The sequence below is a fragment of the Carassius carassius genome, chromosome 36, assembly GCF_963082965.1.
Source record: "Carassius carassius chromosome 36, fCarCar2.1, whole genome shotgun sequence".
Taxonomy (NCBI): Eukaryota; Metazoa; Chordata; class Actinopteri; order Cypriniformes; family Cyprinidae; genus Carassius; species Carassius carassius.
In genome coordinates, this window is record NC_081790.1 from 16,739,287 (window position 1) to 16,790,668 (window position 51,382).

A 51,382-nucleotide genomic window follows, 5' to 3' on the forward strand; every position below is an offset into this window, starting at 1 on the left:
ATTCGGCATTATGATTTGTCAGATCACCTGTCAATCAAACTCCCAGCGAAGGGTCAATTAAATTCAAATACACGCTACGCTCATCATCTTTTAAGCTAGTTGTTGCACTAACTAATTCTACCATAATTAACGTATTCAGTTTAATCTATTAATTGCACACAGCTACAGATTTAGAGTCAGTTTTTTTTCCTTCTCACTAGTTGTTAAAAGTAGATTTAAGGTGAGGAAAATGATCATAGACCATCACTTACAGCAGCATTATCTAAAGGCAGCAATCATTATTACCAATCAATACAATATGTATATTTATATATCCACACATCATACCCAAGCATTCATCTGTCCTGCACTCACGTAACCTGTGAAGATGACCAGCAAAAACTACAAAGAAATCCCAAAACATGACTTGTACTGGTAACTAGCAACAAGATGGTAATTTAAGGTCACCAGTTGAACCAGCTTAGCTTGTTTATCCAGCAGCGATGATCTAATTGATGCATTTTTGTATTGGAATCTTATTATTAATGATTTTGTGAGATGTACAAGTAGAAATGTATGATTAATTCGTTTTTCTGTGAATATCTTCAGCATTTTAAAGGCAATCAAAGTAAGCTAGTCTTGATAATCTTGGCTTTCTCTCTCTCTCATCACACAGCCCATCATATTACCAGCCGGCTGGCGCTTCAGGGTGCTGGACTATGCAGACAGCAGGTGACATGGATTTCAATAAAAGGGATTATGGATGTGATGACTGCAGAGACGGAGAACACACACATCTAACATATATGTGTACACATCTTTTCCACATATGCACAGTGCTATTTAACAACACCATGAACCCTTATCCCAGTGAACTATACATAGAATTGTGCTAGGAGAAAAAAAAAGTAAGCTACTTAATAATAGTAGTTTACATTAGGTATATGTGCTTTTTGCAAATCTGACCACTTTTGGAAGTTCAGTACTGGCCCAATTATTGGTGCTGCCCCAACTGTCCTGACAGGTAATGTTGAGCGTATCTCCCTATAATTGGAAAGAAGGGGTAAATAGCATTTGGCGAACCATGCAAATGTACAAAGAGCATTCTCAACTACTTATATCATGGACGTAGATGAAGATGTAAAGTTTATCAGTTCGCAGTTTCGCAAAAACTTCTAACAAGATGGTGTGGTACTAGTGTTTTCGAGACGAAGATTATGAACATGTTTTAATGAAGGCTCAATGGTACTGGCCACTTCAGAGGTCTGTCTGAGATGTCCAATCCCAAATAATTGTTTGCATTGTCCTTCACCCCATTGCTGCAATACTTGATTGTGTTTGTGTGTGTGTGTAGGTGGACAGAAGGCCTTGGCATGACCTGCCACAGCCTCTGAGGAAGCAAGCTGACATAATGAGGCCGGTAAACAAGCGGCCGTCACCCTGGTCCTGTAGCACACGCACACACACACTGACACTGCTCCACTATCTCACCACTCTTATCCATTGGGGTTCAGTTGTGTATCTCAGCAGGCAGAGAAGAAGAGAGAGACGCACACTTGGAAAGCTCTGCAGCCGTGAAATGTATGCCTCCGTGCTAGGAGAGCAATATAGAATATTATCGCTTGCATTCGTTTCCAAGATCACCTGCGGTTGCTGTGAAAACGTTCCTTTTTAACCTGGTTTTCATCTGCTGCTTTTGGAAGTGGTCTCGGTGCGAGATTTACGGGAATGCAGAGCCAGTGTGGGGAGATTGTGTCTGGGTGTTTGCCTGGTATCTGGGTCTCCTAGGGACTCATGTTTTCCACAGGGAGAAGTGTTGAAGAACAACAACAGCTTTGCCTGGGGTCACTTTCATAAGGCAACTCTGTTACAAAGCCACTACAGCCCCCCCCCCAAAAAACACATGCCTATGCATGCATAGACATGCATAGTTGCAGTGAAATCTGAAAATAGCAGTTCTAGGAAGTAACTAGCTAGCTAAAGGTAGTGACGCTGCAAAACTAAATTTTTCGGCAATAATACACTTTGTCATATTAAGCACATATTCTGTTTCGTTGTAGGAAATGATAATGCTGTTCATAGGAATCAGTTCTTTTGAATTTCTGTGCAAAATTTTTATGTCATTTTTTTTTAAATGGAAATATTTGAACTATAACAGATTTTTACATTTACACTGAATACAAACATTGGAAATGTAAAAATCTGTTATAGTTAAAATGTTAGATTCTTATTGTTTTCTGCAAAATTTTTATCTGATTACAAAAATATCTGATATTTCCTTCTTATATAGCTTCAGTGTAGTTAGTTGCTTTTTGTTAGTTTGTTTATTTTACAAAAGAGTAACTTTCTTTGGAAGCTACAGTTTCAAACATTCTTATTCATTCATGGGTCTTCATTTATTGGCAATTAAATGGGCAAAAATTCAAGAGCACGGGAATGTGGTGGACACAGGAAGTATATTGTAATTTAAGCCACAAATATTGTTACAGATACAGCATTGATATAATTGGTCACTTCTGAAACAATTTTGTGTTTGCATAAGAGACAGATATGTTGATTTAAATGTGATACTATTAATCTCTCAAAAGAAAATAAAGTTATTTTTATTTGTTTTGAAGAATAAATCTATCTACATTTTAATTTATGGTTAAATAGTAAGAGAACCGTAAAATTTAAAAAACTTAATTTTAGAGATATTCTCTGAAAACAATTTATGTAATTTTGCTTCCCAAGTAAATGTTTGGTGTCTTATTATTTTGAATTTTTTTTTATTATAATTTAAATTGTTGAGTATTTACACATCATGGTATATTAGAGTTATTCTGATATGTAATGACCATGGAAGAAACAGCAATTAGAATGAGATTATTGCGTCAGGATTAAAATGTACATATGAATTTGAGAGCAATTTGTAGCTTTAAAACATGCAGTAACGTGCTGATATATTGATGAAATCCATCACTGTAGTCACATGACACATAAGATTCATGTTAATGCAGGTGTAAACAGCTATTACTCCCTGCTGACCACTTGTGATCGAATCACCTAAGAATGTTAAGAGCAGGTGTAAATAGCATGAGTTATTGAGATTAAATGGCAATACTAACAATTATCTTTCTCCAGATATATTACCATTTCTTGGATAGACCCTTAAAATTTCCTCACACCTGGACATATAAAGTGTGAGCTGTGGTGGATAAGAAATGCTAGAGGACCTATAAGTTAGGACATAGGGGATTAAATGAATACACCATCCCAAAACTTTTGTTTTAAGCTTTAGGAATCAGTCATGGGAATTGGCTCAGACATCCTTGCAAGTCTTAAAGTCATCTATAATCCAGCTCAGATGAAACTCTTTCCTGATACACCATTCCACATGTTTTCACCTTGACTTCACCAGTAACAGAGTATAATGGTACTAGTGGAGATGGGATCAGGTTTTCCACATTGGGTTTTTACCCAGAAAAGCAACAGCGAAAGGAAAAATAGAGAGATGGTGAGAGAGGCAGGATGGCGGCTCGGCCGGGCATAATTGGCAGTCTTTGTAGAGTGGGGCCCTTGATTTAATAGGCACGGCTGGTGACTGAGGCAGTGGAGTGCGAACAGTGCGGAAATGTGCTGGAGCCTGGAGCCCTCCGGCCCAACAATACCAACCCACCCCCTCTCGTTCCCTGTCTCTAAGGACGACTAACTCAGAGCTTGCCTACCCCGAACACACACACACGCACGTTCACCTCAGAGCATAAGAATCTACAAAAACATGATTATTCAGTTTATTCTACGGCAAACAAATCCATTACTCTGACTCACACACTGCAGTAATTGCATATTACATCAATATGTTGCACACAGGTGACGCTACACATGACGCTAGATATAGAAACCCAGCAAAAACTCTGACATCACACATACCAGACACACGTATCCATGCAGGATAGATAGATAGATAGATAGATAGATAGATAGATAGATAGATAGATAGATAGATAGATATAGATAGATAGATAGTAGAAAGAAGGTAAGAAAGATCACAGGCAGAATGACAGACAGACAAACAGATAGATGGATAGATAGATAACAGACAGACTGATAGACAGATGATGCCATATAGATAGACAGACAGACATATAGATAGATAGATTTATAGACAGATACAGATAGATATCAGGGTTTCCCATACATTCATTAATTTGTGGCTGCCTGCCACAATATCAACGCTGACCGCCACCGATTGATTCAGATTTTTAATCTATTTAATATGGATACAATTGTATTTTATTGTAGAGCTGCGCCTGCTTGCTCCCTCCCTCTCACAATCTGACAACGGAGGCACGCACGACTAGCCCCTCCTCTTCGAACACGATCTGAATCAAAACATGAATCAATCCGGAGTTGAATGGTTAGTAATGAACACTGTTGCTCAACATAACTCTGAGAAGTTAGTCTATGTTAAGCGCTGTCACGTTTCCATTACAGATACGCGCAAAACTTTAGTGTTTTTTTCCTAAATATCGATAAACAACTATTGCGAAATGACGGCGTTTCCATTAACCGATGTTATGCGACTAAAACGTCATTTTTTCCCTCTCATTCCAGTCTCCAGTCATTCCAAAAATCATGGCAACGGACGTTGGTAGGTTTATATATATCACAGCCACCAGACTAGACATTATATCATTATTATCTCCAGGTTCAGGTTGGTTTGTGTTGGTTTTTGTCCACCTCAATCTCCAGGTTTGTGTGTGTGTGTGTGTGTGTGTGTGTGTGTCAGAGTCTGTGTGTGTCCACCTCCAGGTCCAGTTTGGTGTATGTGTGAGCCTGTGTGTGTGTGAGTCTTTTTGAATGTTTGAGTGTGTGAGCCTGTGTTTGAGTGTGTCAATAAGTTTGTGAGTTTGAGTGTGTGTGTGTGTGTCCATCTCCAGGTCCAGGTTTGTGTGTGTGTGTGTGAGCAAAATTTGCAACAAGAAGTCTGTGGAGCAGTCATAGCATAGAAAGTGTAGCAATGGCATAGCAATGTAGCAATAGCAATGTCTATAGTTCACCCAAAAATGAAAATTTAGTTCACCCAAAAATGAAAATTCTATCATCGTTTACTCACCCTCAAGTTGTTCCAAACCTGTATGAGTTTCTTTGTTCTGCTGAACACAAAGGAAGATATTTGGAAGAATGTTTGTAACCAAACAGATCTGATAGAATTTTCATTTTTGGGTGAACTATCCCTTTAAGGTATCTGACACTAAGTGTTGGCAATGGAAATGTGTACATACACTAAAAATATATGATATATTTATGATATATATATATATATATATATATATATATTTAACTTAATCCCCCCCCGGTGCCCAAACACCACACCACCGCAAATAGAATCTAATTCTGTGGGAAACACTGGATAGATGAAAGAAGGTAAGAAAGATGACAGACAGATATATAAATAGATAGATAGATAGATAGATGGTTAGAAAGATGACAGACAGACAGACAGACCGACCGATAGATAGCAGACAGACAGAGATAGATAGACAGACAGACAGACAGATAGATAGATAGATGATAGACAGATAGATAGATGATAGACAGATAGATAAACAGATCTTAGCACTATTCACAATTTAGCTCCAGTGCATTGCAGACATGTTGTGTGACAAATCTTAGCTAACGCGCTCCAGTTTCAGGGACGGATCACAGTGTCAAATTTCAAGCGACGCCCAGCCTTGAAAATCAGAACCGACGCTCAGATTCTTTGACCAGATCTATACACGCAGGTTTAGCTGTGAACATCAATACGTGTATATGTGTGTCTGTGTGTGTGTGTGTGTGTGTATCACATCATCAACGTTCCTCGTCCTGGGCTCTCTTTGAGAGGGTGGGTCTGGGCGGCAGGTCTGTGATTAGTTCAGGCCAGGGGAGCGCTGGTATTGATTGGCAGGCTGGAGACACTGGGCTGCCTTCCACGCTGCTCTAATGAGAAGCCCTGACCTCCTCCAGTCAGCAAGGTCGCCAAACCCTACTGTAATTGCGCTCTCTCTAATGGCGTCAGTCACGCATCCGCTCCAGCCTTGGTAATGACAATTACCATAATGCTGCTCCGCTCGCTAGGAGCCTCTCCATCACGGTGCTAGCTTCGGAGGGGAAGCGAGATCTGGAACACTGACGCACAGGATGAGGACACTTAGGTCTCTTTATGTGTTTCAAATAGCCTTTGCATGTGCGTATTTGTGTGTCAGACAGATAAAGAATAGGGTGTTGTAACCTCAGACATAAAATGGCTGTAGACCAATAAGTGTGATATTTACAGGTCAATCAGCATTTGGATCAGTTGCTAGCATGCTAATGCAAACACCCTCCGTCACCTCAAAGTGACTCATCGCAACTTAAGTATAAATGCAAAATGTCCCTTTTTGCAAAGATTCATGGGATTATTTTGTCTCCGCTAGGCTACTTACTGTAACTAGCTCTATTAACAAGGTATACCAGCTTTACCAACCAGGTAAAAGCCAACCAGACCAGAGCCAATCACCCTAAAAACCTGGTGTTTTCAGTGGTCAGTTGAAAAACTTGCAAAACTATCTTACATATATTTATAGGTTCTCCATGCATGCATTTTATTTACCTTCATTGCAATCAATGATTCACTGTCTGACTCCCGTGTAACATAAATACAGGCCCTTACCATTGATCCATGCAGCCCACAACAACATAGCTATGAAATAGAAGCCAATGGTGAAAGCAAACTCTCAGGTCTGTGGTGGAGCAGAACTTTGGCCTGGACACAGATGTGTGGAAAGGTGAGAAAAGGAGAGTAGAAAGCTCTTGCGAATATATAAGTTCAACTTACCCTTAACTCCAAACAGTCCTTACACAATCCCTACCTCTTTATTACACACACACACACAATCACAAGGGAGGTAAGTTAGAGTTTGTGTTGTGATGCAAGGAGATTCAGGCAGCACTCAGTGCTTTCAGAGCTTTTGGCAAGAGAGAGAGAGACAGGGAGAGAGATGACAGAAAGGAGCAAACGGTGCTCCGTACATCACAGATTTACTGCTGCGTCTCTAATCTATGGTTGGCGATGTATTTAAGTGAGACGCTCATAAAAGGAAAAACTAGTTTGTAAGAAAGAGGCCTGGACGATAGCTAAATCAGCACAGGCACAAAGAGGCAGGCGTCTGAGAGCTATTGACCCTACATCGATCCGCAGCCTGTGCGCTGCTATTGACCAAACAGGGGAGAGACCAGGGGAGCCAGAACATACCGCACCCAACCAGAATGAAATAGAAAACAACCTCGTTCACACATACACTGGAGCACAGAGTCATGCTAACCTTGTATATGTGTGCTGTTGAGGCTTTGCCTTTGTATGTGACGGCTTGCGTCCTTAGTCTTATTTGTTGGCGCTCGGTACCCGCTTTCTCTTTTGGCTGAATGAGAGCACTTCCTTCCTGCTATCCTCCACTGATGCAGGTGACAGGAGCCCAGAGACCTGGCAGGACATGTACATACACACACGCTTGCACACACGCAGTCCAGATGGTCCCAGACCCCAGTGACTGTCAAGGTGGGCCACGACCCAAAGCGTACAACCTCCCCATTCCCATCTCCCCCTGCTTCTAGGTCTCTTTCTCTTCTATTTTCCTCTCGTCTTCCACACTATACCTTCTAGTCAAAGGTGAGTCACGCAGCTGCCAAACTCTGTTTAAATGTCAATGGGTGTTCACGGGAGCATTCTGATATAGAAACCCCTCAATGCCCTCTCTGTCCTCGACACTGCTTGATTCAAATCGTTCTGGAAAGAAATCAAGTTGATTTTGTGCTTACACTTTGCTTGAACACGTTGGTGCGCTGGTCACGTGGCTCTTGGAAATCAGCGAAAGGGTTCGTTTGTCGCCTGTGACAACAGGTGTAGAGCTGCAATCCCTGGGGCATCAGAAAGGATGTCGGATTGGTAATTGGTGAACGGGGCGTTACGTGGAACTGCGGCAGCCATCGGCATTGGTGGGGAGAGTCCTCTGTAGACGCCTGAGAGTGAGAGATGAGAGACAAAACGGATGGGGGAACGAGGCAACTAGGGAGGTGAAGGCTGTGAGCGGAAAGATGGAAAGAAACGTGTGGGGGGGGGGGGGGTGTAGATAGTAAGAGCAAGAGGGGTGGGGGTCATTAAACTGGAAACCAGGAACCACACGGGAAGTAGAATTTCAAATGATTCCCCAACAGCAATACCAGCCTAGCGGTAGGGCCATCTTGCTTGCCCTCTCTCTCTCTCTCGTTCTCTCGGAGATGCAATTAATTTGGATGGAGGCTGCCAAGAGCGGAGAGATAGAGCGATGAGGGGTGCGCCCTCTCGCACTCTGTCTGCCTGCGGTCTCACTCTTGCAGAAGAGCACTTTTTTCCCTTCCATTACGGCTATCCACCGCCCGTCTGCTTTCCAAATGGCCTCCAATCCGACAACACCAGCCCAGCATCCAAACAGCTGCTGAGCTGCACCCAACAACCTAGCACTTATTTTGGAAAACAGGAAAAGCCTTGTTCGAGACAGGCTGCTGTTGTTTGTTTGTTTGTTTTTAATTGCACTGCTCACACTTTGCCGTCCTAAGAGACCTCCTAGCCTCACATTCGGTATGACTCATAGATGCGTCTCGCTCCAAAGGCCGTAATGGAAAGAACTGAAGGCAAGGAAGAGTGAGAGAGAAAGAAAGAAAGAAAGAAAGAAAGAAAGAGCAAGTGAGGAGGAAGAGAGAGAAGTGTCATGGTACACAAAGCACGTAGCATGTAAAAAGCAGGAGGGACTAGTGCTCAAGGCCAGAGCGTGCGTCGATACGAGGGAAATTGATCGTAATCAACAGCGCCTGCAGAGCGAGCGGCTGCCCGTCGAAACTCTTCCCCCTCTCCTCTCTTCTGCTCTCCTCTATTTCTGCACCCTGCACCTTTTTCTCTGCTCATCTTCTGTAAGTCCCTCCTGGAGCTTTCAAAGTCCATGTAAACAACACACAGAATGCAGGAGATGGTGTGTGTGTGTGTGTGTGTGTTCAATGTATGTTTTGTTGTTAGTTGGTTAACCTGCATAGGTACAGGTGTCTACATTAAAAGGCAACATTATCTTCACAAAAAAATAACATATTATTGCTCTATTATTAGAATACATTTATTTAATTTAAAGTTTAATGAAAAGCATTAATTATGCAATAGCACATATTTCTGAAAATAAATATTGTTATTTGTTAATGACAATGCAAATAACTACATTTTTGCAAAGTTCTCATTTAATTATTGCTAATGTAATTAAGGATTACCAAATTACCTTAATTAATATTTGTGTATGCATGTATGCTTATATACTTTTTAGAACGAAAAAACAATATAGTCCTTTTAAGCCAATGAGTGTTAAATCTGTGACATCATTTCCTGTTATGCCATTAGTTTGCACAGTTGGTGGAGAGCAGCTGAGGCATCTGGCTCAAACTGTGGCTGTGAATTCTGAAACTGTTTTGTCCTTTAAAAACATATGTTGCTAACAAATTCCAACATACTGACTACAACAGTTGCCAGCTTAATTACACTTAAATTGTTAAGTTTTTGGCCTCCTTCGGAGACCAATGGCTATGTCTAAAAGCTAAAAAATGCTGCCTCCACAGGTAACATATAAAGGTAGCAAGGCAACAAAGCATGTCATACCGTCTACTGAGATCTGATCACAACATGCATCCTTCCCTGCCTGTGATATCCCACAATGCTGTGCATTTAATTCCAGTGGTTCCAACCTTGCGTACTTATGCATTATTCTATGTCCGTTTTTAGTATAGTGTGATTAGTGTGTTCAAACTCAAGATTCCAAAAGAGTGGAATTTGGGATATTTTCATGCACTGTCACAGCTTTAATCATGTGCTAGAGGGGAGGGCAGGGGCTCCATTGCAAAAAAAATTCTAGATAATTTCTACACGGTTGAGTACATAGTGAATAGAATAAGTGTATAGTGTATAGTGCGTGATTTGGTACACAACTCATGACAGTTGAGCTAAAAAAAAGTCTAAAAGTTGATGGTCAGTTTGTGTGTAAATGTATGTTTTTTAACAATTTTCAACTTTTACTTTCATCTGTAACAAGAAATTAGTATATTAGCCTATTAATTAAATAGTGGCTTAGTTATCAACAAAGCGCTCCGTTTTTATTTTATTTTATTTATTTAGATCATAAGACCAGTATACTGCCTTATAAGTCTGTCGAAATCAGTGTCGGGAAGTAGCCTACCTGCAAAGTCATTGTTGGCCTTCAAATTGTTCAAATTGACAGATGTTCAAATGTTCAAAATTACAGATTTGTAAAAACGCATTTAGAAATATTTTTCAGTCCTAATCACACTGACTGAAGCGTAAAACATTCCACTTCCTTCCTATAAAAGTAAAAAAAAAATATATATATATATATATATATATATATATATATGGAGAGGCACAGACGCGGGGAGAGAGAGAGAGAGAGAGAGAGAGAGAGAGAGAGCGAAATAAAGAAAGAAGCTGTGTATTAGAAAAGGTGAAGGTCCAAGGCTTTTACGTTTCCGCTCGCTCACTCACTCTCTCGCTCTCTCTTCCTCTTCCTCCACACACCATGGTATAATTTCTCATTTGAAGACGCTGGCATACCTGGCTGTGTGGCTGTGCTGTTAAAAGCACCGGCCCAATTATAGCATAACACCTAGCCTTACGGTTTCCATGGTTGCGCGATGTATCTGTCCCACGGGACGCGGCGTGGAGGAACGAGCGTCTTATCAACCATCACCCTGGTAATAACACTCCCCCGAGCCTCCGCGCCTCAGCCAGGCCTTAACGAGAAGCCCGGGTGAAATCTCTCCTCCGCTTCAGCGCCAGCCATTGATTTGAGCTTAATCTGTTTCTGCGGGTGTGCTTGCGTGCGCGTGTGTGTTTGTGTGTGCGTGATTGTGTGAATGTGTTTAGGGGGGTGAGAGGTACCATTTATTTAACTGAGATTCTCAAGTTGCACTTATTCGAGTTTCTGTTAATGCAAGCTCTAGCTTGAGAAAAAAAATAAGAGTTGGAAAGTGACAGGGAAAAAATCTGAGTTATCTGATTTTGCTGTTATATTGCTAGTGGTTTTACCAATTTAATTAGTGTGTAATCTAGATTGATATTTGTATATTTTATATATAAAAAAATTGTCTGCTTAAGTCAACAATATGCAAAAAAAATGCAATAGAAATATATTAACAACAATAAAAAAAATTGCATTCACAAAAATTTTACATTTAGTCATAAACTATTCCTAAATGATTTATCATTAATGGCTATCATGTTAAAATAGTTATACACAAACACACAATTATAATTATTTTAATGATGTTTATTTTATTTTTATTTAGCTTGACAGCTTCTGATCGCTGTATGCTTTCTTTGTATGGCCAAGAGCAGTGTTTACTTTTCATTCAGCTAATGGAAATGATGTAGAAGAAAAAAAGGGATTTGCCTTGCATTGCACTTCCCTGCAATGGCTTTATATTCCTGGTATATCATAGTATTCCCTACAGAGCAGTAGGTGGGTAGAAATATGTCAATCTTATTTTATTGGAAGTTCATACACTACTGTCATGTGCTCTTATAGGATGTACGTATATACTGTATATCTACCATATGCACCCTAGGCAATACATGCTTCATGCATGTACTGTAATAAAACAATGCCCACCTGTCATTGTTTACGAGACGAGTAACTGTCTGAGGGGACATCTGTCAGCTCACCAGATGTGAACATATTCTGGTGCAGAAGAAACTCGCCAATTTATAAAACAGCTTGCAGATACTGTGTTATGGTTTTGAGGTGTATTGTTACGTACAGTTGTGGGGTCTGTTAATGTGGAGAACTCCACAGCGATGGTGACGTGTCTTCCTCCACTACAGCAGCTCATTGGGTTTGCTCATTCACTCCTCACCCTCAGCCACAGGCCCAGGCCCTCAGGCACTCTGCCTCCCACAGCGCTGGAGCCTCTCCTCTTCTCCCTCTTCCTCTCGCTCTTCCACACCCTGAGGAGAATAGTCAGGCAAGGTTGCTGCTGAGATCCACACCCTAATTCAGTTATAAAGTAATCAGTGTCCCAGTTCCTGGTCAGAGTGGTCAGATTCACTTTTTTTGTTGGGTTCAACTTTTTGGATAATGTTTGGGTAAATAAGATTTAGCTGCTACATGCAAATTTTTTTTTACATTTATTGGCTGTAGTCTTCAAAAAGGGAGTTTTACTCTATTTTTTTATTTATTTATTTATTTTCAAAATTGGTCCTTATACTAAAGTGTTACCCAAATATTAAAACATTCTTAAATTTAGAAACATTTACTTGAGAAGCAAAATTACATAAGATATTAACAATGGTTTTCTGGGGGGATTATTATTATTTTTTTAAAAAAAATTTTTGAGGAAACAAGAATATATAAGGGAGGGGGGGAGAAAAATAAACATAAAATTAATTAAAAAACAAGTGTTTTTGATGTAATAAGTTTATTTTTCTTATATCAGTGGTAAATGTTAAAATTTTTCTCATTTTAAGTATGAACTCACTTAATTTTTTTTCTTCAGAAAACAAGACATAATCGCTTAATAATAATTTTGCTTTTCAAGTAAATGTGTTTTGATTTGAATGTTTTAGATATTTGTACACATAAAATCTCTTCTTTCCGTAAATATGTATTATATAAATAATAATATAAATTATGTATTCATAATATCATGAAGTTGTAGGAACTGGGAATTTCCTATGAAATATAAATGAAATACTTATTTGTCATATAAAAATTCATAAAATGAGAGCCATTTTCCATTTATAATATGAGGACAGTTTAATCACCCTAAAAAATAATAATAATAAAACTAATAATAATTTTACTAATAATATATTTTTTATATATTGTTAAAGAAAATAATAGTAATTTTAGGTTTAGTTAATATTCTTTTTTTTATCCCAAATTAAATGCAGAGATAACTAAAAGCAAGCAATTTATAGGCTGATTTCCTCCTTTGGTGCCACTAGTGTTGCAGCAACTTTCATATTTGAGATAAAATCTTAGACATAGCACCTTCTGAGGTGTTAGAAAATGTTATAGACATGAGTACATCAGTGATCTTGGAATCAATTGCCGCTTATGCGTTAGGCGTTGATATTCTGCCCGTTCTTGTTTGCTTGTATGTTGCTCTGAACGTCTCCAGCAAAGCGGTCCAGCAGGGTTATTGGGCTCTGCTGGCTGTCACTGTTGTCTTGGCTCAGGCCATCATGGGGAAGCGAGCGTGGGGCTGGGGGAAGGGCATGCGCGTGTTGGCCGTGAGGGTGAGCAGATCAGCGCGGTTGCATGTCTGTGTGGCTGTGATAAGATTCTAGGATTCTCCCACTGTGACAGGTCTGCTCGGTAGCCTGACCCGCCACACCACAGCAGCCTGATTAACTCTACCTCACCATTTACTAAAGAGTCCAGTAACACGTTTACCCACCACAACCTCACTGACACATTATGAACGCCCACAACGTGCCTGAAGAACCTTCCTGGAAGCCTCCAACCCTGATCGAAGCATCTACAGCTTCATGTGCAACCTGAGATTCACCTTTAGCTTCACACTCCTACAGGAACACAACTGCATCATCTAACGCTAATCTATCTATCTATCTATCTATCTATCTATCTATCTATCTATCTATCTATCTATCTGTCTATCTATCTATCTATCTATCTATCTATCTATCTATCTATCTGATTTAAGCAAAAGAGGCTAGATTTATGACATAGCATATAATAGTGTTTTACCATTTTATGATGGCCACCAACTTACTTGGGTTAAAGTTGGCCTATTAGGGTGCCATAACTATATCCTGCTGAAAAAAACATATTAAACTTGCTAAAGCTGGTTTAACCTGTTCAGATTGACCTGTTGGCTGGATTTAGAGAGGTTTTGTGCACTATTCAGGTGGTTTGGTCTGGGAGACCAAGTTGACAACCAACTAAACCAGCTTAACCTGTTAAAGGGTTTGTTCACCCCCCAAAAAAATTATGTCATAAATTACTCACTCTCATGTCACTCCAAACCCGTAAGACCTTCGCTCATCGTTGGAACACAAATTAAAATACTTTTGATCAAATCTGAGAGCTCTCTGATTATCCCATAGACAGCATGTATACTATCACGATCGATGCACATAAGCGTAGCAAGGACATTGGTAAAATACTCCATGTGAAATCAGGGTGGATGGGCATAATATTCATTATATATTAAATATTTTACTAGTGACCATTTTTTGGATGGGTCTTAAAATTGCAACTTGAGCTGTGGTTAAATGAGTTGTAGTAAAGATGGATCATTCAACATGGCTCAGTCTCAATAAATAGATTTGTGTAGCTGAATACCCATGAAACATGGGACTAGAAACGCCAAGGTCCTGAATGCATGTATACCTTGAATAAGTTGAGTAAGTCACTTCCAAAGCATCGGCCAAATGCATAAATGTCAACAGACATTGAGATGGATGGGAATGCTAACAGATAGCTTTCCCTAGATATATTAGGGCTTAAACTTGGGCCTAAATAAGAACAATCTTGCGGGTTCAAGATTTTTCTATTTTTAATTTGATCATGTAATTTGCAATGCTTCATTGGATTTAGAGAGGTTTTGTGCACTATTCAGGTGGTTTGGTCTGGGAGACCAAGTTGACAACCAACTAAACCAGCTTAACCTGTTAAAGGGTTTGTTCACCCCCCAAAAAAATTATGTCATAAATTACTCACTCTCATGTCACTCCAAACCCGTAAGACCTTCGCTCATCGTTGGAACACAAATTAAAATACTTTTGATCAAATCTGAGAGCTCTCTGATTATCCCATAGACAGCATGTATACTATCACGATCGATGCACATAAGCGTAGCAAGGACATTGGTAAAATACTCCATGTGAAATCAGGGGTTCAACCTTAATTGTATGAAGCTATGAGAAAACTTTTTTTGTGCACCAAGAAATGAATAACATAATTTATTCAGCAGTTCTTCTCCCTGAGTTACCTTCTTCCACCATTTTGGAGAGTACCCCAGAACGTAATCAACGTAATCAGTTTTGTTTACGTTCAGTAGACAGTGAAAACACGACAAGGATGTAGCCAAAAACAACATTTTTTAAAGTTTCACTTATACACGACAACATTTTCAAAACGATTCTCTTTTACACATATCTGCGAAAATGACCAAAAACGCTGTATTACTTATGCCAGGCTAGAAGTTGGTGCTGTCATCTTGTTAATAAAAAGTACCTGTAGGGAAGTAACGATTATATGTTTTATATTATGTGTCTCCGCTGTTGGTTGTAATATTGGTAGAGTAAATGCGCACTTTGCTGAAGAAGCTTTAGCAAACTCTTGAGCAGCAACAATAGTACCATGTACTCCGCCATTGTTGTGTATGTTTGTTTGCACTTGCTTTTAAAATCAACATGTACTGAGCATGTCACACCTAACACATACTACGCACGCACATGACTTCACCATTTTCAAATATTCCCATAATGGATGTTTACACGGAAATGGTAATGGTGGCGTTTTCAAAACGTTTTTTTTTTTGCCATTTTTAGTCCCAAAAAGTTGTTGTCGTGTAAACGAACCGCCAAAATGCATAAAATAGTTTCCTGTTTTTTTGAAAACTTTGCTGTGTAAATGTCCCCCAAGTCAGATTGTAAAACTGAAGTAAAAAGAAGTAAAACTGGCTTTCTCACCTCAATTATACGAGCAAAAACATGTTAGCTCATTGACAATGTCTTCTGACTTTTTTTATTAGCAGCATAATATTCATTATATATTAAATATTTTACTAGTGACCATTTTTTGGATGGGTCTTAAAATTGCAACTTGAGCTGTGGTTAAATGAGTTGTAGTAAAGATGGATCATTCAACATGGCTCAGTCTCAATAAATAGATTTGTGTAGCTGAATACCCATGAAACATGGCACTAGAAACGCCAAGGTCCTGAATGCATGTATACCTTGAATAAGTTGAGTAAGTCACTTCCAAAGCATCGGCCAAATGCATAAATGTCAACAGACATTGAGATGGATGGGAATGCTAACAGATAGCTTTCCCTAGATATATTAGGGCTTAAACTTGGGCCTAAATAAGAACAATCTTGCGGGTTCAAGATTTTTCTATTTTTAATTTGATCATGTAATTTGCAATGCTTCATTGGATTGTAGTTCTTTCCTTCACTAAAGCCGTTGTATCTTTGTCTTTTTGTTATATTTTCATATAGTTCTTTGCTTCAAGTAAAGATTTGTAACACTTGTGATTCACCTCATTGTTGACAGTAGACTTGGTTATTTGTTTATAGCACTTTAACACAGACTTTTTAGAAATGAAAAAATAAATGGAAAGAATACTTTTCAGAACCAATGCTGCTGGTAAATAAAATAAATACAAAATGTAACATAGGCATGGATGGATCATTTACAATAAGATAACCATAATGCATTTAGAAAATATAACTTTAACCAAAATTTGTACAAAAAAAAAACTAAGAAAAAAAAATTACTCAATACTCATACAAATCATGTTGTCACTTTTCTGCCATATTTCGTATATCTTTCTCTTCTATAAGAAAATTCAAGTGAACATAAATTACTTATTTTCAATGTGTCAGTATTTTTTGGATACAGTGCGAATAACCGTATAACACTTTATTCCCTAAAGTCAGATATTTTAGACGGAAAAATATGTCTATTCAGCACACGTAGGCTATGCATGCCTTTTTTGTATCTGTAGATACATTGGCTGAAAACTATGTCCTCTCTCAGGTATATAGTTTCACACTGACCAAAATAAAAAAAAACATTGTTTCTTCAGCCCAACACACACACAAACACATTGCATTCACTAACAAGCTCAGCCATACTACCATCCCTTTCTTGCTCTCTTTATCCACCCCCCCACCCCCCAATACATACCTCTCTCTCTCTCTCTCTCTCTCTCTCTCTTTTTCTCTCTCCCTCTGTGATGGCAGGACGGGCAGTGAGCTGTGTGGCTGGGAAGAAGCGAGGACGCCGCGGCGCACATTAATAATGCAGAGCCTCAGCTTCCTTCCAGCGCCGTGGCCATGGCACTGGCCCATCGCTGTCACCAGGGGGGAGCTGGGAACATTCTCTCTCTCTCTTTCGAGCTCTACTTCTTTCAGTCTCTCTCACATAAACACACACAGACATACACACTTTTACACAAACCCAACCAAACTGGGCCTCCACCTGAGACTGTGGCTCATTACAGATCCTGCTCTGATGACTGCACCACAGACCTGGGCTCATTACGGCACTGAGGACTCTATCCAGCACTCCAGGCCTGCAGCTGGTACCTCCACCTCTCTCTTGCAGCATGACGCTTTGCTCTTCTGTTCGCATAATCCGCATACTTTTACTTCCACCTGTCTAACTTGGTCGTAAAAATGTAGTTTTATTAGTTCACATTTGCGGTAGGCCAACCTTGTTTCTTGGATGCAGGGGTGTTACGACGACTGCGATTTCTGCATTTATTCCAATTTAATCATTACTTTTCAAAGTCTCATTACTCAGTGTGTCCCATAGGTATCGCTTGACCCTATTTAGGGGGGCTTTCGTCCGCCGTCTTTCATCTCAGACCCTCTAAAAAGCTGCAATTAACTCGGCTGCTGCAGAAGCTGTCGGAGGCTAGTTCACTCCCCTTACCAGTCGTTAAAAAGTTTGCTACATTAAGTATTATTCTTCCCGCTAGTCAGTGGTGGTCCTGGTCATAGACGATATAGGGCACCAGTGAGATCTCTCATCCGCCTGCATAAAACTATGTTAAAAATGCAGGTAATTTGAACATATTTTTATTTTATTGTTAATTTTAATTAAAAACATACTCCACCCAAATGAAATTTCTATCATTATTTCAATGTACATGTTTTTCCTTTTTTTCTGTGGAAGTCAAAGGAACATATTTGAAGAATGTTGGTAACTAAACAATTTCGTTTCCCATTGACTTCCATTATATTCTTGTACATACAATGGAAGTCAATGGGCACCAAAATGGTTTTGTAAGCAACATTCTTCAAAAGTATCTAAAAGAAAGAAATGAGTACATATTTGGAATGACATGAGGGTAAGCAAATAATGACAAAATTGTTGGGTGGAATATCCCTTCAAGCAAGATTTAATCGTGCAACTTGTACTTCAGGAAAGAAATATCCCTCTTATAATGCTTTTTAAAATAGTTCCTACACCCCTGATTGTATGTCTTACTTATTAGACAATGAGTTTTAAATTTGACCATGTCCATAAGGCTTATGGGGTAGCGTAATATTTCATTTTTGACAGGTATAAAAACAAGGCTGTGAGGGATTGCAGCACAGTGCGTTCATACCAATTGTTTGGAATGGAAACGTCTTCCTAAAAAAAAAGAAAAAACATGTAGTTGACAAAACAGTTTTGACTGTTTGACAATTTGTTGATAATTGATAGTTGATGATTGACACAATCTTTATACAGGACCTTAATACAGTGCAACTGCACGTCTGTCCCTCACAGACACGTTAAATTCAACATGGTGTCTTACCTGATTAAGGTCTATGAACATAGATAATAATTCTGTAGTCAATTCTCAAGTCCATCCTTGAAAGTTTATACACACAAAAATCCAAACACACAATCCATGTGAATGATGCAGCCACCCCCTATTCTCTTTTGCATGGTGATCTTCAGAGCAAAAAGCTCAAAAGGTGTTTGAGCTGCCAAAAGAGCCTTACCTTCCCATTTACCTTACCACTGATTAGCTTTCAAAGACTGCTGGTCAGAGACGTTGGCTGAGTATCAATAATTCATTGTCTTTTAATTGTGTTTTTTTACCTTTAAATGTCAGACCGTACTGTACAAAGGAATGCAAAGATATTAAGATCAGTGGGCCACAGACCAGAAGCCAGAAGCACACTCTTCTTCATTGTCATTGCTATAAATGTGTCAGATATTAAGTAGAAGAAGATGAAGAAATCAAAGACTCTTGATAAAACATCTTTATCGCATCTCAAAATGACATATTTTGTCCCATTGCTTTTTATTTTACTGCTTGAATGGAAAAGGGAACGACCTAGAGGATTCTGCGAACATTTCCATATTGTTATAATTTGTTTTTGTACGTTTGTTGCTGTTTCTTAAAAAAACATGCAAATAGACAGACGTCAGAGCTGTAAATTTTCGACACAAATACATGCATTTGTTTTTATTCACAAAACCAGCCCATGGTTCTAATCCAATACAAACATTGCTGCTTTTTTTAAAAGATGTAGCTACCGGCAATGTCATGAAAACAAAACAAAAAAAGTTCAATCTTTTTCAGTGCGTTCGATAGAGCCGACCAAGCGCTGTGGAGGGCTCCGTAAAGATTCAGACCTGTACACTGAGAACAATAATGTGACGAGCCGTAATAAAATGTAACATCACGTGGAACGTGATTCGACGTGATACTACGCGACATGATATGATGTAATCTGACATGATATAACAAAAGGCTGTCAGTACAGTAAAACAAACTGAAATATTTAAAGTTTGGAGCTTCCAGTAGTAACAACCCTACAGAAACAATGACAATTTTATCGTCCAAGTCGTCGTCAGAGTAGGGTTTTTTATGATGCATATTTGTTCATTCAGAAAACTGGATTTGTAGTTTTTGGAATATTTACTCTCCATTGAAAGACAAACATTGATCAGTTTTTAAAACTCTAAATTTAAATCAAACTAAAAAAAAAAAAAAGAACAAAAACAGAAACAATCATAAAATACAGTTTATAAGTAAGAACAATGGTCCTAAATTACAATAGTGCTTGCCATTAGCCACTAATTTTAAAATATAGGCGTAAAATTTACATTCTCTACACAAGTACTGTATCTTTCCACACGTGAACAACATTAACACCAAACACAGAAATTTTGTTGATTGTCCACACTGAGTCCGCCATTTCTGTTTGTCAATGAACAGTTCCATGTCTAAGCCACAGAAAAAATCTGCTGGAAAAGGAACAAAAAGGTACCAAAATGGAAACATATAAAAGGGAATGAAAGTTGCCATAGATATTTTTATTTATGTTTAAATTTTTGGTTCAAGGAATAAGTAGGTGCATCCATTACTCATTTGATTCTTTTTGTATTGTTGTTTCATTGTTCTGTATCTTGTGATGAAGTTTTTTTTTTCATAGTTGTCTTGTGTTTCTTTCTTTTTTTTTATGTAGTTTGTGTATGTCAGCCAGTGTTGGTGCCCGAGATGATCCAAGCGAGAGTTGGCATTGCACTTGATGGCAGAGTTTTGGGTGGAGGTCAGAGGTCACAGTCCTACTGGAACCACCGGAACGCTGCACCTGTCGGCAGCATCACCTTCTTAGAGAAAGAAAAAGAGAAATGGGGGGAGGGGACAGAAATGGGGTGCATTTAGTAGAGTGTGAGTTGGATAAAAAAAAAAAACCATATAGACCTAAATTTGTTAGATCCAAATTAGCATTTTGTGGCTTTTAGTTATGTCTGTTAGCTTTGAAGTCTTCCTCTTTCACAGCAAAAATACTAATGACTCATCCTGTACTACACAGATTTTTGTCCAATCACATACTCTCTAGAACGTGAATTCCCCGCCTCCGAATACCACCTGCAACCGACTAGTATTTAGCTAATTAGGTCTCACAAGGTGTGTCCGAAAGTGCTCACTACCTAAACAGGTACTTCATTTGATGAGGAACAAACTTTGCTCCCATTAAAAAAAACATTGTCTGTACTGTTGGACTACAAAAGTCTGTATTATGATTGAAATCGAAACGTACTCTATCCGCCATTTTGGCTCTTATATCGTCACTTCACTGCCAATCATGAATCTTCTCCTGGGGCCTCATGAGATAGAACAGTGTCCATTGGATGCCCATTCCAGAATTTCATCAGAAGTAGTAGGTCATTGAGTAGTCTCACATAGATACTACGATCCAGCTTTCATTGGCTAAGGCCCACCCATGAGGCCGTTTGACCGACATGTCAAACAACCAATCACAGTTCATTTCATTCAGCTGGACGTTTTGGGGTGTGGGAATGTCGCCACAATAATAGACTGGTGTGTAAAACTCTTGAACATTATTAGATTATATGTCACGAACTTTAAATATTTAACATACTTTTGAAACTCCATTGTTTAGTTGATCCTGATAAGTGCTCATCTTCACAGTTGACGGCTTTCTTCTTTTGTGAGGGGGTTTGGTGCCACAGTATCTTTGTTTTCAGGTGGAACGTTAAAGAACGCAACACACACATCTCCCAGAAATCCTGGATAATTCAACCAATCTGATGATGACTTCGACACTACTGAAGTGTTTCCATTTTTGTGTCCCATATGCATCAGAAGTTTAGCCAACGGTCCATGGGTGTGACATCTGAGGCTGAGACTAGTCATTGAGTACTTTTCGTCTACTTTTTTATAATACTACAAAGTCAAGCACATTAGTAATTTTGCACAGTGTTTTTCATCTACTATATTATATAAAAGTATGTATATTAAAATTCAAGTTGTAGGCAATAAGTACTTTTTTGCTTACTGTTTTATGAATACTAAGTTTCACATACCCTTTTTTGCTTACTATACAATATTAAAGTATGCATATTCAAATGTAAGTTGTAGGTCACTGAGAACTCTTAGCTTACTGTTTTACAAATGCTACGAAATGACATACTGCAAATTTGACTGTTTTCCGCTTAATAGTATTAAAATATGCATATTTGGATGAAAGTTGAAAGTCATTGAGAACTTTTTACTTCCCGTTTTATAAATGCTATGAAATCCAGAATGCTACTTTTTTAACATATTATTTTTCATCTACTATAAAGGATGGAAATATGCTTATTCGGACACAAGTTGTAGGTCATGGAGTACTTTTTTGCTTAAGTTTAATAAAAACTCCAAAGTTTGCATACTACTAATTTCACATATTTTTTTTTTCCCGCCAGCTATATGTTTCACTTACTATTTTATGAATACTGCAAAGTTTGACATACTACAAATTTCACATACTCTTTTCCCTTACAATATAGTATTAAAGTATGCATATTCAGATGTAAGTTGTAGGTCACTGAGTACTTTTCGCATACTGTTTTATGAGTACTATAAAACCAACATCCTGAAAATTTCACACAGTGCTTTTCACCTACTATATGGTATGATAGTATGCATATATTTGGATGCAGGGACAGATGTGACGTAGCTAAAGCTTATTGGTTAATTCTTAAAAAGGGGATAAGGTCTTAGATATCTCCTGCTTAAACTTCCTGTTTCAATAGAAAATATGTCAGAGGACAAACATTTGACAAGCAAAGCACCTTCAAATGAAGACAATTATGTGATTCAATTCTAAATTTCATTCTACTATAAGCAGACACCATTTAGAAACTGTTTCCAGGCTAAAATACAGACTTTGGTTGTTTTGCATCCTTTCGCTCTTCTCTGCGGCCGTGTGATTCATCTAATTCCTCCTTCTCCCTCTTTCCTTCCCTGTTCTGTCTTTCCTGCCCCCCTCCTCCTCTCCAGCCATGGGCCATGGCCCTGGCTCCACGTGAAACCCAATACGCCACATTCATTATTTAGTCACCACGCAGTCACATCGAAAACCCACCACACTGCTCTCGCCACGGCCTCTTTATCTCTCCCTCTCTGTATTCTTTCAGTGCTGCACGTCTTGTCGGTTTGGCATCTGCGGCGGGACTCAGGTGGGCGCTGAGTCCGGGCCAGCTGAGGAAAAGCAAGAAGCCTTGTGAGGCAAGGTTGAGGTTGAAGGGGGCTAAAGCTCAGTCATTGCTGAGAAGATAAAGTGCCTTTCCCCCAACAGTGCAACACTACTGCGGCAGAGAATCTTAAATGTTCTCCAACACTGGCCCAAGCAATGAGCAGAAAAAACACAACCCAGCTCACATGATCACACGTGCAACAGCCCACACACTCACTATCATTCAAGCGTTCCTGAACAAGACAAACTAAGACAGACATATTTTAAACAAACAGAGAAATATATGGGCCAGACTTAACGGACTAAACTAGAGTGCTCCCATGACAACAGCTGGGCATGCGTTAATTCTGAACACTTTAATGGTTTATCACTTCCTAATATCATGTTGTAAATCGAGGTTGCAGGTGTATTTTAAGTATTTATTGGATGAAACATATTTTCATTGTCAGCCAATTTTCTTTTTTTTACTTTGGAGAGTATATGAATCTTATTTTCTCTCAGACTCTCGTGGCTGATACAGAAGATACAGTTTCAGACATCAAAACTGAATGCAACATTGCAATTTTCCTTTATGGAGAAGATAATCACAGAATGCATTGAGATTCAATACCCAAATATATTGGTAAAAATAATTTAAAAAGTACTATTTTGCTTAGTATTTATGTGTGAAATATATTTATGGTTATTAAAGCATCATATTGTTTGCTTAGTAATATGCTAACATCAGACAGCTTTAGAACATTTTTTTTTACTTTTAAATTTTTTTTTCATTTTCATACATTTTCCAGCAATATGTTTTTTTCTGACATGAATATTTTGCTAAATATATGTTGCTATTAAAATATTGGCAGAGCAATTAAAAGTCTGATAATTGCTCAAAAATCCTTACTGTTAAGACCATCTCAATATTCTGTTTTGTGCTGCATTTCATGCATATACCTAATATAGAGACTTAAATGAAATTTTAAGTAAATACTCATCTGAAAACAATGCAACATGCATACAGCTGACTGCATGTAAAGATAAAATGCAACACTATGGGTGTGTCTTGAACACAAACGCCTGAAAATTCACTGGTGGTGACCTTTGGCTTGTCACAACCCACTGGAAGTGACCCTAACGCCCAAGCCTCTTTCAGAAGCCTTGCCCACAGGCAACCACTATAACGCCTGACCCACGACCTTTAACCCTAAATCTATACAAACACTGGATCCTGACAAGGGGGTGACTGCTCAGTAGCATGCGTTTCCAAGGTCATCATTCCTGCAAGGTGTCAACCAAAAGATCCACCATCTTAATCTGTGTTTATTGATTTTCCTATGAATAAGTTACCGCTCCAATCTGCTGAGGGTTCAGTTTCCACAGGTCAGTGATACACTGGAGCTGTATTACTGACCTGAAGGGACAAGAGCACAGTTTCACTGTTTCCGTTCAATAAGCCTGAGCTAAAAATTGTGGATTGAAGGTTAAATTAAGTTATTGTGATTTATTGGGCCATTGTGATCTCTTGTGCTCAACAAGACTGCATTTGTTTGATCAAAAATACAGTAAAACAGTAATATTGTGAAATATTATTAAAATTTTCTAGTTTAATATATATATATATATATATATATATATATATATATTTATTTAATTTATTTCTGTTTGCAAAGCTGAATTTTCAGCAACCATTACTCTAGTCTTCATTGTCAAACAATTCTTATTATGAGTTTAAAGCAGTTTTTTCTTCTTAATATTTTGAGAAAACCATGATACATTGTCATTCAGTTTTGGGTAAGTACTTTTATTCAGTAAGGACACATTAAATCGATCAGCAGCAACAGTTAAGACAATAATAATTGAGCCTTTTAGAATTATTTCTGAAAGATCAGCTGGAGTAATTCATGCTATTTATTGCTATCACAAAAAATTATTCTAATATATTAAAATAGAAAACAGTTGTTTAAATCATAATATTATTTCACAGTATTAGTTTTTACTGTATTTTTGATCAAATAAATGCAGCCAGTGTGAGCATGAGACTTTTCAAAATCATGAAAAAGTATATATATATATATATATATATATATATATATATATATATATATATATATATATATATATATATATATATATACATATATACATATATATATATACACACACTGTACATTTTTGACCCTTTTGAACCCTGTTTCAGAAAGTGTCTATGCTGATCTGTTTATTGCTTTCCATGAGTAAAGGTGTGTGCTGTATGCAGCCCTGCGGTCATGTGTGCCTTCGCTTTGTGATTGAGTGAGAGTGTGAATGTGTGTGTGTGTGTGTGTGTGTCAGGGTGACAGATAGAGGTGCAGGGTGACAGCTTTTCTCTGTGTGCACATGCCAAGAAGAGACCGTCTCCCCCTTTCAGAGCACTGATACCACCATCATCTCAAATCAACCCTTCACCCTCTAATGCGACTGTCATGAGACACACACACATACACACATTTACTTACTTATCTAAATGGGGACATTGCATAAACTTCTATTGGTTTTATATACAGCTATAGTAATAAATACCACATCCTAACCCTAACAGAAAATATTTAGCATTTTTACAATTAAAAACTGTACAATTTATAGTGTATTTTTTTCCCACAGAACATGGTATAGATATACCATGATATATACAAGATATATTTATATATTTACACTGTCAAAAACTGTGCTGAATTCAATTAAGTTGATTTATTCAAGTCATCAATATTAGACTTTTATATGAATCATCATGAATCAATCTATTTTATATTGAATCACCTTGACTACATTAGGTTACACTTCTAAACATTTTAACACTTGTATGCTACATACTAGATTAAATTACACCAGAAAACCTTTTGTAACTTTAGAATCAATCAATTAATATTAATAATAAAAATAAAAAATTACAAAATAAAGTAGTCGTTGGTGGTTTAAGCTGGTCTAGCTAGAGGCTTAGCTGATTTAGCTGGCTGGTCAGCTGTTCTTCCAGTCTAAACAGCTGACGAGCAAAACTCTCTTGAAATGTGCAAAACAAACCAGCTTGACCAGACAAGACCAGTAAACCAGCTTAGTGTGGCTTAAGCTATTTTAATTTTATTTAAATATGACAAACACACACTCATTTAGTGCTAGAAGCTGACATTGATATGCGGAAAAAAAGTTTACATATAAATTGATATATAAACACTCTGACACTCTCACTCAGAATATATATATATAATAGAGCTGAAACAACGAATCGATTTAATCGATTAAAATCGATTATTAAAATAGTTGTCAACTAATTTAGTCATCGATTCGTTGCTAAATAATTTATTTGCCGTAAGCGGCTTATTTCGTGCATATTTCAAATCTGCGGTGACCAAAGTGTGGCAGTAATGAGCCACCGGAGGATTTACTCAGCCAGTACAACAGGAGAAGTAGCGAATAGCCAATAGCTGGCCTCGTTTTATGTCACGTGCTTCCCGAACTGCGTCTGCAGCATTCAGCAGGATGTGGGAGTACTTTATTTTGAGCCTTCAAAAAAGAAGATTAACCTGTAAACTCTGCACTACTGAACTGTTTAAGGGACCGTTCACATATCGCGTCTTTTGCGCGCTCATGTTCGTTATTTCCAATGTAGGCGCGCAGTATGCGCGCTCATAATGGAAGCGACGCGGTCGCGACGCACCCGTTTGTGACAAGAACTAACCAATCAGCTTCATCCTTTCCCGTAACAACGTTAAAAGCTCAGTCAAGATGAAAGGAACAGCTGATCATAGCTGTATATGGATTCCCATTTTGAAATAAATTTAGTAGCAGAGCTACTGCAATCGATTTTTTGAGCTGCAAATCCATTTATCCTTTGCTGAAATTTCCGCGTCTTCTAGGAGAGAGCGCGTCATGGTTGCTTAGCAAAGGCAGACGCCTCAGGGGCGCTTCTGCCCGAGCGTTTTGGAAAGAAGGAGAAAGCGGTGCGCCTAGCGTTTTCCACGCGTTTTTAGGCGCGATATGTGAACGGCCCCTAAGCCTTTTATTTGTGCAGATTCTCCAGTACAATGTTGTTTGCAAATGTTTAGTCGTAAAAGCTGATAACATTGCTTTTTAACAGTTAACATTTAAAGCTTTACAAACATGTTCTGTGATCAGTTTGTCGTTTACCAGTTCATAATTCAGTCTTGCAGCCTAATTATGACTGAATGAGAGAGGTAAATGTTTAAAGATATTTGAAATGCACTTTTTTTTCTAAGTATTCACTGCTCTTTTTCACACAGCAGGTTTTTTGTGTGTCCGTTTTTTCTGGACAACCTTCTGATGGATTTTACTTTAAATTGTGAGTTCCATTCAGGTTTCATGCCATTGGCACTTTATTCGAAGGATTGTTTACAATTTCACAGCATAAGCTATAAAGCTGTTTCCCAGTAAATAATAAAATACAACGCACTGCAATCTTATTCTGTTTTATCCTTATTCTTCGTGAAAATATGTTCTGAAAGATTCCTTAATAAGCTTTGTTCGGGATGTTAAACTACTTTAGGAGCTCTAAGGACTGCCATGGTGAAAACATTATTTGAAATCTCCTTGTGAAATTTGCTAGAGTATGGGTCAGTGTTCTGATTGCAGAAGAGTTCGACAAAGGATTACTAACACATAATAAAACAACTCCAGGTATATTTGTGATGAGGATATGACAATGCAAAATTATTAAAATCTCTTAAAAATCTATGCTGAATTATAAAGACCCTTTATTAATAATTTACTTTGGGGGAAAAATGGGAAAAACTAAAATATAAGTACATAAACCGATTAATCGATTAATTGTAAAAATAATCGACAGATTAATCGATTATCAAAATAATCGTTAGTTGCAGCCCTATAATAAATATTTAAAGTGATAGTTCACTCAAAAATGAAACTTCTCTCATTAATTACTCACTCTCATATTGTTCCAAACCCGTGAGACCCCCATTCATCTTCGGAACACAAATTAATATTAGACATGGACTGCAAGTGTCCTTAAACGATCAAGGTCCAGAAACATAGCAAGGACATGGTTCAAATAATCCATGTGACATCAGGGGTTCAACCGTAATTTTAGGAAGCAACAAGAACACACTTTCAAACAAGACTTTATTCAACAATTCATCTCCTCCTTGTCACCCTGGTGCCATCTTGGAGAGTATCCACTAAATGTATATAGTGTATGCTGTTCTGTGTCAGCTGCGCCATGCGGAAAACAGCATACGCTATTTACGTTCAGTGGATTCTGAGATTCCATCAAAAATATTTTAATTTGTGTTCTGAAGATGAACGGAGGTCTTACAGATTTGGACCAACATGAGAGATCCTTTTTGGGTGAACTATCCCTTTAATGTAAGAGTGAAATGTAAACAAACAGTTCCTTGCAATTTCCTCACAGATACATATGCTAACAAATGCTAACATGCAAACTGATTTACGCACATTAACACAACTAAATCAAATGAACAGTCAGTCACGCGGCCACATGCAAGCAAGGTTCTGAGATCTTGGTGTGAATGTGAGCATCGGTCCGGTGAGCCTCACGTTCCTAATTCTACCATGCTTACTTTATTTCCATTCAGACGCAAGCTTCCTAAAATAATTCCCCACATCTCCAGTCAGTGAGGTGTGAGGTGGCAAAGGCCTTGACCGTCTGCACGCTACCTCCCCCCTCACTCTCCCCTCTGTTTTTATGGCTCTCTCTGAGATGCCAGCAATGCACCGTGAAAGCTGCAAAACACCCAGTACTGCAAGATCACTCCCTGCCTGTACCCTCTCTCTTAAACACACGCACACACACCCTGTTGCTTTACCATACACACCAATACAATACACCTGTCAAACACAAACTTGAATATAAGTTCAGTGCATGTTCAGGCTTCAGTTAGCCCTGCAAAATGTGCTAGGATAGGTTAGACTGCAAGAAGCTGGCTGACCATGTTAGTCTTGCTGGGCAAACTAGTCAAAAATCACATGCTTTTAGATAGAACTACATGTTGTAGTTAATGGTGATGAGATACTAAGCAGTCTAAATAAAATAAAAATAAAAAAATTACTGGTGATACTAGTCATCGTTCTACTTAGGAGCTTTATGACTAAGTTTGTCTTGCTAATTTAGCTAGTTAAGACTCCTATGCTGAAAGATAAGATTTTTATTATTGGTGATGAGGTGATAAGCAGCCTCAACAGCAACACTTTAATGGTAAAACAGCTTTCATGAAGCTGGTTGGTCAGGTTAATCTTGCAAGTTAAGTTAAGAATTTCAATCTCATAGATACAATAGTATTCCATTTTTTATTTAACTGGGATGAGATGTTAAGCAGTCAGCATGCATGTGGCTGGTTGACCAGATTAGACATGCTTGTTAATTTAGTTAAGAATCCCATACTGATAGATAGAAATCCATGTTCTAATTAATGGCGATAAGATGTTCAGCAGTGTAAGTATGTTACTGGCAAAACTTGTCAGCCTACATGAAGCAGGTTAGTCATGCTAGTTAAGTTGGTTAAGAATCCCATGCTGACAGATAGGATTCTATGTTGTAATTAAGGGTGATGATGAGATAAGTAGTCTAAACAGCAAAACATTACTGGTCAAACTAATCAGTCTGCATGAAGCTGGTGGACCAAAATAGTCTTGTTGGTTAAGCTAGTTAAGAGTTCAATACTTATAATTAGGATCACAGGCTTTAATTAATAGTGATGAGATGTTATGCGATCTAAATAGCAAAAAATTACTAGTGAAACTGGTAGGCCTGCATGATGCTGGCTGAGCAAGTTAGTCTTGCTGGTTAAGTTGGTTAAAAATTCCATGCTGATGGATATGATTTCATGTTCTCATTATTGGTGATGAGATGTTAAGTGGTCTAAATGACAAAACTTTATTTTCAAAACTGGTTAGTCTGCAAGAAGCTGTTTGGCAAATTTAGCCTTGCTGGTCAAGTTAGTTGACTCCCATGGTAATAGGTTGATTCCATTTTGCAATTAATGTTGATGAGATGAAATCAGGTCTAAACAACAAAAATGTAACCGGTCAAACTAATTAGTCTGCATGAAGCTGGTGGATCAAAATAATGTTGTTGATTAAGCTAGTTATGAATCCCTTGATTATGGATAGTATTTCATGTTCTAATTAATGCTGATGAAATGTTAAGCAGTCTAATTAGCAAAACATTACTAGTGAAACTGGTAGGCATGCATGATGCTGGTTGACCTAGTTAGTCTTGCTGGTTAACTTGGTTAAAACTTCCATGCCAGTGGATATGATTTCATGTTTTAATTAATGGTACAAAACTGTACTGGTGAAATTGGTCAGTCTGAAAGAAGCTGGTTGACTAAGTTAGTCTGGCTAGTTAAGCTAGTTAGGACTCCCACTGTAATAGATTGATTCTATTTTGTAATTAATGTTGATGAGATGATAAGAGATCAAAACAGCAAAATGTATTTCTCAAAAGATAAATTTCAATCAATGTTCTTGTATTACAATATGTATTATATACAGTATGATGACCTCTTCTACAAAACCTTAACAATCTTTAGGTTTCGTCAAGACCTTAACGTGGCATTAATCTGTAGCTAACAATATGCAGAATCTATCCATTTAACTTGTATTCACAAATTTGAAAAAGAAGTATCAATTGATGTGTTGTGCTCGGTTTGGTTTACACTGCACTGTTTCAACTCCATCTAGTAGCAATAAAACAGCAGTTGTAGCACATCTCAGACACTTAGTGCAAAACTATTCCCATCATAATAGGCGCTGGAATTAACATCTATTTAAGAAACCATAAACCGACAGCGCTTTATGTTTTAGACACATTTTAATCACATGGGCTCCCCGAGACGCCATCAGACGTGACCTTGTTTGACTCCACACTGACTGGACAGCTGGGGGAGCAGACAAGGCATGGAATTATTAGACCATTTTTAATGACTGAAATGTTAGTGACACAGCATCACCCTGCCATTATTATTCTTACGGATGGTGTTTCAATGACTCTGTAATCAGCAAACAAAACAACAACAAAAAAAATCATAATAAATTGATGTAAAGGTTTTATTTATGTGGAAGACATCAAATGGACAAATCTATAATCTCTGTGAATATAGCAGATGTCTGTTGAAACGAAACATGAGTACCTTCAAACTAATTTAATCATTTGTCATCTTTTTTATCTATAAATAACCTAATACATTAGGCACAAAAAAGACTAAACATGAGGAGTGTGAAAAGAAAAAACTATATATAATAGCTGGAGACACAACTGAACAGGTTGTAACTGTATTTTTTTCTTCCAGCCAGACAGTACAAGCATACACTGTCTACGATCTGATAGACAAGCAAGAGTCACAACAGATCAATTCATGTCAAACTCTAATTAAATTGAAACTACTGATATATTTCAGGATGTACAATATTTGACCTTTTTATTTGCACCAGGTTGTTTTGTTTGTGGGAAGCTTTTATTAATTACACAACCTATCTTCGTGTTTTTGAAAGAAGTCTCTTGTGCTCACCAAGCCTGTATTTATTTAATCAAAATGCAGTAACAACAGTAATATTGTGAAATATTTGTAAAATTTAAAAGGACTGTTTTCTGTTAGAATATATTTTAGAATGTAGATGTAATGAAACTGTGATACACTACCATTTAAAAGTTTGGGGTAAGTTAAGGTAAGTTTTTTTTTTCTTCCTATAGATGTAAAAGGGACCGTAAAGACATTTATTTATTCTTTTAATCTCACAAAATATTTTTATTTCAAATAAATGCTATTCTTTTGAATTTTCTATTCATTAAAAGTATTATTATTATTATTATTATTTGTTAAATCATACAATACAATACAAAAATATTATGTAGCACAACTTAAACATGAATAATAATAAATGTTTCTTAAGCAGCAAATCAGCATATTAGAATGATGTTTAAAGGATTATGTGACAAGGAAAACTGGAGTCATGCATGCTGAAAATTCAGCTTTGCCATCATTTTTGCAATATTATGATTTTTTATGTATTTTTGATCAGATAACTGCAGTTTTACATTTTAGCATAAAAAGCTTATATATATATATATATATATATATATATATATATATATATATATATATATATATATATATATATATATATATATATGAAAAATGTTACAGACCCCAAAATTCTGAATGGTAGTGTATTTGGTAGTTGGTTAACATTATCCACTAGACTATGTAAAAGAGCAAATTAAGGGTATAAAGACAAACCTGACAATATTTGCAATGAGGTTCATGAAAAATTATGCAACTGGATATGAACTAACAATCTGAATACTTCTACAGCATTTATTAATCTAGGCTAATATGCATTTCTACATATACTGATGCATCTTTAACATACAAACATTAATCACAAAATAAAAATCATATATTCTTGAATCAACATAAAACTAGATTACTAAATGCTGTAGATCTGTTGTAGTTCATTACCAAACGCATAAAATAATGTTGACAAACTGAACCTTGTAGTAAATTATTTTCTATAATAATACATTTTATTTCTATGAAATAGCATGCACAGATCGTTTACAATAAGCCAGGAATGTGAATTAAGCAAATGGCATTAATTCTGATTTCATGATGATTTAAAGATAAATAATATGTGAAATTTATCCAGCACAATTCGAACACTATTCAAATTTGGCAATTTGTGCAATTCGAACAACTCGGGTTGACCTCAGCAAGAAGTCTATAGGACCATCAGCCCCCACTGAAGAGAGAGAGGAGGGGTGGGCTGTTCGTCACTGACACCTGGTGCTCCAGATGACAGCCCTGTGGCCAGATGGATTACGTCGTACATAAAAACACAAAAATCACATATACGTTCACATCATGCCCACGCTACATCCTTAAACATACCACATCGATACGATTCTTGATCTTAACAAAAGCAGCATCTCTCAAACCACCAGTCTATCTCAAAACTGAACTAATGAATGAAGGGACCTATAAAAGTGGCCATACCAGAGGGCATCATGTCTCTGAGGAGTGTCCTAGTAGTGTCAGGGAGGTAGGATGTGGGAAGAGTGACGTGATGCCGCAGTGGGGGGCAGATTAGAATAAACCCCATGGTGCATGTCTCATCTCCCTCCCCCTGCTACTGTCAGTGCCACCTGTCACCCCAAAGCCTCATCTCCCAGCCTAACCCTCAGCAGACACCGCCACCGTGTACAAAGTTCACCCAAATCAGAAGCAAGGAAGGTAATTATGCTTTCTGGCCACAAAAAATTCTCTCTGTAACATTAGCGAACAAATGCAACTAAGTTCACAGAGTCTCATTATCGTTTACCTCCAGTGCAGCAGACGGTTTCTTCTTGAGCTCCTCACACTTGCGGAACTTGCAGATCTGGTGGCCTGTCTTGCGGTTCCGGCAACTGCTGCACTGCTCGCAGTTAATCCTGCGCCGGCAAGGTGGGCACATCCCACAGCGTTTCCTTTTCTTCTTCCCGGAGCTAATGGCGGAGGCCAGCTCACTTTGCACTGGGTACTCCGTCAAGCCAGCCATGTGCAGTGCACTGTCGGCGAGGAAGACTCCGGCAGGCGTCATGATGAACAGCCCCGGGTTAAAGGGGAAGCCACCGCTGCCCACACCATACGGGAAGTCTGTGTGACCTCCCACCGTGTCGGCCACCGACGCCCCTTCCAGGTCGACCGTCCCCACCTCGCTCCCACCCATTCCCATTCCCCCTGGCAGCAGCATGTGCTCCATGCCCGCCCGCTTGAGCAGCGCAGCTGCCTGGGCAAAGTGTAACAGGCCATTCTGTCCCTCCAGCATCTGCTCCAGGGTTCGGTCCAGCTTGCTCGGCACCAAGGCCGAGGCGGAAGGCTGCTGCGGCTGCTGCTGGGCGGGCTGGGGCTTGGCCGTGTGGCTCTTGGCTTGGCCGTTGTGTTTCAGTCCGTTGGCGGTCTGGGGGCACGCAGCGGTGTACTGTGAGAGGGTTCGAGACCTTTTAAGGCTCTTGCTGAGGGGCTCACTGATGATGCCGCTCCGGTTGCGGCGTTCGATAATGGGGCTGTCTTCCCCACAACTGCGCTTGTCCTGGTCCTGGTCCGTGTCCTGGTCCTGGGCCTTGGGTGTCCGGCTGCCCTCCGGCTGTCCGCCAGACATGGTCCAGCACCGGGGTGTGAGCGTGGGAGGGGGGGCGGGGTTGGGGAGGGGACGGGGCTGGCGAGGGAGGAGCCAGGCAGCACTCGCAATCCGCTCAGTGCCCAGGTGAGGGTGGAGCCTCCCCTTAACGGGCAAAATGGCCAGCCAATGGCAGGCAGACCCCGATGCCCTTGACTCTAGACTTCAGCCCTCATCCACATCTTTCCGCCAGCAACCTGTAGACTAAGACACAAAGACAGAAAGAGAGAGAGACAGAAAGATGTTGAAAGCATTCTGATTCTTAAAAGAGACCTTGACAACAAAAAAGCTGTGACTGAGAACAATAAGCAGAGATTTGGACCTTTCTTTCGCATGGCTCCAACATTTTATTGAGTGCTGTACCGATGCCCCTACTGTGCCTGGGAAATCAATATGTACATTTATCTTCAAACACTATGTAGACGGAGTAAAGCAAAAATTAGATGGACGTGATCAGTACCACAGCTAGATGCTGTGACAAAAAGCACCTCGAATGATAATAAATAAAAAAAATACCATAAAAGTAAACCATGAAAACGTTATTTCACAATTATAAATTTACCACACCAAATTGGTTTATTTTTCAGAAAAGCATGAATTACTGTTTCTGTAAAAGATGAGACAGAGTTGCTTCACTCAAGGTAAAGCAGACAGTAAACATTACTGTACAGTAAGATAGGAACCAATTAATTTGTCTTTATCTAAATAGCCTGTGTATCATAGAGAATGAATAAAATCAATATTAGTGTGAATACATCAAAGTCTCATGCCACTTCAGTCAACTTATCAATGAAGAAAATCCCTCTTAAAAGTGTGATGTCACCTGTGCAAGCAAACCAATTACCTGTCTGTTATTTCATTCATTTATTCACTGCAGTAACAGTGAGAGTACAGGAAGAATTCTCTTTGAAACTATGTACTACTCACTTTGAAGAGCAGAGCACATAAAGTCTGAAGGGTGCCGGGCATTATCTCCCATATGTATACTTTTGCTACATATTTCAGTGCCACTTTATTTTGAATCTGAATGTTACCATGATACCCTTGACAATCTATAATAACATATAGCTGCTGTGCCTGTTATAAAGATGTAAAGAGGTCATTCTACAAAACAGGTGTGATTTCTGTATCAGTAGCTATCTATTGTTAAATGACTTCAGCAATGAAAGCATATGCCATCTTTTACTATGTGCTAAAATAGATATGTCTCTAAACAGAACATTTCTTGTGTGGTTTTTTCTTTCCACTTCTTGCTGTTTTAGCAAATATCCACATTTTGATAAAACAAAATAAATGAATATAAAAGCTGTTTTGTTTTAATTTGCTCTCTTTATACAGTATTTTAGTTTTAGAACCCACGTTATATGTCAACCCTGTTACCATCATGTTTTGTGCCTAAACTAATGACTTCATAAATCCAAAAAACTTTCTTATAAGAAATCATATATTCAAGAAGTTAGCTTTCCAAGGACACTATATAATTTTATCATTATACTTTTGAGAATAGTCCCCAATTTTAAAATGTCATCCATGCTATGTTTTTTAATAGTAAATAGTTGATAACTGACAAGTGAATGTCTGTAGAATTATCAAAATTTAGTTCTAAGAAGCACATATAGTTTCACGACCTTGAGTGCAAGGCTTGTAATGTCCAAAAAAAAAAAAAAGAAAAAAAGAAAACCCTGGTCAACCCTGTTACCTCCCTGGGGGCCTAATTATATCCTAGAGTTTTTCATCCCAGAATAATTCAAATGTATTAACGGTAGTTTAAGATGTCACTCTGTAATTTATTAACACTTTATCTGTTAGAATGTTTAAAATCTTGGAGAAATGTACTTTTAAAATCACATTAGCAAACTTGAAAAGGCGCCTGTTTCGTAACATAATCCGAAGAGACCCGCTGTCAATCATGCAGTGAAATATGAGACACGACAGAACGCCGCTGAACGACCGGACACAGAATTTTTCCTCATGACAGAATCCAAACGCCAAAAACTCAACTCTTGTTTTTTATTGGCTGCCCCCAGTCCACAACAGAGACATCCACAAACACCCACACACACAACCCCACTGAGAAAAGCTGAGGAAATGGCCGGGCCAGTCCTTATAAGGGAAACAAAGGGACAGGGAGGGAGAGAGGAGAGGATAGGGGGTGGTGGAGGGGATCTACGCAGTGTGTGGAAATTGGAAGGCCAGAATTAGTGGGAGGTAAAGCTTCAAAGGCAGGAGCGCAGCCCCCGCATTCTCCCCAGCTCAGGGGTCTGTGGCGCCAGCGGACCACAGCCAGCCTCTTTCTCTTTTTCTCCTTCCCAAACCAGGGGCCACACTGCACCAGGCTGCTTTACCTCACGCCTGCCAAACCTTCCCTGCCGCACACATCTCTTGCTGGGACTGTGGAAGCACCCGACCTTCACGTCCCAAAAGCGCTGAAATTACATAGCAGCGTTTTTATTCAGTATTAGCAGCAATGACTCACTTCCCATCCAAGCTAAGGAGAAAAACATGTCTCTAACGGACCATGCTAGCTTGCCATGGACAGCCCGTGGTTTCTCTTTTATCCTGGCTTGGAATGGCTATATGGCACATCTCAAATCCGTTCCACTCTTATGGTTGCTGCACCAAGCCAACAGTTGGCCACACACCACCACACACCAAACGTTATCCTAGCAGCGTGTCGCAGTCCATCCCCATGATGTACACTCTTATCCGTGTTATTGTTTTGTTTGTGAAATTCAGGTTATGATATGCTGTAATCCAAGACCAGTGAATGCTACCATTCTTTTTTAGAAGAAACCAATACTTTTAATCAACAAATGATGCTTTAAATTGATTAAAAGTGACAGTGAAGACATCTATAATGGTCCAAAATATTTCAATTTACACATGCTGTTCTTTTCACCTTTTTATTCATCAAAGAATCCAGTAATAATGTTTTTCACAAAAATATTAAGCAGCACAGCTGTTTTCAGTATTGATAATAACAAGAAATGTTTCTTGAGCAGTGAATCAGCACATTAGAATGATTTCCGAAGGACACTAAAGACTGGAGGGATGAAGCTGAAAATTCAGCTTTGCCATTACAGAAACAAATTACATTTTAAATTGTATTAAATTAGAAACAAATATTACTGGTTTTACTGTATTTTCTTATTAAACATATGCAGCCTTGGTGAACATATGATATTTCTTCCAAAGCCTTGAAAAATCCTACCAACCCCAAACTTTTGCGTAATGTTTAATTCAAGTCAAAACACAAAATGTGTACGAAAGAGGCAGAGCGGCCAGTCAGATGGTGTAAGAAAAAGCCAAGGGACAGGTGGCTCAATGTTAGCACTACTTGCTTAATTACTGCTCCCAAAGTAACCATTAGGGGGATGGAAATGGGCCCACAAAATGACTTAGCAAATAAGCCCACTGCACATAAATGAATCGATTTGCTTCCTCCTGTTTTGAGAAGTTTTTTCCGTTAGGAGTGAATTCAGTCACACAGCTTCCCAGTGAACCGGATGCTATCTGCGGTAAAACACTACCATTGATCTCAAAGCAAATAAAATGCAAACAAAGTGTGTGATGTTACTAAGCATTGTCAGCTCTCTGTATTTTGTTGTTTCCATCTGTTCCTGTAATGACTGACCTGTGTTCGCAGAGGTCTCGTAAAAGCTGAAATAAGTGAATTTGTCTGTCGCTGCCTCCACATCGGTTCCTGTCAATCATAGTAACCTCTTCAACATCAGGTCCACCTTTAAGTTAAACTATCTTCCAGCTTCTCTACACCTGTGTCACAGACTTCACTGAGGACTCAAGTCAAATGATGTGTCCTCTGACCCTCTGATTTTATCAACCTATCCATCTACAGATGTGTGATTCCCACATCCTGTCAACCACATGCACTTCACGCTCTTCCAACATTTTTGTCTAATTAAGTCACAGATTTTTCAAATTAAGTCAAATTATTGTTATTGCAGCACTCTCATTTCATTCATTCCTCCTTGACAGTATTTTATTTCCACCACATATAATTGCCATGTATTTTGCATGTGCATAAATCCATCAAGATTTACTAGCTATGCTATTATAATGACTAGTACCAGCAATTTGTCTGTCCACATTGAGCTCCAAGTGGTTGCATGATGTGACACAATCTCAGAACATCTTTCATGTTTAATGTACAATTATGAAGATACATTTTTGGAACAACAAATGACATTTCAAAGCAGTACGAAGCCACAGACATAGAAACAGTGATGCACGAAATGGAAATTTTAGGTGATATTGATTTTAAAAGCCAATAAGTAATACATTGGAAAGATACGACCTCAAGATCAATCTACCTATTTAAGACTGAATGCTCACCTTAATATTCCCATATTCAAACTTCACATTTAAAACTGCTTCAAATTTTACTAACTGTGCAAGAAAGAAAATGACATGCAGTAATTGAACAGTAAGATTTTTAATGCTTTTTAAATAATTATCTTCTGCTCACCAAGCCGTGCATTGTTTTTATCCACAATACAGAAAAGGCAGTAATATTGTGAAATATTTTTGCTATTTAAAATAACTGCTTTCTATTTGAATATATTTAAAAATGTCATTTATTTCTGTGATCAAGGCTACATTTTCAACATCATTACTCCAGTCTTCAGTGTCACATGATCCTTCAGAGATTTATTCTGTTCAAGAAACATTTTCTTCTTATTATTATTATCAATATTTAAAACAGTTTAGTAAAATTGTTTTCAGGATTCTTAGATGAATAGAATGATCCAAAGATCAGCATTTATCTGAAATAAAAACCTTTGAAATGGGGTGTGTGTGTGTGTGTGTGGGGGGGGGGGGGTTAATACATTTATTTATCAAAGTTCTGCTGTTTTAAACATATTAATAATAATACACTTTTTTGAGCAGCAAATCAGAATATTAGAATGATTTCTGAAGGATCATGTGATACTGAAGACTGGAATTTTGACGCTTAAAATTCAGCTTTGAAATCACAGGACAGATATTACATTTTAAAATATATTCAAATAGAAAGCAGCCATTTTAAATAGTAAAAACATTTTACAATATTACTTCTTTTGCTGTGTTTTGGATCAAACAAATGCAGGCTTGGTGAGCAGATGAGAATTCTTTAAAAAACATAAAAAAATCTTACTGTTCAAAATCTTTTGACTGGTAGTGTAAATATATATATATATCCCATGATTATTTGGCCATAATTTATCAGCTTAGATATATAATCTTTTTTAATATTAAGACAGAACAGCTATACTGTGCATCTCTAATTGGAAGTGATCAACAAAATGCCCTGTCAAATTTCTCTGATTAGGCCAAATAAGAATGGATTAACACAGAAGAGATCATTTTTATTGCTTGTCCCTTTATTGCATTGCGTCATTTGTGTGACGTTATTGAAAACCCCATATTGATTGACCACTCTTCTGAGTATTGGGTTGCATGTGTTTGTCTTATTGTTTGTGGTCCTAAATGGAAGCCAATTAAATTACACAATATTCAAGATAGTTCTATTGAGTGTCTAATGTGGTTGATGAAGTCATGAAAATGTTGGTCCTTTTCTTGGGGTTTGACTTTCATGTTAAAAATGACTTAACAAATAGGGTAGATGACTCAGGGTACAGCAATAGCTGATGCAGATGTGGTGAGGTTGAGGCTCAGCCGAGGGGTTGAGAACTTTTAATGCACCTGATTGTGCGCCGCGTTTTAAGAGGTGTATGCCATACATCAGCCCACACACTGCATTCTCTCCTTTGCGGCAGCACAATGCCTCACTCACAGCTGTAAAGATGGCAAGCCAGACCCCAATGCAATTAACCTAGGCCCATTCAAAAGCATGGTTATGAATGATTGTAATTCTTTGTATTCATTCAAATAGAGCTTGTGTAATCAGACCCTTAACCATGTAATCAGCAGCTCAGTTGAGGAAACATAATGACCCATTTATAGCTAATGTGGAATGTCAAAGCTGCGAAATATTGGAGAAAAATGCATGAAGTCAGATGAGTCAATAAATAACTGAAACAACTGAAAGAATAATCAGACTGAGAACAAACTGTCTTAGGCAAGACCATCATTCACAGACAAATTCATCCCGATCTCATCTGTCATATGGTCAGAATCAGTTCGACTGATTAATCATTCATTGGTTGCGTCTGTCAGTCGCTTCACACGAAATTCAGATATAAATGTAAAAAATGCTTTTTTGTTCCATCCTTAAAGTGAAAGTAATATAATAAATTGGTATCAGAGACTGCCGAAATACATCAGTCTGATCAATTCAGCTCTCTTTACTCTTCATAATCAATAATGTTTGACTATTTAGGGGTGACAAAGGACAGAACGGGGCTGTACTGTAATGGCAGTCGGCAACATTACCTCATATGATCTAAAAACAGAAATGAAACCATTAAAAAAGTGAGGATGGAATACAAATAGCTCTTTCCTAAAGCTGTCATTAGGTTACATAAACTGCAATATCCTATTTTGTTGATATTAGCCTTTGAGGATATTATTATTTGATCAAATGGAATGAGTATTGAGTAACTGACAAGTGGGGATTCATTTTCAAACGGAGGTTGAGAGGTCAGAAAACTTACAGCTGAACAGGAAAAGGCAACATGAAAAAGCACACAAAGTTGAGAGAAATAGACATTGTTGTCCTTTTCATTCTGCTATAATGACAGCTGCTAGCATTGATGCTAGCAAACAGTGTGGTTGTTGTGTGAAACCATCAACTAGCTAAATGCTGAAAAGGCTACTTTTGGAAACTGTATGTTACTAGCAAGTCATCAGATTTGCTTTTCTATAATATGTGTAAAGGATATGATCAGTTAGGCCTACTGCAGATGCTAATACTTTCGGAGCTCATGCTGTTAACGTTTGACTGACTGAAGCTGTGCTAATGTTCTGATCAATCTGAGCCAATCTGTCACACAGTAATGACTTGATGGCACAGAGTAACAATTTGGGGGTTTCATCTCTTCCTCTCTCACTGTCTTTGCAGTCAAGGACACTAATAATATAAATATTTCTAAGATATTAATATGCCAAAAGCAAAATGTGGCCAAATGTGTGAAACCTTACTGTTAATGTTGATTTGGTCAGCATTTATAAATTGGGTAACTGCAATACCCTGGGTGTCAAAAAGTATAAAAGATAAAAGTAGTGTGGCTGTGATAGCCGCAACACTCATTTTAGCAGAATCATTAATGTACTAAAGCACAAGATAATAGCTACATAAAGATGTGTCTGGAGAGTTTTATGACTGATATCGCTACATTAAAAGGAAGGAAGTCCAGTAATGGCTAATTACACCCAAACAGCAATTTGAGAGGATGGTTTTGGAAATATTAAACTTTGCTTCCTGTAAATCCTTAAAATCTTTAAATTATAGGCATAGATTCTCCTCTAATTTCCATCTGCCATATTCTGCAATTATTTTTCATATGGCAGTTACAGTATGTCTGTATACACACGTTGTTTTATGTTGGCACTGGTACAAGTTATGAAAATGATATCTCAACTGAGTAACTGGAAGATACGTCTCCGCAGCAGGCTATTTAAACATTTATGTTAACTGACAAAATGTATTAATTTATGCATATTTAGGTTTGTGAGGTCTCTAATGGTAATATGTCATGGGAAGCTGTTTGCAAAGACAGCTTATGTCTCATCCCTAGGGACAAACACACGACTAATCGATCCTCCCCCTACTGAATAACAGCTCTACAACAGACAGTTCTGCAGTGAACAAGAGTTGTACGTTTTTAAAGTATCAGCTATGTAAAGTATCTTATTGTCATTCTGTGTCCTGCTGATTTTCTGAGGAAAAAATAATGACTATCATACATCTTTACCATGATTTATAGAAGAAGAAGAAAAAATGTCATTCAGTGTATACCAAAAATGATGTCAGGCATATTTAGATCAAGAATTATTACATTTACATTTAGTCATTTAGCGGACGCTTTTATCCAAAGCAACTTATATTAAAAGACACAGTGCAGTGCAACCCCAAAATTGTAGCTAACTGTTATTTTAAATATTTACCATGCTTTGCCAATATCCTTCAAACCACTAGGTTTTACCCATTTAACAGCAAGACAATCTATCTATCTATCTATCTATCTATCTATCTATCTATCTATCTATCTATCGATCTCTCTGTCTATCTATACAATCAAATTTAGTATGATCACTTATATATATTAAAATATTTTAAAGAGTACTGGTAAGAATAAGTATGTTTTCATATATATATATATATATATATATATATATATATGTGTGTGTGTGTGTGTGTGTGTGTGTATTTTAATTAATGAATCATACATTTAAATTGTACAGCAGTTTCTTTGAGACATATTTATTTATTTTAGGCTATGTATGTGTGTGTGTGTGTGTGTGTGTGTGTATATATATATATATATATATATATATGTATATGCTTTTTTTTACACGGACCTACATGTTTTCTTTTTTTTTAGGTTTAAATGGAGAAGGGTTTCTCTCACCACATTGGGAAATTGAAAACTTGGAGTGGAACTCAAACCTGGAGTTCGTTTTTAACTATTTTCACTAATACAGTTTATTTAGTAAACATCAGCATCTATCTATCTATCTATCTATCTATCTATCTATATTCTTTCAGTCATTATATAGCCTATTTAAAAAAAAAAAAAAAAAAAAAATCATTTGAGTCAATCAGCCAAAAACACAAAACTTTTAATATTTGTAAAATGTCCAAGACCAGTTAAAAGTAATGGATAAACCACTGCCATTAAACAGCTGCAGCCTCAAAGAGGAGAAAAAATCACTGAGGTTACTTCGCAACGTCACGCAACGTCGTGTAATTCTGGTAATGGGGAGTCCAACGTAACATATCTCTCAAGACACGCACACATCTATCTCCCCCTGCCGCTGTCTTTCTTCCTCACACCGCTTCACACACACACATACACACACACACACACACACACACACACACGCATGCATGCTCTCACACGAAAGCACTACACACGGTCCACGGACACACTTGCGCACGAGATCCAGCGGACGCTGACAATAATTCATGTTTTCAGAGCTCGCTCCGCCAGATGTGGACTTTGCCGAGCGGCGTCCCGAGTATTTGCATAGCTCAAAGTTAAAAGCGCTTGAAAACTTCTCCAACACTTTACGTCATAGCGAAAGTTAATGACTGGTGGCAATCACACAAACAGTGCGTGCATGAGCGCCACGCGCTGTCGGCCGCGGACTGCAGCAGTAAATCCCCGCGCGCTCTCCGCGGCGACATCAGCCTGATAATATCCTCTCGGCGAACAATGAAGCGCACATTTTGGCTAATCCCTCCGCGATGAGTTCAACAAATTACCATAAATCACTAGCGAATAAACAGAAAATTTGAAATACAGTCCAAAAAAAAAACCTTTTGTATTTTACAATATACCGTTATGTTAACGAGCACCGCGTTTTAGTAACGCACAGGTGTGCTTCTGCTGTAGACCAAAAGTTCCGCGTCTATAACATAACGCATCATAAACTACAATACCACCTGTCGTTACATGCTGGAGCAACTATCATAAACGTCATCGGCATCATAATTTTACTAGCAAATTATCCAAGAGAGTGTTAAGTTTGTTCAGCCCACCGCAGCACTGAAATACGATTAGAATTTGGATATGCTGTCAATTGATAAAATGTGATAGTTGCGTTCTGAAGAACCAAAGCAATATTACTTCCTGGGAATCGTTATCGCGTTTTCATAAGGACAAATACATACAGTAGGCTACTATTAGGACATAGAGCACAAATCTGGGGGAATGAGTAAACATCGTCCAATATGTGTCGGATCTTTTAATTTAATTTGACATTAAAGCGGCACAAAAATACCTTTTGTCTAGACTCAATGATCTGAAACCTGGGTCTCTGCGGTGCCAGTGTACGGTCTGCAGCAGCACGACTGACAATGTACAGCACAATCATTCTCCCGTTCCCCCAGTCAACAAGATCATTAGGCAGATGACATCCCAACTTTGAGCAGACTTCAACAAAGTATGATTCCCCCCCTTTCGATGTATCTGCATATTTGCAAACACTGGCCCCTTTTTTATTCGCACCTACCAAGGCAGATCCGAGCAGAGGGGAGGGCTTCCACTGTCCGAGCGCCCCTTCTCCAAGCCTGTCGTAGAGATTGATGGCAAAAAGAAGGGAGAAAAAGCTTATTCTCCACTTCCAGAAATCATGTAGCCTTCGACCGAGCCGAGCGCGCGAGGAAGAGAATAGTGAATTATTGCTAAACGTACTTTCTGGGAAGCTGAGCGTGTGGGCTCACCAACCTTTCGATTCTCGCAATCCCACCTCTACATCCAGAAGAACATGCAAACACATTTCATAGATTTTTGGAGCTTCACGTAAAAACCGAACTGGACTTTCGGCGACGCTGAGTCGGACAAAACGCACAGATAAACAAAGACATTTCGCGTCACGCAACGCTTCTATTCGGCGACGTTTTAAATGTAGAAGCGGAACGCGTAGGGTGTTCATCGATGCGCACGAACATTGTGAAAGATTTGAGGGTTAATGTTGAGGACGGAGATTTGTGGCGGCTGGGTCCCGCTTTGCTCTGTGCAGCATGTAAATTTTTTTTCTTCTCTAGGAGCAAAAGTTGATATGTCGTCATACCGCTTTAAGACTGAACTTCCCTTCAACACATTCATATTTACCATCAAACAATGTCAGAAGGATGCACGTGGTGACTGCATGACTTGTAATACTACTGTTTGGTTTCATTTCGAGATATTTTTGTGTTACTCGAAGGAATATATTATTGGAAAAATATGGAAAACAATATGGAAAAATAAACTATTAAAGTTCCAAAAATGTCTGCGCATTTTTAAACTTTATGTAAATTATATACTAGTTATATATATCTTATGGGCTGTGATTTTTTTAATGCGTGATGCTCATTTTTGGTTCAGTTATGAGGTTATTGAAAACCCCATTAAAGATACATTTCATTGTTTTTACCCAAATAAATAAACACTTTATTCTTCTACAATCGTCATGTTTTTAATTTGTTAATTAAAAATTACTTATTTTATCATTATATATATATATATATATATATATATATATATATATGTGTATATATATATATATATATATATTTTTTTTTTATGCTGACTTTGATTTTAACTGTTGAGTTTAAAAAAAATCCTAATTCTGTATTCAACTGATTGTAAATAAGGGGAAAACTTTCAAGAAAATTCTGTATTTTTATGGGAAGAAAAACAATTCTTGCCATATAAGTATAGTATAACAGAATCCTTTTGTGTTATTTATTTTTCTAAATTTAGCATTGTTGCAATTTTGATTTTAAAATATTGTTAATTTTGGGGGGAAACGTGATACATAACCCACATGCAAGTAGCCATTTTTCTCTCATGTGACAAGAAAAATGTATAAAACAGTGAGTACACCTTTAGAGACCTCATAACCGTCAAGGTCATTCAGTGTTTAAACATATTACTTATTTAGCCAATTTATAAAAGGCATGTTTAGTCCAGGTAATATGAAGCACTTTAAGAAAGCCCCTGACTTTTTATCCAACATTTTAGATACTTTTTATTTTAATAATGTTTAAGTTGTAGGCTATAAGTTGTAGGCTATAAGTTGTTAAAGGTGTAGATACAAGTCTAGGCCTATTTAATGTGCAAGTAAATAATTTACGATTTACTTGATGGTTACACCACTTTAAGCATTAGTAGTAGTAGTAGTAGTAGTAGGTAGCAGTGAGATATTAAACGTTTTTTATTTTTATAAATAGCAAATAATTTTGTAGAATTTTTCATACTTTTTTTAAGTATGTAACTAACATGTAGGCTATACAAAGATTACATTTCTAAGAAACTAAATTTTAAGATTTTAAATAAAATGTATTTCCTCATATGAATTAGCTAACATATGAATAACTTTTTTTTTTTTAAATAAAGCACGTCTTTTTAAACGTCTGTGCACGTTAGTGACGCAGAATAAACATTATACCGCCATGAATAGCGTGGTCTGCTTTGGTAAACAGGGGTCAGCTGTGGTCGTTCAGCTCCTGGTTTCTCTCGGTCCACTCCGCTTCTTTTGAATGTCCTGTCTGCTGGCAGGCGGCCAACCGAAGTGTGTGGAAATGACACCGCCAGGGCGGCAGAGATTTTCCTTCATTTCTCTCCTTCCCGATCGCAGACGGGCTGACATTGGCTAGAAAGTGGAGCAGCTCGTCAGGGACAATCAATGCGAATCGATCGAGCCGCGCGGGTTTGAGGCTCAGAGCTGGAAAATAACGCGCGTGAGAGCGAGCGAGAGAGGGAGAGAAAGAGAAAGAGAGGACAGGGAGGGGAGGGGATGTGCTACCAATACTCGCCTCTCTTACACACAAATATCGTTTTTACTAAGCCCTCATTTCATGGAAGGCGCATCAAAGACAGTTTATTCCTGACGCAATTATATTTTATCATATTCAGCAACATTTAAAGGATATTGTTTTCCCCAGCTGTCAAAGTTAGCCTAACGAAACGCTATGTGCTTTGGCTGCAACTATAGGCTAGGTTTATCTTAGCAAGTGTGCCAATACTTCAATATAAATACACTGGGGTCCAAAGGTCAAAACCACTACAATGCTTCTATTTTGTCACCTTTCAAAAAAAAAAATTCTGTTATAAATGAAAATATTATCATATAATTTGAGAGAAAAGTTGAATTGAAAAATTTTAACATTTTCTGAATACTACTTACATTTGGTTTATATTTAATTTTGGATCCCATTTTCAATGTTGTTGCTGACTTTTAGACATTGCTGCATTTGCAACATCCAGTGGCATTCATAGATCTGGGCATTACATTATGAGGTTCTCATGGTGATTAATATAGACTTTCACATGTCAAATTAAAGGCAAACATATATTTCATAAATATTTTCTTGTACAATGCGGTGTAACTGCATGCATATTGCCATGCAGCCTAAAAAACTGATACCCAGTGTCTTTGGGTAACATTCAAAATGTCTTGGTAGCCCATAATAACACTCTGGTAATGGCATAGCAACTATGTGGTGATGCCATGGTAACACAGCCATAAAAGCATTGGTAAAGCTGTTTTGCCAAAAAGAAAAAAGAAAAAGTACAAGTGACTCTATGGGAACTGTCTGATGGAATAGGATATATATATATATATACAACCCGAATTCCGGAAAAGTTGGGATGTTTTTTAATTTTTAATAAAATGAAAACTGAAGGAATTTCAAATCACATGAGCCAATATTTTATTCACAATAGAACATAGATAACGTAGCAAATGTTTAAACTGAGAAATTTTACACTTTTATCCACTTAATTAGCTCATTTAAAATTTAATGCCTGCTACAGGTCTCAAAAAAGTTGGCACGGGGGCAACAAATGGCTAAAAAAGCAAGCAGTTTTGAAAAGATTCAGCTGGGAGAACATCTAGTGATTAATTAAGTTAATTGATATCAGGTCTGTAACATGATTAGCTATAAAAGCTTTGTCTTAGAGAAGCAGAGTCTCTCAGAAGTAAAGATGGGCAGAGGCTCTCCAATCTGTGAAAGACTGCATAAAAAAATTGTGGAAAACTTTAAAAACAATGTTCCTCAACGTCAAATTGCAAAGGCTTTGCAAATCTCATCATCTACAGTGCATAACATCATCAAAAGATTTAGAGAAACTGGAGAAATCTCTGTGCGTAAGGGACAAGGCCGGAGACCTTTATTGTATGCCCGTGGTCTTCGGGCTCTCAGACGACACTGCATCACTCATCGGCATGATTGTGTCAATGACATTACTAAATGGGCCCAGGAATACTTTCAGAAACCACTGTCGGTAAACACAATCCGCCGTGCCATCAGCAGATGCCAACTAAAGCTCTATCATGCAAAAAGGAAGCCATATGTGAACATGGTCCAGAAGCGCCGTCGTGTCCTGTGGGCCAAGGCTCATTTAAAATGGACTATTTCAAAGTGGAATAGTGTTTTATGGTCAGACGAGTCCAAATTTGACATTCTTGTTGGAAATCACGGACGCCGTGTCCTCCGGGCTAAAGAGGAGGGAGACCTTCCAGCATGTTATCAGCGTTCAGTTCAAAAGCCAGCATCTCTGATGGTATGGGGGTGCATAAGTGCATATGGTATGGGCAGCTTGCATGTTTTGGAAGGCTCTGTGAATGCTGAAAGGTATATAAAGGTTTTAGAGCAACATATGCTTCCCTCCAAACAACGTCTATTTCAGGGAAGGCCTTGTTTATTTCAGCAGGACAATGCAAAACCACATACTGCAGCTATAACAACAGCATGGCTTCGTCGTAGAAGAGTCCGGGTGCTAACCTGGCCTGCCTGCAGTCCAGATCTTTCACCTATAGAGAACATTTGGCGCATCATTAAACGAAAAATACGTCAAAGATGACCACGAACTCTTCAGCAGCTGGAAATCTATATAAGGCAAGAATGGGACCAAATTCCAACAGCAAAACTCCAGCAACTCATAGCCTCAATGCCCAGACGTCTTCAAACTGTTTTGAAAAGAAAAGGAGATGCTACACCATGGTAAACATGCCCCGTCCCAACTATTTTGAGACCTGTAGCAGAAATCAAAATTGAAATGAGCTCATTTTGTGCATAAAATTGTAAACTTTCTCAGTTTAAACATTTGCTATGTTATCTATGTTCTATTGTGAATAAAATATTGGCTCATGTGATTTGAAAGTCTTTTAGTTTTCATTTTATTAAAATTTAAAAAACGTCCCAACTTTTCCGGAATTCGGGTTATATATATATATATATATATATATATATATATATATATGTGTGTGTGTGTGTGTGTGTGTGTATGTATGTATGTATATATATATATATATATATATATATATATATATATATATATATATATATATGTGTGTGTGTATGTGTGTATGTATGTATATATATATCCAATTCTGTCATTATATACAGACTCACACACAAAATAACTGTGAAAATACAAGACCTACACAGGAATAGCTCCGTGATATGCCAAAATGTCATTAACCAAATTATTAATGTTAATTATCTAATTTAGCCTATTAAGTAACCTGTTGCTAAGCAATAAGTTGTGACATATAAATCTGTTCTCATTATTAGCTGTCAAAAATATAGAACATCAACAATACAGATTCTTCTCAGTTGAGAAAAAAAAATATCTAGCATGTACAGAGGCCACTGTTTTCTAATCCAGGTTTGTGCTGCGTTACACGTGTTGTCTAAGTTTGACGATTAGCTTTTGTTTCACTGCTGACATATTTTCGTGGTCGTGGGCTGACACGCACGGGTTTCGTCAGAGAGATAAGCGCACAATGGACGCATCCAGTCCCTCACTGACGGGCTGGCGTGAATAAATTGGACACGCATTGCTTCGTAATCCCCTGAGTGTCTCTATGGCTCTGGCAAAGTGCCTGGCCTCACCGTATCTTACATTAAGCAGACGTCAATCCGTTCGTCCTCCTTTCGCTTTTGAAATTCACTTCCATGTCGAAGTGCCTGACCGCTTTCTGTGCCTTGGCTCCGCCAACTCTCAAGTCCTCCAGAAACAGAAAATATTATGCGACAGTCCGGCACTGGTGTCTGACTTATGATTGGGACTGTTTGTAATACCACTGAAGTGTGTAATATACTGAATGCAACGCTAGTGCATAATTTTTTTAGGAATTTTTGTTCCTCATGCAACCTAAATATGTAGGTGAACAAAGCAAAAAGCTGTAGGCCTATCCAAATAATTTTTAAACAAAAGCAGGAAAATTAATAACCTACTTGTAATGTTTTGATGGTGGACCATCCTTGTGTACCGTAGCAATATTTATTTATTTTTTTAGTTTATACCGTCTCTTCACCAATTGTGCATTAATTGGATCAAAAGTGCAGTAAAACGGTAGTTGACAGCCCTGTGTTCCTGTTTTGTTGTGTTTTGCTTCCCGAGACCCAGTTTCTCCCTCGTGTTGATTGTCTTCATTAATTTCCGGTATGTCTCATTGAGTTCATCATTTAGTTCTGTTTTTAAAGTTTGTTTTGCCCCTTCCTTTCCTGTCCGGTGTTAAAGAGCAGGTCATATGGGTTTTTGAAAAATATCTATTTTGCAGTTCATAACGTAGCTATCCTTAAAAACAATCTGCAAAGTTGTTAATCAAAAATGTGCATGATAAATAAAGATATTGTCTCTCAAAAGAAAACGTCGACTCAGAGTCACCTTAACAAGTTGTTTTATTTTCGAATATTTTGCCTGTTACCGGTGTGCGTCACTGGGTTACACATTTTCATAATTCCTTCCTGCCCACGAAATACGAACAGAGTCCGACCTGCCCACAGACACTTTACACTATTAGTCTGTTTACATAATGTAGAGAAGACACTGTGTTCAAGAATACCACAGAAATACAATTCAAACCTTTTGTTGTGTGCATGTCATTTTATCAAGGACTGCTTTTCTAATCTTGGCTTTTATCTTTGTTGGCTTCTAATCTTCTTAATTTGGACTAACACGCTCTCCGAAACACAACCTGTAAGTTTTTGTGCTAATATGTGATGTACAGTATAGTGCAGCTTTAGGTTTCCAGGTAAAACATCCTGTATAACTGTCTTACTGAAGTAGTTCTGATAATTCGCTGTGAACCCACTTTTTCCTAATAGTGTGTCAATTATTTTAGACTGATGTTGTTTTAATTACCAGTACTTCGTTTTATAATAAAGAATGTAGTGTAGCACACAGACTTTATAATCATTGTGAAATTTCTGTTTATTTAGCTGCACCAGCAGTTATAGGATTAATGCGGGAGAGATCAGCGAGTGTTAGGCTGGTGCTCCTGTAATGCAGCTGTTTTGCATTCTGATTAAACAGAGTATCTTTTGTCTGTCATTCTTCAAACATTACAGACTGTATTGTTTCATCAGCTAGTCACATTAGCACTCGGCTAACGTACCCACCATTATTGGATCATTGATACTTTATCTACAATCTCAATTAGGAGTGTCAATGGTCCACCTGAGAGATAGGTGGCGGTAATGCGCTTATAAGCCTGCGATCCGCCATAATGCAAGAAGAAGAAGAAGAATGCCTCACACGCTTGCTGCTGTAAAGCACGTTCACAAGAGTTCCAACAGTTTGGACATTGCATGAACCAGAGGTAAAAAAACAACAACAACAACTATATAAATACTGTTCAGTTTCTTGCACAGACCCAATGTATCGTCACGAGCCGCAGGGTTTAATTTGGATTTGTCTGTGCATGTTTTTTTTACTCTCATAGATTCTGTTACCATTTCCCATGCATTGTACTGCTAAGAGACTGCAACGACTGGAGCTAAAAATCCTAATTTGTGTTCTACTGAAGAAACAAAGTCACCTACATATTGGATGCC

At 38.0% G+C, this 51,382-nt stretch overlaps 1 protein-coding gene across 4 annotated transcripts; it reads right to left on the reverse strand.

Moving 5' to 3' along the window:
* Positions 1–19,201: 19,201 nt before the first annotated feature.
* On the reverse strand, positions 19,202–44,696 carry cxxc5a (CXXC finger protein 5a). 4 transcript variants are annotated; one of them, XM_059526548.1, is made up of 3 exons: positions 44,062–44,696; positions 33,088–34,128; positions 19,202–20,380 (listed from the first exon to the last, which is right to left on the reverse strand). In XM_059526548.1, the coding sequence occupies exons 2-3, from the start codon at positions 33,904–33,906 to the stop codon at positions 20,336–20,338; spliced, it is 864 nt and encodes a 287-aa protein (XP_059382531.1). In that variant the 5' UTR covers positions 33,907–34,128; positions 44,062–44,696; the 3' UTR covers positions 19,202–20,335. The 4 variants fall into 4 exon arrangements, with proteins under 4 accessions (XP_059382531.1, XP_059382533.1, XP_059382535.1 ...); XM_059526550.1 differs by having other exon boundaries at positions 44,058–44,696; XM_059526552.1 differs by having other exon boundaries at positions 19,202–20,377; positions 44,062–44,693.
* Between the last annotated feature and the right edge of the window lie 6,686 nt (positions 44,697–51,382).

Excerpts from the sequence above, each read along its gene's own strand:
- cxxc5a (XM_059526548.1), bottom strand. The coding sequence starts at position 33,906 with ATGTCTGGCGGACAGCCGGAGGGCAGCCGGACACCCAAGGCCCAGGAC. Across the intron at positions 20,381-33,087 it reads AACCGTCTGCTGCACTGGAG|AAGGTGATGCTGCCGACAGG; the intron begins GTAAACGATAAT and ends TCTTTCTCTAAG.